The sequence below is a fragment of the Castor canadensis genome, chromosome 2 (genome assembly GCF_047511655.1).
Source record: "Castor canadensis chromosome 2, mCasCan1.hap1v2, whole genome shotgun sequence".
NCBI classification, from domain to species: domain Eukaryota; kingdom Metazoa; phylum Chordata; class Mammalia; order Rodentia; family Castoridae; genus Castor; species Castor canadensis.
In genome coordinates this window covers 29797480-29869568 of record NC_133387.1, presented here as the reverse complement: position 1 = coordinate 29869568, position 72089 = coordinate 29797480, and the positions used below count along the sequence as shown (strand labels likewise).

The window sequence follows — 72089 nt, the reverse complement described above, 5'->3', positions numbered from 1 at the left end:
TGAATTAGTGCCTTTGTAAAGGAAGCTTGAGGGCATTTGTCCCTTGCACCTTGTGAGGACACAGTAAGAAGATGTTATTTATGAATCATGAAACAGGCTTTCATCAAACACCAAATCTTTGGGTGCCTTGATGTTAGATTTCCCAGCCTCCGGAACTGTTGTCGTTTCATAAACTATTCCATTTATGTTAAAATACCATAAATTTTATATATTAGTTACACTGTTATATAAATGTTTTATATTAGTCCAAATGTAATAAGGAGCTTCTGTTGTCAACAATGCTTATCTGATTGTGTTTATTTTGTATCTCTTACAAGGCCTTTTTTTTTTTTTTTACTTACTCTGGGAAGTTCCAAAGACGCTGAGTTTGCATTCACCAACATTTGTTTCCAAGATTCCCAAAATGTCACTGTGTTTTTCCAGTTTAAGTAGAGGCTTATATAAATCAGATGATCAGAGGAGATTTAGCTGGGCTCAGTGGGTCCCTGAACCTATTTTGTGGTTTCCCCAAAATGCACAATTATACTCATTTACCTATAGAAAAGTACACATTGACTTAGAAGGTGGCAGAATCCACAAATTAGTTATATGACCTATAGAATGAGAGCTATAATGGTGGGAAAGACCAAAGTGAAGTCATTAAAACTGCTATTACCTAGGAAAGTAGTGATTCAAAACCAGTATGACATCCTTGGCAGAATTGCAGATTAGTGACACCATGAAGGACTTGAAAGATGCACTGGTGGTGATTGTCACCACATCCCCACTCAATTCTGTTATTTTGTTAGTGCAAAACACAGATGGATCTTAGATAATAACAGTGGATTGTATTAAGTTTAGCCAAACTATGATTCCAATTGCAGCTGTTGCACCAGATGTGGCTCCATTGCTTGAACAAATTAACACAGTCTCTAGTACTTGTTATGCAGCTATTTGCAGCAAATGCCTTTTTTTCCATACTTACTGGTAACACTCATCAGAAGTAGTTTTCTTTCAGCTGGAAAGATCCCCAATGTACCTTCACTGTCACATCTTGGGGAAATATCAGCTCTGTAGACCTATGTCATAATTTTGTTAGAATCAATTTTGGTCAACTTTTTCTCTCACTAGATCACATTGGTACAATACATTGGTGACATTATGATGATTGGACCTAGTGAGTAAGAAGTAGAAACTAATCTTGACTTTTGGTAAGGCCATAGGGTTATGTCAGTAGGTTTCATGTTGTTGGAACAGAATACCTGATTCTATGTACTTTATAAAGAAAAGTGATTTATATAGGTAATAGTTTGGGAGGTTGAAAGTTCAAGATCAATCAGCCTCATCAGTTTGAGCTCTGGTGAGGATCTCCCTGCCTATGTGATAAGATGATGGAGAAGTGGAAAGGGAAATATCCACATGCAGAAGGGACCATGTGCACAGGAAAACCTCACTTATGACAATCCACTCTCAAGAACTTACTTGCTCCATGAGATCAGCATTAATTCCTTCTAAGAGTGGTGTACCCATCACCTACCTTCTTCTAGGCTCCATTTCTTACAGGATCCATCAACTCAACAATGATACACTGGGGACCAAGCTCACAGCACATGAATCTTTGAGAGATCTATTCAAGCAATATTTAAACTATAGCAGAAAATACATCTGAAAAAAATTCAGAGACATTTTTTCTTAGTAAATTTTCTAGGTGTCCAGTGTTATGAGGAATGTTGAGATACTACTTTTAAAGTGAATGATAACTTGTTGCATATGGTCCCTATATAAGCAAAATGAGGAACCAAGTGTTTCTCTTTGGGTTTGTTAGATAACACATTCTTCATTTTTTTTTGGTTATTTGGGTCCATTTAGCAAATGGCATAAAAAGGTGCAAATTTTCAGAGGCACCCAGAATGGCAACAGGCAAAATTGTGCTATGCCAGCTGCTCTGTCACTTGGGGTATGGAATGCAGCAGAGGTGCTTGAAGTATCATAGAAGATAGGTGTGCTGTTTGGAGGAGCCGTTGGCAGGTCTCTGGGGTGAATTGCAATGTAAGTCCTTAGGACTTTGGAATAAAGTGCCTGCCATCCTCTGTGCACAATTCTTCTCTTGGCAAACAACTCTTGATCTACTACTGGGTCTTAGTAGAGACTGGGGTGTTAATCATGGGCCACCAAGTTACCGTGTCAACTAAGCTGCCCACCGTGAACTGGGAATTAATTATCTGAACATCAAGGCATAAAGTTGAGCGTACATAGCAACTCTCCATCACCACTTCTAAGTGGTGTATGTGATTGCTTCTGAGCATTCCAGGAGTACACAAGTAAGTTACATGAAGAAGTGTTCTAAATTCTGATCATGCCTTTTCTCTCCCTATCTGCAGCTATGTTCTCAGAGGGAGTTGCCTTCAACTAGTTGACAGAGGAAGAGAAGATTCACACTTGCTTAATCAATGTTCTGCATGGTGTGTGGACACTACTTGAAAGAGGCACCCTGTAGCATTACAGCCCCTCACTGGAGTGTGCCTGAAGGACAGTTGTAATGGAAAATCTTCCCAGGGATCAGAACTTTGAGGAGAGCATTTGGTTTCTCACTTTGAGGAATGGACTTATTTGTTTATTTTCAGGAGGGTATTTGGTTGTTCATTTCAGTTAGAGGAAAAAATATCCACATGTGTGGTTATACACCATTTCATGGTTATTTCCAGTCAACTAGATGAATGATCAGGAACATGGAAAGAGTATGATTGGAACTGGATTACGTAGATATTTGAGGAAGAGATATGTGAGGTATGTCGATAAAACATTCTATGTGGGCAAAAAATATGAAGATATTTGTGTTCCACATGAATACTTACCTATGGGTCAGCTCAGCAGAGGAGAATTTTAATCGTTACTAGATTTATGTCAACCTCTTTTCCCAGTCACCTGTGTCATTTCCCTATGGACTCATGAATAAAGTGGCCATAGAGATAGACGGTACACATGAGCTCAGCAATATGGACTTCTACTCACCAAACCTGACCTGGTCATGGTTACTGCTGAGTGCCCAGTCTGAAATCTGCAGACACCAACAAGTTCCTGGAAAGGCACCATTCCCCAAAATGATTAGCCAGGCACCTAGTGGGAGGTTAATTACATTAAATTGATTTCATCATGGAAGGGGTAGTGTTTTGTTCTCAAAGGGATAGATACTCTCGATAGGGATTTATTTTCCTCATGGTTAATTATTCTATCGCAAGTACCATTTGTGCATTTACAGAGTGTCTTTCCACTGTCAGGGTATTCCACATGGCATTGTTTTTCATGAAGGAATTCACTTCACAGTAAATGAAGTATGACAATTGTTCCACACTCATGCAATTCACTGGGGTTGCCATGTCTTCCTCTTGCTTAAAAAAGTTCACTTGATAGAATGATTGAATGGCCTTTGAAGACTCAGGTATAGCACCAGCTATGTAGCAATAACCTTTCAGGGATGGGGCAAGGTTCAACATAAAACGAATCATGGATTTTTCTTCCACAGCCAGGATTTGTAAGTACAGGAATTAAGAGGTATATCTGGGAGTGGTACCATTCACTATTCTCTCTTCTGACTCACTAGCAAAATTTGTGATTTTTTCCCATTGCCTTATCCTCTGTGCTCTTAGTAGCTTTAATTCCAATGGGAAGAATGCTTCTATCAGGAGTCATAGCAATGATTGCAATGAACTGGAAGTTAAGATTGCTGCCCACCCACTTTCCACTCATGTCTTCGAATCAACAGGCAAATAAGGGACTCACTGTGCTGGTTGTAGTGATTAGTCTGACTAATGAAGGGACATTGGGATACTATTTCACAGTGAGGTATGGAAGAGTATGTTAGGAAGACAAGAGATACCTTAGACAGTCTCTTAGTATTTCCATGCCCTGTGGTTAAGGTAAATGTAAAACTATAACCCAATTCAGGCAGGACTACTAATGAATGAAGGCCAAAAACCATGGCCAGCTGAGGTGTTTGCCAAAAGCAAAGAGAATATCATATGGGTAGTGGTAGGAGGCGGTTACAAATACCAGCTATGACCACAAAACCAGAAAAAGAAATGCAGACTCTAATTGTCATGGACATTTCCTCATTATTTTGTTATAAAGGTAGTTTGTGTATATAAACATATATATATATATATGTGTGTGTGTGTGTGTGTGTGTGTGTGTATGTGTGTAAGTATATCAAGTATCTTTATCTTTCCTCTTGTATTCTCTTATCACAGAAAATGTGCTGGTATTATCTCAAGGTATTTAACTATTGTTAATTCTACCTCATTGTTTTTAATTTACAGGTTAGCAAGAAGGGTAAATATCATTCAAAGGCTTTAATCTTCTAGGGAAGGGATTGGTATGTTTTGGGTTACAAATTGGATAGTTGTGTCATGTTAGATGGAATTATGATCTTGTCATTGTTTTCAATTGGGGATCAAGTATGATTTTTAAGTATATTTTTATTTTACCGAACATTGGGTTTCATTTGTATATTTTCATATATATTATATTTTGATCATATCCATTTCCCATTATCTTCCCTTGCCCTCCCCTCCCTACTCCCTTGGATGCCCTTCCACTTGTCTAATAGTGTCTCTTCTACTTTCATGTCCATTTTCCCCCTAGATTGCACATATGAAAGAAAATATGTGACCCTTGAGTCTGGTTTATTTTGCTTGATATGATGATTTCCAGTTTCATGTATTTTTCTGTAAATAACATGTTTTTATTTTTCTTTATGTCTGATTGATGCTCCATTGTGTATATGCTTCAAAGTTTCTTTATGAATTTATCTGTTTATGGGCACCTGGGTTTATACCACAAATTGGTTATCATGAAATACTGGGATAAATATGATGTACAAGAATTGAAACTGTAGTTTTCAACCCAAGGCCCAAACTCCTGAGATTCCATATATCAGGTCTAGCCATTTGCCCCTAAATATCAACTTAAGAGGCATGGTGAAGGCAGAGAAAGGAGGTTTATTACAGGGCTCAGTACATGCTGTGGGGACAGGCAGAGTAAGCGCTTGGCCCATTGTCAACCATCTTTGGTGTGCAGACATGAGGTTCAGGTTTAAATAGACAAAGAACTGGGGTGTAGGGGGAAAAACGTATGCACAGTTAAATAGTACCAGTTACAGGTGTGGATCAGGTTGGCCATTATCTCAGTCTTTGTTTTGGGAGAGGATCCAGAGTTGTAATCTAGAGTCATTGCAAACTGGTAGATGGTCCATCCTGAGAAGGATTGACAATTAGGGGTAGCTTAGGTTCCTTGTCATGAAGAAGAATTCAAGGTAATTGCAAGGTGACTGCAAAGAGAATGACTTAACACACAGACAGGTACAAAATGGAGAATAGATACCATGCTTTTCTCCTGCTTTTAGTTAATGCATGCAACTGAACAAAAAGCCCAAGCTTTTCATAAAAAGCAGTTTGAGCACCTTATACAGTATCTCTATTGTATGCTGATTTGATTCCTTTGGATATTTATTGAGGCATTGTATAACTGGTAGTTCTGTTTAGTTTTTTGAGGAACTTACTTGTTGATTCCCATTGTGACTGCACTAATTTGCATTTCCATCAACAGTGTGTAAAGATTCCTTTTCCCCACACTCTCACCAACATTTGTTTTGTGTTTTTGATGATAGCAATTCTGACTTGTACTTCCTATATGGATAAATACGTTGTGTGGTTTTTCGTGTAATTATTAGCCATTTGTATTTCTTGTTTTGAGAAGATTTGTTCATATTCTGTATTAATTCTCTTCGTATTACTATCTGGAAATGATTTGCTACCATTCTGTAAGCTGTCTCTTTATTCTGGTAATTGTTTCCCTTGAAGTGAAGAAGATTTTTATTTTAATAAACATCCACTTGTCAGTTTTCATTCTTATTTCCTGAGCTACTGGAGCTCTATTCAAGAAACTGTTGCCTCTGCCTATATCTTCAAGTGTTTTCCCTATGTTTTCCTTTAGTAGTTTCAATGTGTCAGGTCATACATTAAGGGCTTTGACCTGTTTTGAATTGATTTTTGTACAGGGTGAGAGATAGGGATCTAGTTTCAGTTAGTTCTAGTTTTCAGTTTCTACATGTAGATATCCAATTTTCCCAGCACCATTTAACAAGAGGCTTCTTTTCTTCAAAGTATGTTTTAGACTCCTTTGTCCATAATTAGAAGAAGGTAGCTTCATGTTTTTATTTTTGGGTCTTCTATTCTCTTCCATTGGTCCACATGTCTGTTTTTATGCCAGCACTAAATTGTTTTGTTACTATGGCTCTGTAGTAACAAATCAGTAATTTGAAATCAGATGTTATGATACCTCCAGCATTACTCTTTTTGCTCAGGATTTCTTTGGCTTTTAAGGGTCTTTTGTATCTCCATATGAATTTTAGGATTTTTTCCCCCCTATTTCTGTTAAGAATGTCATTGGAATTTCAAGGGGAATTGCACTGGATCTATAGACCATTTTCAGCAGTATAGTTATTTTCACAATATTGATTACGCTGAGCCATGAACATGGGAGGTCTTTCCATACTCTGCTGTCTTCTTTGATTGCTTTCTTCAATGTTTTGTAGCTTTCATTGTAGACATCTTAGCATCCTTGGTTAGGATTTCTAACCAATTATATTACTACGTAATTTTTTTGAGGCTATTGTTAAATGGAATTATTTTCCTGGTTTTTTTCTTAGCATGTTTATTTTTGGTATACAGAAAAACTATTGATTTTTGTTTGCTGATTTTGTTTCTTGCTACTGTACGAACAGTTTTAATCAGATCTAAGAATTTTCTGGTGGAGTCTTTTAGGGTCTTTTAGGTATAGTATTGTATCATCTGCAAGTAGGGGTAATTTGACTTTTTCCTTTCTTAATTGTATCTCCTTTTCTTTTTCTTGCCTTATTGGCCTGGCTGATAATTTAAACTCTATATTGAGTAAGAGTGGAATGTGTAGACACCTACATCTCATTCCTGATTTCAGAGGAAATGCTTTCAGGTTTTCCTCATTTACTATAATATTGGCTATAGATTTATTTATTAGGTTGAAACATATTCCTTCTATTCTTAGTTTCTTCTGTTTTTTTTTTTCCCCCACATACTGGAATTGAACCCAGGACCTTACCCTTGCTAGGAAAATCCTCTATCACTTGAACTATACCTTAGTTCTTTTGTTTTTATTAAGGTCTTGGTAATGTATTAGGGCTGGCCTTAAACTTGCAATCTTCTGAATTTTCCTCCTAAGTAGCTTGGATTATAGATGTTCACCACCATGCTAGGCCTCTTCAGGGCTTTTATCATAAAAGGATGTGTAATTCTGTCAAAGGATTTTTCTGAATCTATTATTATTTTTTGGAATCTATTTTTATCCCTGAGTCTATGTGTTGTGTTACATTCATTTATCTGCATATATTACCCCATCTTTACATCTCTAGAATGAAGCCAACTTGATCATGGTATATGATCATTTTAATGTGTTGTTGAATTAGCTTGCAAGTATTTTATTAAAAATTTTGTATCTGTGCTCATCAAGGAAACTGGTCTATAAAATTCTTTTTTTGTTGTAGCCTTATCTAGTTTTGGCTTAATAGAATGAGTTTGGTAGTGGTCTTTCCTTTTCTATTTTTTGGAATAGTTTAAGGAGCACTGGTGTTAGTTCTTTAAATGTCTGGTGGAATTCAGCAGTGAATTCATCTACTCCTGGACTCTCTTTGTGGGGAGACTTTATTATTGCCTCAATCTGATTGATCATTATAGATAAGTTCTAGTTGTTTATATACTTTTGGTTCAATTTTGGTAATGTCATGCATGTTTAGAAATTTATCTATTTCTTCTAGGCTTTCTAATTCTTTTGAATATAAATTTGCAAAACATTCTCCAATAACTCTCTGAATTTCATTGTTTTCTGTTGTAATGTTTTCTTTTTTCATTTCTAATTTTCTTAATTTGTGTCTTCTCTCTTTTTTTTTTTTTTTGTTAGTTTGGCTAAGGGATTGTCCTTTCTCTATTATGTGTTTTTGGCATCCTTATCAAAGATAAGTTAGTTATATAATTGGGTGTTTATTTCTGGACTATATTCTGTTCCTTTGGTCTATATGTATTTTTTAATGCCAGCAGCATAGTGTTTTAATTATTGTAGCTTGTAACATTTTGTGCATCTGGAATTGTGAGGCTCCCAGCTTTTTGCTTTTTCAAGATCACTTTGACTATTCTGAGTCTTTTGTGATTTTATGCAGATTTTGGTATTTTTTTCATTATTATTTTGTAAAACAATGTTACTGGAATTTTGATGGGACAGCATTGAATCTATAGATCAGTTTGGTTAATATTGATATTTTAACAATATTAAGTTTCATAATCCACAACTGTAGGATTTCTTTCCACTTATTTGTGCATCCTTTAATTTCTGTCATTAATGTTTATAGTTTTCACTGTACAAATATTTCACCTCCTTTGCTAAGCTTATTCATAAGAACTTTTACTCTTTTTAATGCTATTATAAATTGGATTTTTTCTCAGTTTTCTTTTGGGATAGTTCATTATTTGTATATAGAAATTTGATTTTAATAATTTTTTTCCAACTATTACTTGGGAAAATGTTTTAATCTGTATAAAATTAGGATGTTTTGTTTACCTCTTTATTATAAATTTATATTTTTTTCATTGATAATGTGTATTTACTGTACTTAGAACAGATTGTGAAAGACTAGTTGGGAAGTGATTGCAACAATCCAGGTGAGAGCTGGAAGTGAATTGAATCTGAATGGTAGCAATGGTTGAATTCTGGATATATTTTAAAGGCAAATTAAAAAGTGTTTGCTGATGGATTAAATATAAAAGGAAAAGGGAGAGAAAGATGACCCTAAGGTTTGGTTCCTGAGCCACTGGAAAGTTGGTATATGCTAGGTCAAGCAAGGCTACCAGAGTTGTGGGGTAGGAAGAAGATCATGACTATATTTAGTATGTGAAGTTTGAAACCTTTGTGCAGCATTCAAGTGGAAGTGTCAAGTAGGTAGGTGAATGAACAATCAATTCAGTAATAAGATCAGGGAGATGCACTTTTGGGAGTTACATTGAAGCAGTGAGATGTGTCAAGTTTATTCAGAGAAAGGGAAGAGCTATAGAGAAGAGGTCCATGAAGTAAGTCTAGAGTACTTCAGTATTAAAAAAGAAAAGATGGGCAGAAGCTAGTAAAGGAGGCTGCAAAGGAGCATATGACAAGGTTGGAGAAAAATACATGCTAGTGTGATATTCTTGAAGTTTAGTAAAGAAGGTGTTTCAAGGAGCAGGGCTGTCATACAACAGAGGAGGTCCAAGTTGAACTTGACTAAATTTGCCTGTATTCTATGCTTTCTTACTTATAGTGTCCTCCAATCTTTCTCTCTGTTCTCTTTCTTCCTTTATTACTTTCTTCTTCTTCCTTTGATTCAGTTTGTTTTATTTTATTCCGTCTTTCTTAGAAACCTCAAGTGCCTCAGATACAGAGTTTTGTCTTGATTGAAAACAGCATTTGTTCCTAAATATAGTATAATGCTGGCCCAGATTGAAAGTGTTTGTAACAAAGAATATTGCTCACAGGACTTTCAGAACTTGCTATTGCCCAAAGTGTTACCTTGTTCAACTACCTGTCATTAAGAGCTTTCTTCTTCCTTATGATTTTCCATTTGAATTTCCTGAACCTTTTATAGATGGATTCACATTCTGAGGCCTCCTCTCACTGGAAAAACGCCCCATTGTTCTAAGTTAATTGGCTCTTAAGCCAATTAATGTTAATATTGACAGAATGATTATAATGCTGATGGAAACTCAAGTTATATTATTTATGAATATTCTATGTTTTTTGCATGGATTTTTTTGATATGGACCAAGGCAGGTATTTATCAAGATTCTAGCTTTAAACTTAAAAAATAAAAGTAATCATTGACTCGATTTCTTGATATAGCAGTTATTATTGTATGCTTACTTCATGCTAGCCAACAGAGATAAGTAAGTGAATATACTTGTCCTCAAGGAGTTTAAATTTTGGGAGGGAATAAACATTATTAAATAAATAATAAGTAAACAAAAACACATAAAGAAATTAGAGAGTATTAGAAGTACTGGAAATGTTATATAGGGTTATCAAATAAGGCCTTTCTAGTGAGATGACCAGAAGGCAGGAGGAGTAGGTTAAGAATACACCTGGTGAGAACATTCTTGGAATAAGGAACAACAAATCAGAAGAAAATAGTTGCTCGTATTCTAGGGATTGGGAATCCTAAATAACACAAGTGACCTCAAAGTTATAAGAATGAGAGGAATGCTTAGTTGAAAGTTGTAGGTGTTGGCTTTATTCAAAGTATTTTGGATATTTATTTGGTTCATCAACATTGGAAGATAAGCTCTATGAGATGACCACATATGGAATTTATGTGAGAAATTCTTTTGTTCTTGTTGGTTTACTAAAGTATTTTATGCCTAAATAATTTATCAGTCGGTAATTCAGTTAAAAGATTCATGTGGTCACTTGATTTACCCTATTTGTTATCCTGATCATCTTATTTCACAAAGAGATTATAATGCCATAAATCTTATTTCCCTCCTTACATTAGGGAAGGTACTTTCCTTTGATACCTTCCAAACATGGCACTTTGCTAAGTACTCCATCCAGGAATGTGGTGGAATTTGATAGGCAGATTGCATTCAGATTCCTATTTTGAGTCATTAGTTTACCTATTCATTTCTTTTACCTTCACTCGTTTTGGGGAAAAGTAAGCTAAAGTGGTGGTAAAATATAGTAAGCTAAATTGAAGGCTAATTGATTAGTCCCCCTTTTTTGTTGTTCTCCTTTGATATCAAGGCTGCAATGATAGGAATTAGATTTTTATGCACAAGCATGAAATGTCTTTATAACTGCTAAAAGTTGCTACTAATTCATTATTAGTAAAAAAAAGAAATGGCTCATTCAATGCTATAGTGATGATAAATTCTTTGACACTTATGTCAAGGGTTTGATACTGAACATATTCTAATAAAGAAGAAAAAGGTAAATATTATTAAATATTGTCAATATTTTTAAGATGAATGAAATAAGACATGAAGAAAATGAGGCAGGCATACCCAATATTGTCCAACCACCAATGAGTGCATAAGAGATAGAATACACCTTGTTTAAACTTACAGTACGTCCAACAAAATCAGAACATGACATGGTGAAGAAAAGTGGAAAACATATAATAAATACAGAGTAGAAAACAGAAAATATCCCAATGCCATTATCCATAGAAAATCATTTAACTTCAATAAAATTTCAAAATTCAGACCCTATTCCTAAACTTATTATAATTTTCCAAGAGAAAAGGCTCATCTCTGAACAATATATCTTTTTAATATTACAAAAAACTTTAGAAAATGAATTGTATCTTCTAAGATGATAGGTAGTGCTCTTAGCAACCCAAATAAGATTTGTCTCTGTCCAGAATCACCTGACCAATGAACAATTGTCTATTGTCTTGGGCAGCATTACTTACTTCCCATTAATTGTTCAAAAATCAAATCATCCTTTATTTACACACAATGCATTTAAGTACATATTTGAACAGTTACTTAATTATTCCATACTACTCATTTCTTAACCAGAATAAATGTGTGTCTCCCTTCACAAATAGAATATTGTAGTCATATGTTTTAGTACTTAGTAAATATGTATCACACTTATTTTTATAACAAAGACATTCTTTGCAAAACTTTTGATGTTCCCTCCTAACTTAGACACTCATCTTTGGCTCAGGATAATTTTCTTTCAATATTTTTCATATTATTGAAAAACAACATTTTTCATATTATCTGTTTTCTCTCTTCATTTATGGACTTTCTATTGATAGATCTTTATTCCTATACATGGATACTATGTGTTACTTTCCCCTCAGATATTTTAAGTCTTTGTCTTTTCATTTATTGTTTTATTTTATATTGTAGATTTGTTCACTGTTTCTCTAGAATACTAGTTTAGCCTCCAAAAATTGATACTAATTATTAATTTCAAAGGACTTTTTTGGGGGTAATATTTTTCATAATAACCTTGATTTTGGTATATAGAGTCAATGCTTCTTAAATCTCTCCAAAAACATGGATCTTGTTTTTACTATGTAGCCCAGGCTGGTCTCAAACTCACAATCCTCCTGCTTCTGTCTTCTTAGTGTTGGAGTTATTGGTGTGTGCTACCATGCTTGGATCTAGATTTTGTTGTTGTTGTTGTTGCTGCTGTTACACATTTCATTCAATTTTCTTTGAGACCTTTTGTTCCCTTTGTTAATTTCTTCTTTCACACTGTTGGTTAGTATTAAATGTTTATCAATCCTTGGTCATAATTCATATTTATGCAAGACAAGAGAGATTGAAAAATCGATCGTAAGGAATTACATCCTGCATTTGTTTTAGAATACTTACTCAACAGAATTCTTGCATGACTGGGAGGATGGCCTCTGTGGAAGGAGTTGGGGCATGCTGACAGGGAGGATTCCATCTGAAGCATGTAAGTAGAAAAGAGTCAGGTTGGTAAGAGACTCCATAATTATCAAAGTAAGGAGAAAATTATCATGAGAGAGGAGTGCGATTTCCTCAAGAATTGAACAGCCTTTCCTTTTTTATTCCCAGAAGGAAGACTCAGCTATATCCACTTTAGTTCTGATTTATATTTGGTCCAATACATACACTGAAACCTGTAAAAAAAGAAATATTTAAGTATTCTGAGGTCAAATATCCCTCCTGCTTGCCATTCCACAAACTCTTGGAAAACTGAATGGTCTAACTGGTTCTGCTGTACAGTAAAGAATGCTCTGATTGATTGCTCCAATAATTGACCCTCCATCTACATTCATTCTTTGGATTTAGGATTTCTCTTTCCAATGGAATGAGCAGCACATGCTCTAAAGTTACTGTTTTACTATGTTCCTTGTTTGTTGTTTCGGCTTTTTACTTTTAAAACTTTTCTGTCTCATTCAATTTCACCTTCTTTCAGTGATTAAGTCATGCCACTGCTTCTTGTTTTCAGTTTTATATTGTATTTTATTTAATAACATGCTGGAAATGACAAGTTAAATACGTATGCTCTCTCACCATCTTGAGCCATTAGTTTTTCTCAGGATGTTCTTCATTACCATCAATACTAGCACATTAGGATCAATTTCTGTAAATAGTACACATTATATTACACCCAGCACTTATCTGGAAATCTTAAATATACTGTGTTCTTAACCTCCCTGTTCTCCACCTAAAGTCTCAATCAGAGTTTTCTTTCTTCCTTCTTAAGTCAGTGAATTCAAATTGAGTATTTTCAGAAAGGAAGGGTCAAGTATACAAAGATGCTTTAAAGACTTCAGTAGTAAAGAGATTTAATGCAAGCCTGCAGTTTAACTTGGATGACTGAGTCACCCTTGTAATGGTTCCCTGAACCAGAGGGGCATCCTTTGCCACTCAACCTCTGCTTTGTACCAGGTGACTACTAAAGGATCAGCAGCAAACAAAAACAAAGGTAAAATATACTTCTTGTTCTGTTTGAAAAATTCAAAGATTGTTTTTAGAAATCAGTTTTTCTGAGAGCAGTTAGAAGAAAACCAATTTTAATTTCTTTGAATGTTCTGAAATCCTTTTAGCCTAGCTTCCTTTATTGTTTAAGTACAATGCCTTTCACAATGTAAGCTTGTTTTTATGACCTGAGCATCCTAAAAAATACATTTGTCACTATTATAAGTTACATTTTTAATTTATAATTTCATTATAAATTATATTTGATAATGTTCTCACATTAATGACTATCACAGCTTATTTTATTTCTCTTCTGCTTGTACAGTTTCTCTGAAAAGCAACTTTATGCAGTATGTTGGTTTATCATTGCTTAATACTTAACTGGTGATAGCATCAAAATGTATTTCATAGAACAGGTTAGTAAGCTAACTGCAAATAAACCTTTGGAACATACAGCTTTATGAGAGACACAAAACATTAATATTGTTTTATAACAGATAACTCAGAAGAATTCCTCAAGCTGACATAACAGATATAAGTGCTTTTCATTACAGTGAAAGTACATTTATTTAAGATTATTATGTTTGCACAGTCTTTAATTTTCATAATTTAGCCTAGAATTATTATACCTACTATTATGGTTAATCTTAACAAATAGTTTAGGTTACACAACAGGGTTTAGAAAGTGAATTTTTTTTTATTATAAAAACAGATTTAAACTTTTCTTTGCAAATATTAATAAAGTAAATGAATATTTAGAAATTATAATCAATAGGCACTTTAAACAAGAAAATCTCTAGTAATTGGGAGCAGGACAGTTACTAGCCACACAGATAAATACATGGTTTTATTTTCCAGAACAGAAAGAGTAAGTACAAAAATTGGTAGGAGAAAGATAAATCTTAAATTGTTGAGTCTACTTGACAGAGAAAAACTTAAGGAGAAGTGATGGGCAGAACAACTATCTACTTTTGTGGCTATGTATATCACATATAAAATGAAAGATTTGAAAAATTACTAGTTAAGTTAGTTAAAACAGTAAAATTTGTCTCTGACTCCTTCATTCCCAGCTCCCACGTAACTAGTCTACAGGCCTTCTTTTTCTCAAACACCTCACATAAGACAAAACAGAAACCTCGTAAGATAAACCATCTATCTCTACATAGACATATGTTGACTTGAATAATCTTACTAATCATTTTGATTCTTTGTTTCATCTGTTTATACAAAACCTTCCTCTCCAAAGGCCTAATATGTTTTCTTTTTCTTAGTAGCATCCCTCTTACCTGACATGTTTGTCTTGGCTGGATAAACATTGTTATATATATAAAATATGCAATTGAGCACTAAAAATATGGGTTTTGACTTTGTCAGTACTCTCTACCTGTGCCTTACAATCAACATTTAAATTGTGATGCTAACTGTAACTGGGTTTTTTATGTTAGATGTATTTGTGTTCTCTAAGTACACCAACCTTCTAAAATGCAGTATTGTAAAAAGACACTGTACCAAGCCAGTGTCATCCAAATTAAGACTGTTAGTAATGCTAGCCTTTTGCAAGTTTGTGCATGTGTTCCTAATTGTAATGAGAGGCTTAATAATGGTGTATACAATAACAGTAATTGGACTGCTCTGTCAATTGCTAAGCTGTTTTAACCATAGTTATTTTAACCATAGTTATTTTAAGTTTGTCATTGCAGTTTTGATCTTTCTGGAAGATTTATAGACAAGCATCTGGAAAATGACTCTGATAAGTACTTATCTGTCAACAGAGTCAGACATTCTAAGTATTGGCATTATTTTGTATTCTCCTTTTAAAACTTTATAATTGTTGTCTGTTGACATTTTGCAGCATTGTTAAGATGACAGGACATCCTCTAGAGGACAGATAAAATTAGATTTAATGTACCTAACCCCAGCCTAACAGTCACTTCTTTTGAATATCTTTGTTGCTTAAATTTGGCCACAATGTTCTCATGGATACTGACTGCCACTTGACCTCTCTGTTACATTAGTTCCCCAATAACATGGGACCAGGTCAAACTTTCAAGGAGAAAGCTAATCCTGGTGATAAGGTAACAAAATGCCCAATCAGCAAAATCTCCATAAGCAACTGTTTTTAAAAAACGATTTTTAAAGGACTACAGTTAAAAAGAACTACGTAAAAAAGGGGACCTCCTCCAGACCTAGATGGAGTCAATTATGCCACCTCTCAAAGTAACCAAAGCTGAGAGTTTAAGAAAGGGGTTCTTGTGCATATGCAATCTGGTATCAAAGCCTTCCTGGCTTCTGGCAAAAGGCAAACTCACGTCTTTATCCAGGGCCTTCTGCTTAAGCAGAGAGAGTATGACTATTTCTACTGGCTCCAGATGTGTCCTCTTAATAAGTTCATAATCACGGGTCTGTTTACTCCCTCTCTTCTACTTTGTAATGGTGTTAAAATCCTGTTTGGAGACACCAGGATCTTCTTTCTGTATGGGATTGACTTTACTGATGTTTACCCTGCAATTGAACCTGCATCTGTCCCCTGGTACTCCTGGCTCCTAATGTAGATATTACCCTAAACAATCAGTTCTTAACTGCCCATTGTAGTGACAGTCTGAACAAAAAGGGCCATTCCACTCATCCTCCTTCTAATTGGGTTAGGGATAGCTACAGATATAGTTACAAATAGAAGGAGTCCAATATACTCTCTCGACAGTTGTCACTTTTAAAATGGAAAAATTAGATCCTCTAACAGCTGAAAAGATACTTTGTCTTTTTCCTAGAGAAATGGTCCCTGTGTTTGAGTTATGCCTGTTAAACTTGTTAACCAAATTTATCTTTTGTAGCACAAAAGCTTCTAAGGTCCAAATCATGATGCTTTAGGGCTATTGATCTCTGCAGATGGACTAGAGTCCCATGAACAACCTTCATTGGGTTAGACCAAGACCTAGACAACTGATGCCATCTTATGACTAAATGAGTCCTAGTAGGAGGGGGAATATACCTGTCTAGAGTAGGATGTATGTAGTTAGTCAGGTCAAGATCCATACCAGTACCCAAGCTGCACAGAAGACTGCAAAAGCTTTGGACATTTTGGCTTATATATTGAAGTATGGGCTCTAACTTTCCTTAGACACGTGTAGTGCAAAATTTACTACAGAGGAAGGGTCTATATTCTAGAACCTAAGTCAAATGACAAATGTGTACAATAAAGCCTAATATCACTGTGCTAGGCATAAGTGGAATGCATTTTCATTTTAATGGTATAGAAGAATGCAACAGTGTTATGTCATTAAAAGCTTTGATGAGTTTATTAAAAATAGTTATTTTGAGCTGGGTGCCATTGGTTTACCTGTAATCCTAGCTATTCTGGAGGCAGAGATCAAGAGGATAGTGGTTGAATGTCAGTCCTGGGCAGATCATGAGACCCTATCTTGAGAAAACACATCACAAAAAAAAGGGTAGGTGGAGTGTGGCTCAGGGTGTAAGCCCTGAGTTCGAACTCTAGTACCACAAAAAAAATTATTTTGTAGTTGTTTTACAAACAGATGACTAAAAAGGAAACTGGACAATGTAGTTGTTTTCTCTCCATCTCTTTCCACCTAAGCTCCTATTTTTCATCTCAGTTCATTTTGATGTCACATTATCCCAAATCTCTCTTTGCCACTCAATCTATGTTCTTTTCTTCCTACTAGCCCAGAAGTAATCGCTTTCATAAATTTTCATAGGATACTCATGATGCATTTTGATTATAACCAGTTTACATTGTCTTCTCTTTCATGTAATGTGACATCAATGAAGCTCTCCATCTCCATCTGTGTCAGTTTCCTCATGTGTAAAATGGAGATATAATTATAAGTCTTATATCATTATTATAAAATTAAATGAGATATTTACAAAGCACTTAGTACAATGCCTGGGATATAGTGAGCTTTCCAAAATCATGGTTAATATTATTTTACGTGTTTTTGATAGTGAGTTCCTTGTAGGCAAGGACCATATCATATTGTTTTTTTGTTGTTGTTGTTCTGGACATGGGGTCTGGTGCTCCACAAACATTTATTGAATTTCATTGCTTGTCCCTGAATAGAAGCCTGGTCACTACACTTGTTTCTACATCCCAGTTTATTTATAGATCTCTTTAAGACTTCTAAATGCCATGCACTTTTAAAATATAACTATATAATTGTAGCATTCATAAAACATTTGAGTATTTTTCCTCAAAATAATCATTAACAGAAAGTTAACTATCTCCACAGGTCTTCTAGAACACACTAAAGAAGATGTAACATAAGGTTTATGTGAAGGACATATGAGGTTTTATGAAGGTTTTATGTGAAGGACAATTGAGGCTTTGTTTTGCTCAACAAATGCACCTTATGTCATGGCTGTTTGTAATTTTTATTCTGAAGTCTATCTCTTCTCTAAAACCTGCTCTACTTCCATTTTGTCAAAGGAAGGCTTTTATAGCTGCTTGGAAAGCTCCAACATATCAGTGTTTGATTAAATATAATGTAAGACTGAATTTAAAAATATTTCAGGTGATTGGAAGTCCACTGTCCAAAGTGAGAGGGCAAAACATCACTATGTTTTGTGTCAACAGATTGGGATATTACCCATGGTATACATTATAGGTGGTCCCCATTAATGGGGGTCTCCCCCAGAATATAAGCTTGCAAGTACATCTGGAAAAAGCTGACCAAGATATTAATTATTACATTCCTGCTGAATATTTCAGTGGACTTGCTGTTATAGACTGGAAATATTGGCGCTCACAGAGGACCCAGGAATGGAACACAAAAGATGTCAACAAATGTCAAGAGAAGTTATTTCTGATATGTTAAGAGAATGTATTAACCAATGATATTTAGTCAAAGTAACTTTTGAGGAAAGTGCAAAGACCTTCAGAAAGGAAACTATAAAACTGGAAATTAAGAGTTGGCCCAAGAGAACTTGGGTTATTACTTATATCCAGCTTGCCACAATTATAATGTTTATGCCCTAAACTGTAATGGATCTTGCCCAGAAGAGGAAGTTTTGAGGAACAATGAGCTCTCTTGTGATGCTTTATATCTTTCTATTGGTGTCAGGAAATCCTTTGAAGACAATGAAAATATTTTGAGATTCTCAAAATTTCGGGCACTTGAATCCATGAGGATCTCCACCATGACATCCCATGAGTCTGCTCTGCCTGTATTTGTCTACACAAGGCTGGGATACAGAGACAAACCTTTAATTATTCTTTCAAAGGTAAGAAGTTCCTTGTCCAATGGTGGGGGATTTCCTCTTTCTCTCTCTCTTTCTTTGTTTGTGTGTGTGTGTGTGTGGCATTTTTTTCAAGATAGGGGCTCATGGAATTATTTGCCCAGGCTGGCTTGGAACAGAGATCCTCCTGATCTCTGCCTCCTGAGTAACTAGGATTACAGGCGTGAGCCATCTGCACCTGGCTCCCCACCCCCCTTAAAAGAGACATTTCTTTGTTACTTACACTTTTTTATGAATAGCAATTTAGCAGGCTTTTAGATAGAGTTCCTCCTGAACTATCAATCTACTTACATTCTTCATTTATGTAAACTACATTTTTTTTTTTGAGACAATGTCTCACTATGTAGCCAGGCTGGTCTCAAATTCTCCATCCTCATGCCTTGGCCTCCTGAGTGTTGAGATTACAGATTTGCACCACTATGTCTGGCTGTAAACTGAATGAATTTTATTTCTTATTTCTTATTATTATTTTAAAGAACATGATAAGGCAGGAAGTGTTAACTATGACACCAAGATCTACCATATTTCCTGCTCCCTAACTTTGATTGTACTCCCTTAAGATGGGCCAATGGGCTGCTGTGAAAGGTTATTGAAAATTGTTGGTAAGCATGTTAGAGGATGTTTTAAGTTGGAGTTGTTTGCTCATACATGTGGAAGAGGAATAAGAGACATTCTTGCTTCTGGTTTCACCATCTCAAATATCAAATGTGGAAAAAATGTTTTCCTTTAAATGTAACATATGGTAAAAGCACGAAAGATGTACAACAATGTAAATATACTTAATGCTATTGAGCTACACACTCAAAAATGGCTATGATAATAAGTTTTATAGTATTATGTTTTTTTATCAAAAGTGAAAGTTTTGAGTTTTAAAAAGGTACAAGGGAGTTGCAACTTTGCTAAAAGTTGATAAATCTATAGATTTAGCCATCTGGGTTATTGTTGCCTGTATGACCTGTGTGCTTTTCTAAATTCAATACTTAAAGCTTTGGCAGCTGTTCTTAAAATCATAAGTTAAAATTCACAGAAAGGAAGCTTTATTCTGTTCATTTAATTTTACTCAATTCATATATGCTGCCCAAGACTTCATACATACTATAACAGTAAGTTTTGAAACAGGTGAATTTTCAGCCAGATTTTCTTTCCCTTTGCTATGCAGCTACTTAAGCAGAAACTTCCACAAAAAGTAATATACTCTATCAAATTCGAAAAATTATACATAAACATGCTACACTGAAGAGACATGAGAAATGTTCAAGTATTCTTATTTGTGATATGGCTATACTTTAAGATATGATTGGATATCAGAATTTTAATGTATTTTAACAGAGGCATTTCCATTTTCTCCACCATTATAAATTTCAATTTACCAGCCTGTATTAAAACAAAGATGTCAGTGCTGGGCATCTGAAGAAGCAGTCTCAGGAAGACCCCAGGGACTGGCAGGAATCTGTGGTGTACAATAGAGAGTGGAGTATATTCATCAGAGGGAGAAATAGTGGATATGTGAGAAGTGTGGAAAAACTATGCCTCTAAGACTGTTCCTGAGGTGAGAAAAGAAAATATTCCTTACTGTGAACTGATATTCATATCATCCAGAAAAGTCAGCTGTAAAAAATTGAATGAATGATGATAGATATGTGCTCTTGGGAAGATTTTAAAAAGTTATCTAAAGCTTTATAAAGTAATCTTTACTCTGGGATTGAGGGTGAAATAAACCTTGTTCTATTTATCTCTTCCTTTTCTACATTTAGTTCAAACAAGTTCATTTCTTTAGTGCTAATAAATTTGTTTTGCAAGAAGCAATAAACTTTAAGTGTCAAAGTTCATTTCAAAAGCCTAGTTTAGACAAGTGTTCCGTCATTCTGCAGACTTCAGGTAAGCTTCTTTCTTTGGTAGTGATAGTTTTAGAAATACTCTCTTTACTCTCAGGAAGGAAAAAACAGCAGTTTGGGCCTCATCTCATCCTGAATCTTCTTTCTTTTTGAAAGGCAAGCTGTTTTCCAGGTGTTTTAAAACATCAGCCTACCAACCACTGTATGCTATCCACCATAATAATCTTCCAATAAAATTAAAAACTGGTATTCATTTGTTTTAACTCTAAATGACTATTAAGGGCTTCCATTTCTGATTTTCTCAGAGATATCTGCATTTTAGAATGCAGCACACAAACATTTAAGAGATTAGAAAGAAGATTTAGCAGTAAGTAGCAAATCTCTTAATTTCCCTGGAACTCAGTGCCTCAGTGTCTTAATGAAAAAAAGGAACCATGATCTACCTTACTGACCTAGCATAAGTATTATAAAAATGAAAGGAGAGAGGATGTGTGAAAATTTGAAGCACTATAGAAATATATGTGGTGTGGCTATCTTGTTTTAGTTAGTACCAAAGCCTTGAACTCAACCATGGTATAGCTAAGAATCTCAGGCAATAGCCACAGCTTGGAGGAATAACAGAAACAGTAACACCTTGTTTCACATAGAAGATTGCCTGTACTACCTACATATGGGTACAACCTATATATAAATATATAATCTGATGGTATGCTTTACAAAAACAGTGAAAGGAGTTTTCCTGGCTGTAGATTTAAAGATTTTTATCCCTGTAAATAATTAGTGTTCCCTCTGGAAACACACAAAGGAGATGGTTAGCAAGGCTCCAGCTCCGCACAGGGGACACCTTACTAACATGCACTCTGGTTAGTGTCAGGGACCAAAACTCCAGCGTGGAGGATGAATCCTCTGGGCATCCCTGCCCTCAACTACTGAAATGTTGACTTGAGCCTGGGTGGGAGCAAGGTAACCCCATGCCACACTGTGACCTGGGATGCTCATTTTTACTACATCTGTTTTGTTTCTTATTTTCTCTTTTCATATGACAACATCCACATGGCCCTTGCTCTCAGGTGGTCCCTTGCTCAGTACCAAAGGCATCTTGCCTGTTACTATCATAGCAGGGTAGTCCCTTGCTTTTCAGATCCCTAAAACATAGCAGCTCTGTGATTCATTTAGCACCCTCCACTCTGTCAGGTGTCAGGGAAATGATTTGGTAAGAAATTTTCATTGTATCTGCTACTGCCTCATCTCTAGTTAACATGTGCTTGAAGACTTGACATTTTTAATCAGTCCCAATAAACTCTTTCTGATAATGACATTAAAGGATGCATTAGGAATAAATTAACATCAAATCCAGAGGTTGTAGCTGTCACCACAAACACCTGTAGCTTCCATAATTACTAAATATAGATCAACAACCTATAATACAAAAAGCAAATGCTGTCCCATTCCTCCCCTGATAGCAATGTATTAAGTTGTTGGGGACTTCTATCTCTCTGAATATACCATGTGACTCTTACCTTATTATACTCAGGGATGTCTCAAAGTAAATGCAGTAAGAGGTTCTGCTTCCTCAGGTCTTTGCCCAGAGTCAACAGATATGGACCCTGTGGTGTCTGTGGTCTGAGTGCTGCACTGCTGTTTCTTCCTCTGTTTATCTTCATCAGACCATTGACAATTTTCAAAATCTCTTCATTTACTCCATTCCATTTGAGTCTCACAGACACTCCCCTTCTGTCATGTGGGCTCTGACTTGTTCACTCAATTCTATGGTCATACGGAATGGAAACAGATGTGAAGCTGAAAGGGAAATTAGTTTAAACCAAAATTACCAGAACAGGGTTCAGAAAAAGGAAGTTTAAAAACTGGCATTTTAAACCTTTCATTTGAATGGTAGGCTGCAGATGTGTCAGATAAGGAAATTCATCTCTCAAGTGTTGATAGTATATTAAAAGTTGATCAAGACAAAGCACACTTTAAAATTTTCGGTTTTATTTCCCACTGAATCATCATTTTCTACCATAGAACTGGGGGAAATTCATCAGTGGAGTAAAAGATGAATTTTTGCTATTCTAAAGAGAGAGAGAATATATTTTAATGAAGTAGAAAAACAACTACATACATTCAACTCTTATTTTTTCCTTGAGATGCCCTAGCTCTGTGTTAAACTTTAAGCACAAAACAATAATCTCTTAAAACTATAAACCCCAAATTCTTCTTGCTGAAATCTTGTTTTCATCTCTCTGAAGTATTCTGGGAAAAATCTTGGTGGCTTTTCCATTGCTAGATGAGTCATAAATAAAATTTATTAAATCAAGTAGGTTGCAATTAAATGTAGATTATTTCAGAGACCAAATATAAAGTATGGATAAAATCAGAGCCTGGGTGACTTTTGCTTTCTGACTGCACTGGGGTTTGGACTCAGGACCTTGCACTTGCTAGGCAGTCTCTCTACCACTTGAGCCACTCTGCCTGGATGCCTTTAACACTGTCCCCTTGCATGTTTATAATCAAAATGATCCAATCCCATGTGAGTTACTGTGAAGGTGAAATTCTACTGCAGCATATTACAAAACAGATAAGAAAACTGACTAAGAGGATTGGATTTGGAGAAGGAAAACTTGGATTTGGTTTATGATGTATACAGACAGCTAGTTTGTGAGTATATGTTCCTAATCAACCTCAAATAAACAACTTTTGATGACTATTTACACACTAATTATCTTCAAAAGAATACTGTGAATGGAAAAAATGTAACTTTTTCTTTAATAACATTTATATGCTGTTGCAAATGATTATAGAGTGTGACTTTGAGCATCGGTTCATTTCATATTCGTGTAACTTTAAGAAAGTGGAGAATTATTTCTTCTCTACTCACTTCTGTGCTCAGACTAATCCTAATCCTTGGTGGATTAATTTACATTCATATTAATAATGAACTCTACTCTCTTCCATCTAGCAAGATCTAATTAGTACCATAGGAGAAAGTGCTGCCTTGGGAGCTGCAGATGTTGTTATTGGGGTTATTGAGTTTAACATCCTATAAGGTAAGTCAGTACTTTGAGTATTTATTGAATGTTTTTAAAAGTGTTTGCTCTATTTTACTGTTGAGTTCACTTTAATCAATGACTCATGGCTCCCATTGTAAACCATAGTAAAAGTCCAAATCAGTGGTTGGTACATAGATAGGGCTCAATAAATATGGATAACTTCTGTGAAGATAACATTGATGTTTGTTGAATATTTGCTTTGTCTTAAGAAAGTAGCTAAGAGACTTTGTTTTGGATTTGCTCACTTTCTGGTCATATGAGGTACTACCATCATCTTCATTCATAGATGAAAAGGCAAGGGAGAAAATTGCCTTAGGGTATCAGAGTTAGGCTAGTTGATGGTGGAGCTGGCATTAACTATAGACCGTTTGATTCTAAAACCTTTGCATTGAACAACCACATGTTATATTCTATTTTGGCAATCAGGAACATATGGTAACACTTTAATCTTCTCATTGAAGTAATTTTCTCTTTACAGAAGAAACATCCTAAATTAATAGGATTTAAAATAAAATTTAAATTCTTCTTAAAATTTCTCTCAGTCGAGATAGTATTTATTTTTCTTCCTGGTTTTCATAATCTGCCTTAATAACAATCATTTCTGTATTTCCAGATGTCATTAGCTTATATATCTAGAGTATAACACATTCTTCCTTGAGTTGTAATACTGGTATCCTCAGTACTTTTGCTTAAATTGAATTTTTGCAAGCATATAATAATCTGACTTTATTCTTAGAATTTTGTTGGCTCAGTTTGTTGCTACTGAGATGTCATTCATGAAACCATTTATGACTATGTCCACTTGTGAGAATTACATGGAGACTGAGAAGCTCAATCCCAACTTCCCATGTGTGATATTTCTACTCTAGCCCTTAAGTGGCTCATGAGAAAAGTTTCATCAAAAAGTGGTATCCACAAGCCAGGTGGCCTTTGTTTAAAGAACATAATAGGAATCACACACACACATACACACACATGAAATTATTCAGTCAGTCTTATAACTTTTCTGTGTTTGAGTTATATATAAAAGTGTACAACCCAGAACAGTTGATGTTCAAGCGTAGTCAACAGGAAAATCCAGAAGGCTACAGGTGGATGTTCTAAAACAAATCTAGAATGTGATGTTTCAGATTCTAACACAGTTATGAAAGGTATCACATACCTGAAACACAGACATGGTACAGCAGCTCAGGATGACTTCTAATTTTGGTTTGTTCCTTTTCTTTGCATGCCCATTAACTTGGGGGCTAAAACAGGGGTAGTTAAAAGTACAATTTGGAGGAAGAAAAGGACCCTCTTCACCCTGGGCTTAGTTTGTAGTGGGTTTAGTTTCTTCTGATTGTGACATATTCTCCATCTCCTATCTTGGACCTCTCCATTTTCTGATCTGGGACCCATGGGTTATAGTCTCCAGGAGCCTAAGAATTTACCAAATGGAATGAAGATATTTGGTTTCAATCAAGTCCAAAGAGTCACTGTGTGGGTTTAGAAGCTCTTAACTATATAAGGATCAGGAGATCCTCTAAAACCCATTTGTTTGTACATTTCTAGGCCAAATGTACAAAGGTGAAGCGGTTTGTGAATTCTGGTTTAGGGAGCTACATAGTCAACGTGACAAGAGCAGCTGAGGTATGCAGCCTTCATCTCTGCAAGAATAATGGGAGGTGCATAAGGAAGATGTGGAAAGCTCCCGACTACCTCCACTTGAACCCTGCAAGTTACCACATAGAGGTAGAGGCCTCTGAGGATGGGGAATTTATTGTGAAGGGAAGAGCATCTGATGCAGACCTGGCATTGATGGCAAAGATATGTTCCTATCATTGTTATCAGGTAAGCAAAGGGGCTGATTGCAGAGAAATGAAGGAAGCTGCTGGTTGCTCTGGAGTTTAATTTGTTTCTTATTTGCTAATAACAGCATGTCTACTAGTTTTATCAGGGTATTGAAACACTCAGTTGTGAGATAATTGAGTTGAAAGAGAATTGTGTGGCCTGTGGATTAGACCAACAGGGAAGAGATGAAACCTATGACAATGTTTTTCTCTTATGAGTTCCTTCAAGAGGTATTATAAGTAGACATTATTCTTGTCACTTAACATGAATATTTGCTACCAATTTGGTTAGAAACCAGATTGAAGAGTGCAAATCAGTGTACTCCTTTTCCTTACTGGAATATTTAAATTGTACATAAATGAAAGCTACTATTTTTTTGATTTTGTATGAATGTACACACTTAAAAATGGACATATAAATATTAAATTATTGATAAAAAATTGTGCTTTTTCAGCTAGCATCTTAAATGGCCAGATTAACAATCATCTGATTCAACAGAAGCAGTCATCTTAAGGTATACAAGACCTGGTCAACTGATCCACCAGAGAAGATCAAATGCAGAGTTTCTGTCCCAGCCTCAGATTCAGCCTAGAATTCTGATTCCCCTCCCACACTGCATTTAAGGAATGGCATCTTTGCAATATGGTACCTCTCTCATTAACCTTGAGTCTGTCCCTCACACACTGCCAGTCTGAATACTGTGAAAGGCTCTGAGATAATATTCATGCTTGCCTAGGCTGACAGTATGATAGATCCAAAAGCTGGAGTCATGTTAATAAAAATACTGTTCATGACTGTTGCAAGTGAAATTATTGTTAAAAAGAGATTTAATTAAAGACAGTTAAGGCACTTAGAAGTGCTATTGAAAAGGATGCTTTTGAGGAATATTAGTTATTTTTGCTTCTCTTCTCCCTCCATAAATGAATTTTGAATAGTGGATTCGGAGTCACTTTGAATTACATTTGAATTATGGTTTTACTACCTGTCTGGATATATGACTTTAGGCAGATTATTTATATTTCCCACTTTTCATCTGAAATTTGGTAATATAATGCCTACTTAGCAAATTATTCTGAGGAGTAAGTGCAATAACACATCCCTTACATAATGAACTGTCAGTACATGTTGGAGACCCACACCAATCTCTTAATCATCAAAGCAATGGCAAAGTTCAAGATAAAGCAGTTTTGGGCAATTTCCTCTTTCTGATGCCATGTTCTGTGTGTAGTCACTTGTGTACTGTGTTCTGCTCTTGAAAGACACGTTCAGTGGATATGGGTTCCTTCTCCTGAAGACAATCTGATTGGAAGATGCTCTGAAGAAAGTCATGATACTGCTGAAGGAATGATAGTTGATTTAGCCACCTTTTCTACCTCTCTTGTTTGTCTGTAAAACATTTGCAATCCAGGTATGCTCTTTTCAACTTTGTGTCCCTGCTGGTCAGAGGTTGCTGACATTTTTAAGGTCCCATTCTTAAATGTAAAATCTAAACAAAAAAGCATTTACAATATCATAATTGAGAAGCATCATTACAAAGATTATTTTTAAAACAGTTAAAATTATTTTCATATCAAATGTGATTATACAATAGAAAAATTATAAAATAGGAAAAATAATAAAGGAAATCAGGAGTCACTATAACATACATTAGAAACTATTACTATAGTTTTTTCTAAAAGTTCTTTTAAAGACTTCTTTACATTACTATAACAATAATTTATGCATATTTTTGTAAACTGAAATTTTTCTCTTAAAGATGATATAAGTTTTCCTATTATTTCATAATCTTCATAGATTTTACTAAAAAATATTTTTTTTTAGTGAGACTGAGATTAGAACTCAGGGCTTCATACTTGCAAAGTAGGCATTCTTCTGTTTGAGTCATACCTCTAGTATATTTTGCTCTGGAGATGGGGTCTCACAAACTGTTTGCCCAGGTTGGCCTCAGACCTCAATCCTTTCAATCTCAGCCTCCCAAGTACCTAGGATTGCAGGCACAAGCCACCAGAGCCTAGCTTAAAATCATTTTAAAACCATACAGTAGTCTGTCAACTAGATTACCACAAGTTAATTAACATCCTTAAGTTTTGGTTTTAAAAGTCAAAGTTTTACTATTTAGTTGCCTTATCAAAGACTTTCTAGATCATTACCTTAATTCCTTCAGTCACTCATCACTTGAATGAAACATATGAAGGGTCTTGTTTTCTTGAAATTTACATTCTACCTGGGAAAGATAGAATTGAACACACAAATAAGAAATTTATATTGTATGTTATGAGTGGAAAATCTATGGGAAAGCTAAACCAGTACAGAGGAGTGGGTTTACAATGGGATTTTCCATGAGTTTACTTCAAGGAGGAGAGAGCTTGGAAAAGAGGTTCAGGCAGCTGGTGCAAATTTGATAATGGTCTTGATATATTCAAAGAGCAAGAGGCCACTGGAACTGGAATATTGACCTTCACCATAGATTTCCTTTGCTTATTCTTTGGTTTGTAGCAATGGTTTAACATCTGTCATAGACTATATTCTATTTTATGTATTATATTATGGCTGTATTTACATTTATTTGTTTTCTGTTTTCTCTTACTAGCATGTAAATCAGAAAAAGAGGACTTCATTGGGTTCATTGCTACAACAGTACTTGTCACAATGCTTGGCACATAGACAGGTATTTCACAAGTATTATTAATCAAAGGAATCAATGAGTGACCCAGAAACCTGAATCTGTAACATCCGTAAATATGTTGTTGTTTCTTTGTAATTTCTTATTCTGCACATCAATAGTGCGATATTGCAAAGTCATTCTCAAGCATTACTTCTACTCTTATCCCAGTGCATTACTTTGTGAAATCACATAGCTTAACTCCCCTGTGAAGAGTTGAAACCTAGAGAGAAAAAATAGAGCCAGTTAGAGCCAGTTAGTAAAAGAGCCCAATCTGGAATCCTGGTTGCTAGGTCTTTCCATCATAGCGTTGTCTTCCTCATCTTATAATTGAATCCAAAATACTGGTTTTGGTTTTAACCTTGAATTTAATGCATTTTTGTTTTTCTTAATTTCCACTGCTACTTCTGGTTATGTTCAATCCATTTCTAGTTCTTCCAGCTGTAGGTTCTCTATGGATTTAATTTGGCTTACTATTCTGGGATAGAAAATCCACCTTCTAAACTGCTTATGACATTGGCTTCTTAGGATCATCCTAACTTTCTTTTATGGAAACACCAAGATGCTCACTCAGTCTTCCTAATCTTTGGTGTTCTCTTTACTTCTTTTCTTTTCTTTTTTTTTTTTTTTTTTTATGGCATTGGGGACTGAACTTAGGGCCTTGTACAAGCACTTTACCCTCTGAGCCATAACCCTGGTTTGGTGCTGTCCTTAAGAACAGGAGATTATATTGTTACCTTTTGTCTTTTTATGTAGATTTAATGAAACCAACTAGATAACATAGTATAAAAATAGACACACAAAAAACACTAGCAAATGTTAGATATTGTTATCAAGTACTTTGAATGATGATCTTTATACAAAAAAGCTGTACTATACTAGGTACAGTATTCTGAGAAGGTCCATGAAATCTTATAAAAAAACTGACTGTAGAAAAGGCTTATCTTAATCATTTTAGGTAAGCACTTACATAATTTCAAATAAATATCTCCATTTAAAAGTATGTATAAATGCTCTTTGTATGTTTGCCAAAGAAAAAAAGGATTTCTTGGGTTGTAAAAATAGATGAAAAATTATTCCTCAATAAAGTCATGGTGGTAGCTCAATCACCAATTTTTTTTGCAGTTAAAAAGAAGAGAGACAAGAAAGGGATAATTCTTGGTTTTATTTCTAGTAGCTTTTGTTCTTAGTCCGGATTAGCTCTTTGCCATCTCATTCCTTTTTTTATTATAAAAAATTTTATTAGGATATATTCATTATAAGGGGGGATTTGTAATGACAATTACTATTATTCTTATATTGTGTGTTATTTACATTATCCCCATCATCTTTCCCTTTCAGCTCTCTCCCCACACCACTTCAAGCAATTGCAAGAGGTTTTTTAGTTCCATTTCTTATAGGTACGTGAAATTCATTTACCATATAACATCATCTTAATCTTCTTCCTCCACCCTCTCCTCTCCTGCTAGTATACCTCCCACCCCCGAACACTGTGCCTATTTTACAATCCTGGTTTTCATTAATATTTGAGTTGACATTCGAATGGTGTGTCAACTCAAATATTAATATGTATGCCCACTGTGGTGTGCTTTACTTTGGTCTGTTCAATCCTTTTGAGTACTCTTCCTTACCCTTTTACCTCCCATTCCTCATTTTTCAATAGCTTTTAATACACATCCTTATATCCTCTACCTTCACATCTTATGTTATGCAATATTACTGATGCTCTATCATTTTCTTTTTCTTTCCTATTTCACCAAGTTCCATAGAGTAGTTCCACTGACACAAACATGTTCTATATCTGAGTTTGTATATGATCAAGCTTGTTTTTGTGTATATGTTTATCTTTGGATCTATCTTCTACATATGAGAGAAAATATGCATCTTTTGTGTTTCTGATCCTTTAGCCATCTCATTTTTGATGCGATATGTCAAGTCAGCACATGTATAAAATAGTAAACATTTCCTGGTGAATGTTGCTTAAATCAGATAATCCTTGAGAACTCTGTCTTGTCAGTTGACTGTTCTAGTTTTCTGGCAGCCTACTTGATCATACTTCTGAAACCTTCTACACTAAATGACAACAGTTAATATCCACACATTTAATATTAGAGTGGATCTTTCAGTTGCAAGAATAATGACCACATATAAACACAAAATACTAAAAATTTAAGGTTGGGAAGTTCCTTAGAAATGTTTCTTATAGAGGAGAGAGAAATGAAACCAAAAGAATTAAGGGAATTCTCTTCTCAAGTTCACAAAGATAATTAATAGAGCTAAGATTTTAGTTCAGTCCCCTTCATACTGGTCCAGTGCTTTTCCCCAACCTAAGTCTACAAATCAAATAGGTAGTGTTCAAAGAGAAAAATGACTAAATGAAATTAATTACAATGAATTTAAGATAATAAAACTAGGAAAAATACCTCATATAAAAATAAAATGTGGAAAAGATTCACTATGTTTCCTTTATAAAAATTACTTTAAATTGATAATTTATGATTACATATATTTATTTGGTACAAAGTGATATTATGGATTAAGAATACAATATGGAATAATTAAGCATGGTTAATTAGAATATCAATCACCTAAAATGCTTATTGTTTTTTGCAGTGAGAATGATTGACATTTACACCCTTAATGACTTTGAAGTGTAAAATGTCCTAATACTATTTTCATCATGCTGAGAAATAGATCTCAAAAGAAAAACCCATTCCTCCTAAGACTCTGTGTGCTTTGACCATAGTTTCCCTATTTTCACCATCCCCACTTCACCTCTGTAACCATGCTTCTACTCTGCTTCTATGATTTCAACTTTTTTTTTTTTTTTGGCTATACTGGGGTTTGAACTCAGTGCCTACACCTTGAGTCACTCCACCAGCCCTTTTTTGTGAAGGGTTTTTTGAGAAGCTGGGCTGGCTTGTATGATTTCAATTTTTTTTATATTTCCAATATAAGTGAGAAATATGACATTTGTCTTTCTGTACCTGGCTTGTTTCACTTAACACGATGTTCTCCAATTCCACCTGTTGTCACAAATTATAGCATTCCCTTATTTTTTAAGCCCAGATAGTATTCCACTATGTATGTGCATCACATTTTCTTTATTCACTCATCAGTTAGTGGACAGTTGATTCTATAACTTGTGAGACTGAGAGTTAGGAGGTAGGAACTGGTTAGTCATGTTAACGAAAAGGGGACCCTATGGAATGCACATTTGGATCAGAGGCAAGATAAACAGGATGTAAAGTGTCTTGAAACCATTCTAGGCACCTTGAAACTGCTAACCTTGAGACCACATGTGATTGAACCCAGGACCAATCAAATATGGACAAAAAAGCACGCATGGTGAGCAATTCAAAAGAGCCAATGGTATTTGGACATGGTGGGCTTCCCTTCAACAGGGAGAAAGAATTTATAAAACCCCTAGGCAAGGGAGCCAGGAGCAAGCAACAGCTGTTTCTTTCTTTCTTTTTTCTCCAAGTTGAGTCTTTTAAAAATAATTACTATTACACTGTGGTGGGGGTACAATTGTGATATACACCAAAGTTGTTACAATCTATCATGGTTGAATTCACCCCCTATCATTCTCGCTTATCTCCCCACACCCATTCCTGGAATAGTTCCAACAGGCCTCATTTTTCCATTTTCATACACGAGTACATGATATTTCCACCATATTTACCTTTCTACACTCTTTCCTTATATCTTCCTCCCTCCCATTGGTGCCAACCCCCAGACAGGACCTGTTTTACCTTCCTGTTCTCTGTTTTGAAAAAACATGCATTTGTTTGTTTGTATTTGTTGTACAAGGAGTTTCATTGTGGCATTTCCATGTATGTATGTGTTATAACCCGAATTGGTTCATCCCCTCCATTTTTCTCCTTTCTACCTTAGTCCCCTTCTTATAGTAATTTCAACAGGTTTAAAAATTCTATATTTATTCTTGTACAGAAAGTACATCAACCATATTCATCTTCTTAACTTCCTTCTTTTATCCTCCCTCTCCTGTTAGTGACCTCCCTTTAGTGTGACTGGTTTTTCATAATATTGCTTGTACTTGTATTAGGCCTATTTTCCACATGTGAAAGACACAAAATTTTGTCATTTGCAGGTAAATGGATGCAACTGGAGAACACCATCATAAGTGGTTCAGCTTTTCTGAGACCCCTCCAGTATGGGACCTTTTCTTCTCTTTTCCTCTCTGCTTAATAAATCTCTGCTCTTTGTCATCTCATTGTCTGTGACTTTCATTCTTCAATTTCATAAGACTAAGTTCCCAGGAACTACAGTGAGACTATCTCATCACATGGATATTGTGAATGGTGCTGCAGTGAACGTGGGAATGAAGCCAATTTTTTCCAAACCAATTTCGGATCTTTTGGGTAAATAACCAGAAGTGGGATTGCTAGATCATAAAGGATCTGCTGTATAGTTTTCCATAATGAATGTGCTAGTTTGCATTCTCACTCTCAGGTAACAAAGACTCCATTTTCTATACATCCTTGTCAAATGCTTTCTATTTTTGTCTTTAACAATATCTATTCTGACAGGTGAGAGGTGATATGTCATTGTGTTTTTATTTGAAATTCCCCAATAATTAACTGTATTGAACATTTTTTCCATGTGTCTGTCTTTTTTTGTCCGTCTTTTTTTTTCCAGAAATGTCTGTTTAAGTCACTTACCAGATTTTTAAATGGGTTATTTTCTTGCTATTGAGCTGTTTGGATATGAATCCTTATCAAGTATTTTGACTGGCAAATATCTTCTCTCAATCTGAAAGTTGCCTCTTTACACTATTGTTTCCTTTACTGTGAAGAAGGTTTTTAGTTTGATGTTATCCCGTTTGCCTATTTTTGCTGTTAGAAGGAAAAAAAAAAAAGAATATAAAGTGTTAAGAGTGCCTACAGAACCAAAAAGAAACCATTATGTGAGTAGACAATTGCATTATTGTAGGGTGTACTCTAACTGCTTTTGCTAAAAAGCATGGACTCTTTACTCAAGACATGAGTTAACTCAAAGAAGAAGAAAAGTGTGACATCTCTCCTTCATTTTGTGTGTCTTTGCTATAAGCCATTCTCCCTACAGTCACTTTGCAATCACCTTGGATTCCAGGGAAGACAGAACTGATAACATCTTTATAACAAGGGACCTAAACTACCCCTAACAGTAAAGCCTCCTCAGGATGGACCACCAGCCAGACAACAACAACTCTAGATTACAACTCCAGAATCTTTCCCAGAACAAGGACTCAGATAATATCAACCAGACTACACCTGTGACTAGGACTGCTTAACTATGCATACCTTTGTCCTCTGTCTAGTTCTTTGTCTGTCTACATCTATAGCTCATGTTTGTACCCTGAAGATGGCTGAAGATGGGCTAAGCACTTACTTTGCCTTTTCCCAGGGCATGTACTAAGTTGTGTAATAAATCTTCTTTCTCTGCCTTCATCATGCCTCTTTATTTGGCAGATAGGAGCAAGTGGTCAGACTTGGCCTAAGAGTATGGGCCTTGAGTTCCAAACTCTGGTTTCATTATGAGAATTCCAGAAGGAGAAGAGATGAAGAAAGACATAAGAAACATAAGTAATGAAATGATAGCTGATAAAAATGTTCATGTCTTGGGAGAAATACAGATCTATGAAGCTCAAAGAACTTCAAACTCAATACAAGGTTCTCTTCTAGGAATGTTATAATCAAGCTATCAAAAGTCAAAGACAGCTGGGTGCCAGTGGCTCATGCCTATAATCCTAGCTACTCAGCCTGGGCAAATAGTTTGTGAGACCCTATGTCAAAAAAAACCTGTCACAAAAAAGGGCTGGTGGAGTGACTCCAGGTGTAGGCCCTGAGTTCAAACCTTAGTACTAGAAAAAGAAAGAAGAGAAAAAGAAAAAAGTCAAAGACAAAGATGTCTACAAGCAGCAGGAGAAAAAATGTCAAGTCACTTTTAAGCCAGTATACACTAGACTAACAACAATTTCTCAGCAGAGTCTTCAGATTGGGAGAGAATGGGGAGATGTATTCAGAATGCTTATAGAAAAAACACTGTTAGTAAAGAACTCTATATCAAGTGAAGCTTTCTCTCAGAAATGAGAGAAGAATGAAATCTCTCTTGTACAAGCAAAAACTGAGGGAATTCACTACCATTAGATCTGTCTTACAGAAAATGCTTAAAACTAGAAAACACTATAAAGACTTAGCCATGAGTGGTGGATGGATGAGGCAGACAGATTGATGAGATGGAAAAATTAGGATACCTTAAAGGGCTAGATTCGGACATTGGAACCAGGAAGTAAACCTTAAAAAGCCAGAACCTCTACCCCACTACTTCCTATCCCCTTTTAGCTGTTAAGGTTAAGAACAGAGCTATCTGCCCCCCCAGGGCTATCTGTGTTGCCTTTCTCTGTTTGAGATATTAAGGGTCTCCTGGGCTCCCTGGATGGTTGGAGAATATCATGTTTAGCAAATGAAAGTTCTAAACCACACATATTGTCACTGTGATTTGGGTCGGCCTGGATGACACCTCTTTGTTTTAGCAGCCATCTCAGCTACCCAGATCCATTATCTTTGACTACTTGTATTCCTCCAGCTCTTTAGGATAAGACTAATAAATGAGGATCCACCATTTAGAGTCTCTCCTCCCATTTCCTGTTTGTAGGAAACCTTTCTCCATTTCTCCCCACTGTAACTATTTTTAGACTAACTACCTTTCCTAGTAAACTTTACTATTATTTTACTACATTTTTTGTGTATTACTTGAATTCATCTCTTTTTTGAAATTTTTAGCAGGGATTTATTTTAGTATAATAGGATAAAGCAAAGGGTGGTGGGGGCGGCGGAGAGGAGGGACAGAAACATTTCCTGTTCCCCACACAGGAAATGGGAGCAAAGAGTCCTTCAATTCATCTCTTGCCAGAAGCAAGAACTGAGGTTTTTTGCTGGTAACACTTTCAAAACTAGAAATAGAATTACTTCTATTTCTTCAAAAGTAAACAGAATTATACGATCTGTCAACCCAACTACTAGTTGTTATATCTAATGAAGATGAAATTGGTATGTTGAAGAGATATCTGTAACTCCATGCTTATTGCAACACTGTTCACACTAGCTAAGATATGGAATCAACAAAAGTGGTGCCCATCAGTGAATGAATGGATAATAAAAATATGGTACATATATATAATGGAATATATTCAGCCATAAAAAATGAAACCCTATCATTTGTAGCAACATGCATAGAACTGCATGACATTATATTAAGTGAATTATATCAGGCAAAGAAAGACAAATACATGTTCTCACTTACATGTGGAGGCTAAAGTGTTGATTTCATAGAATAGTGGTGACCAAAGGCTGGAAGGGAGATAGAGAAAGAGCAGTTAATGGGTACAGTAGAGACAAAAACAGTGGCTCATGGCTGCAACCCCAGTGGTTCAAGGCCAGCCTGAACAAAAAGTTAATGAAACCTCATCTCAACAAATAAAACTGGGCATGGTGGTGTGTTGCGTGTCTGTCATCACAGCTACACAGAAGGCGTAAATAGGGGGCTGTTGTGCAGACTGGCTGAGGCAAAATCCTGAGACCCTATTTGAAAAATAACTAAAACAACAGGAATGTAAAATGGGTCATGTTAAAGGGAGGGTCCTAGTGGGAGGGAGAGGGTAAATGAGGAGGGTTAATGTAGTTAACGTATTTTCTACACATGTATGAATATGGAACACTGAAACCTGTTGAAATCATTAAAAAAATAGGGAGGGGGAAGAGGGAGAATAATGGAGGGGATAAACAAAACTGGGATAATTATACACATATGGGAATGTCACAATGAAACCCCCTGTACAGCTATTATATACTAATAAAAATATTTTTTTAAAAAAAGAAAAATAACTAAACAAAGGGGATCAGAGTGTGACTTGAACAGAAGAAAACTTGCCTACCAAATATGAGGCCCTGAGTTCAAATCCCAGTATTGCCAAAAAAAAAAGAAAGAAAAAAAAAGCATGCAGTGGATAGAAGAATAGCCTGTAATGTTCTATAACACAGAAGGGTAACTATGGTTGACAATAATTAACTATATGTTTCAAAATAGTAAGTAGAGATTTTTTAATGTTCTGAACACAAAGTAATGTTAAAGGTGATGAATAAGCCAATTACTCTGACCTAATCATTATACACTGTACACATGTATTGAAACAGCACACTGCATCCCACAATTATGTACAATAATTATATATCAATTAAAAATTTAAATAAAATATGAAGTAAATAAAATAATCTTTTAAAATAAAAAATAACTTTTAGCTTTGTTAGTCTTTTTATTTTATTTCTTTGTATTTTAGCCTTTATTTTATTTCTTTATTATTGCCTTCCTTCTGCTAACTTTGGGATTAGTGCATATTTTTCTACTTCTTTGAGGAATTATATTAGTGTTTTTATTTGTGTTCTTTCTTCTTTTTTGATGAAGGCATTTTTTTTTTCTGGTACTGGGGTTTAAACTCAAGACCTACACATTGAGCCTCTCCATCAGCCCCTTTTTGTGAAGGAATTTTTTGAGATAAGGTTTTTCTAACTATTTTGTCTGGGCTGGCTTTGAACTGCTATCTCTTGATTTCTGTCTCCTGAGTAGCTAAGATTACAGGTGTGAGTCACTGGAGCCTGGCTGATGTAGATATTTATTATTATAAACTTTCCTCTTAGAACTGCTTTTCTATATGCCACAAATCGCTGTATTTCTATTTCATTTTGTCTCTAGATATTTTAATGTTTCTTTAATATCTTTTTAAAAAATAATAATTCACAATGTACCTTTATTAAAGAGATTTTCTATTTCAATCTTAGTCCATACACATAAACTTTTTTTCTTTTTCTTTTTGATGGGACAGGGTTTGAACTCAGGGCTTCACTCTTGCAAAGCAGTCACACCACCAATTGAGCCATACCTCCAGTCCTCCCTTAATGTCTTTATTGACCCATTTTATTTCAGGAACATGTTGTTAATTTCCATGTACTTGTGAATTTTCCAACATCCCTCCTATTACTGACTTCTAGTTTAAAACCATTTTGGTTAGTAAATATACTTGAGATGATTTCAATCTTATTAAATTTTCTAAGATATGTGGCCTAACATATGATCAATCCTGGAGAATGTTTCCTGTGCACCTGAAAGAATGTATATCCTGTCTCCATTAGACAGAATGTTCTAGCTATACTTCTGTTAGGTCTATGTGGTGTAATATGTTGCTCATGTCCAATGTTTCCTGATTAACTTTTTGTCTGGACGATCTGTCCATCGGTAGGAGTGGTGTGTTGAAGTCCCCAGCAAGATTATGAAGCACAGTTGACCATTCTACTCAGATCTTTTTATATTGTTTAACATATTTCAGTCCTCTGATATTAGTGGGTATATATTTATACTTATTATAGCTTATTGATAAATTGTCATTTTATCATGATATCATGATAGCATGAAAAAGAAATTGATCACTTTATCATGATGTAGTGATATCATGAAAAAAGAAAGGATTTTCTTTTTCACTTTTGACACTTTTTGACTTAAAATCTATTTTTTTCTAGTGTAAGTATAGGTACCCCTGCTCTCTTTTGGATTTTAGTTGTGAGTAGTGTCTTTTTCCATCTCTTTATTTAGTCCAGGTGTGTCCTTCAGAGTAAGGTTAGTCTTCTATAAGCAATATATAGTTGTTTGGGTCTTGTTTTATTTATATAATCAGTCACTTTATATCTTTTTATTGGTGAATTTAATCTATTCTCATTTAAGGTAATTATTGATAGGTAAGGACTTACTACTACCTTGTTGCAATTGTTTTGGGCTATTCTGTAAATGGTTGGTTTTTTCCATCTCCTCTTGCTGTCTTCTTTTGTGGTTTGATGGTTTTCTGTAGTGGCAGATTTGAATCTGTTCTATATTTGTTTGTGCATTCAATAAATATTTTTGCTTTGTGGTTATCTTGAGGTTTATAAAGAATATCCTACACTAACAAAAGTCTATTTCAAGTTGGTGACAAACTTTTATTTCACACAACTTTATGATTTTACTTCCCTTTCAAATTAGATGGTTTTAATGCCAGAATTTATATCATTTTGGAATGTATATCTCTTGATAAGTTTAGCTGTAGTCATTAATAATCTTTTATTTTAATACTTATACTAGTGATAAAATGGTTTCACATACAACCATTATAGTACTAAAATACTTGGAATACAGTTCTGAATTAATTATAGCACTTGGTTTAGGCTGTAAAACTCCCTTTAGTAATGCCAGTGAGGTGGGCATAGTAATATTTGACTCCCTCAGTTTTTTTTTTTTTTTTTGGTCTAGGCAAGTTTTTATTTCTCTCTCATTTCTGAAAGATAAGTTTATTGGGTAAAATATTAACAATTTTCCTTTAGCGCTTTGAATATGCCATCCCACTCTCATATTTTGCTGAGATATCCATTGACAGTTGTGTGACACTCCTTTGCATTGGATGTATTTCTTATCTCTTGCTGTTCTTGTCTTAGTTTTGTTTTGGATTTTTGAGACTGTGTCTCACTATGCAGCCTGGGTTAGCCTCAAACCCACCGTCCTACTCTCTCAGCCTTGTGAGTGTTGGGATTACAATACTACTCCTGGCCTGTGTCCTTGGTTTTCAATTAGTTTCTAATTAATGTGTCTTGGTGAATTCTTCATTGGGTTGAATTTGATTGAAGACGTCCACATGGTTGTAGACATCTATTTACAGATCAGTAAAGTTTTCAGCCTTTATTTAAAAAAACACTTTCTGACCCTTTTTCTTTTTCTTCTTCTGAAATTCCTATTATGAGAAAATTTAATACCTTCATAGTTTTCTGTAACTCCTATAGAATTTCTTCATTTTATTGCCTTTTTGCTCATGTAATTGGATAATTTCAAATGAGCTATCTTCAAGCTCAATGGTTTTTCTTCTGCTTGATTGAGTCTATTGTTAAATTTTCTACATTGTTTTGAATTGAGTCTTTGTATTCTCATCTCTAAAACTTTTATTTGTTTTTCTTTTATTGTTTCTTTTTCTTTGTCAAACTTCTTCCTTTGTGAATTGTTTTCACAATTTTACTTACCTTTCTATCTGTAGGCTCCTGTAATTCACTGAACTTTTTTAGGAACAATATTTTAAATTTTTTATCAGTCATTTCATCTCCATTTATTTTCTTTAGCACTTATTATCATACTATTTTATTAGCACATATTGATGGTAAATGGGGTTTAATTGTGATATGTCTATATATGCATATGTGTGTGCTTTGGTATAATTAACTCCATTTATTATTCTTTCATTCTCACCTTTTAAAAGCAATTTTAAATAAGTTTCATTTTTCTGTTTTTATACACACATATAAAGTACTTTGATCCTATTCAACACCTGCATTATCTGTTCTTTTGCCTTGCCCCTCTCCCAACAGTCCCTATTTTACATTTGTGTCATTGTTTTTAGGACTAGATTCTGCTTATGAGATAAAACATGTAGTGCTTGCCTTTCTGAGTCTAGCTTACTTAGCATTTGTTTTTGAATATTTTTTAGTTTCTTTTGGAGATGTCATGATTTCTTGCTTCTTTGTAATCCTTATGTCGTTCCATTCTTGTCTGCACATTTGAGAAGACAGTCACCGCTTCTAGCTTTTACATATGTTCTTTAGCAGGGATAGACCTCTATTTAGACTAGCCTATAATTTTATAAGGGTCAGCTGGTGATGCCTCTGTGCAGCCAAAGTTTGTTTTGCCTTTTGTAATGGGCTAGGCTGTTGTCTTTTCTCTTGTCAGATGGAGCTGCTGGCTTGACTCTGCTGGGTACTAAACTGGCCTCTGCTATGACTAGTCACAATATGTATTTCCCTGTGTGTTAGTTTTCCTCACTGTGAAAAAAATACCTGAGAAAATAAGGGAAGAAGATTTATTTTGGCTCATGCTTTCAGTCCTTTGTCACTTAGCTTTGTGGCAGAATATCATGATGGGGAATATGTGGAGAAGCAAAGAGACTCACCTCATGGCAAACAGGAGGCAGAGAGAGGAAGGGAGGAAGAGTCTGGTGACAAGTTAAGATAAACCTCTCAAACACCTACCTCTCGTGACCTACTTCCTCCAACTAAGTAGCACTTCCTAATAGCCATTCAGCTATGAACTCATCAATGGAGTAACTCATTGCATTGTTGAAGTTAAAGCCCTTAAAATCCAATCAACTCAATAGTACCAGCAACTGGGGACCAAAAGTGATATGAAAAGAGTGTAGCCTTCATGAGCCCTTTGGGTTAATACTTCATATCCAAACCATAATACCCTATCTAGGTAATTCTTCTATTTAGGATCTATAAATTGGTATGACTGCATATTGGGCTTCAAAGTAGGGGGATTCACTCCTTGGAACGAGGTTTGTGTGGAGGAAAGAGGCAATATTCCTTAGAAATGCATGGTTAAACAAACTCTAAAGTTGATACAGGAAAGAGTAGGAAATACTCTGGAGTTAGTAGGTATAGGTAAGAACTTTCTCAATGAAACCCCAGCAGCACAGCAACTAAGAGATAGCATAGATAAATGGACCTCATAAAACTAAAAAGCTTCTGTTCATCAAAAGAAATGGTCTCTAAACTGAAGAGAACACCCACAGAGTGGGAGAAAATATTTACCAGCTACACTTCAGACAAAGGACTGATAACCAGAATATATAGGGAACTTAAAAAACTAAATTCTCCCTAAACTAATGAACCAATAAAGAAATGGGCAAGTGAACTAAATAGAATTTTCTCAAAAGAAATTCAAATGGCCAAAAAACACATGAAAAAATGCTCACCATCTCTAGCAATAAAGGAAATGCAAATTAAAACCACACTAAGATTCCACCTCACCCCTGTTAGAATAGCCATCATCAGCAACACCACCAACAACAGGTGTTGGCGAGGATGCGGGGGAAAAAGGAACCCTCTTACACTGTTGGTGGGAATGTAAACTAGTACAACCACTCTGGAAAAAAATCTGGAGGCTACTTAAAAAGCTAAACATTGATCTACCATTTGATCCAGCAATACCACTCTTAGGGATATACCCAAAAGACTGTGACACAGGTTACTCCCAAGGCACCTGCACACCCATGTTTATTGCAGCACTATTCACAATAGCCAAGTTATGGAAACAGCCAAAATGCCCCAGCACTGACGAATGGATTAAGAAAATGTGGTATCTATACACAATGGAATTTTATGCAGCCATGAAGAAGAACGAAATGTTGTCATTCGCTGGTAAATGGATGGAAGTGGAGAACATCATTCTGAGTGAGGTTAGCCTGGCCCAAAAGACCAAAAATCATATGTTCTCCCTCGTATGTGGACATTAGATCAAGGGCAAACACAACAATGGGATTGGACTTTGAGCACATGATAAAAGCGAGAGCACACAAGGGTGGGGTGAGGATAGGTAAGACACCTAAAAAATTAGCTAGCATTTGTTGCCCTTAATGCAGAGAAACTAAAGCAGGTACCTTAAAAGCAACTGAGGCCAATAGGAAAAGGGGACCAGGAACTAGAGAAAAGGTTAGATCAAAAAGAATTAACCTAGTAGTAGGTAACACACACACACAGGAAATTAATGTGAGTCAACTCCCTGTATAGCTATCCTTATCTCAACCTGCAAAAACCCTTGTTCCTTCCTATTATTGCTTATACTCTCTCTTCAACAAAATTAGAGATAAGGGCAAAATAGTTTCTGCTGGGTATTGAGGGGGTAGGAGGGAGAGGGAGGGGGCAGAGTGGGTGGTAAGGTCGGGGGTGGGGGCAGGGGGGAGAAATGACCCAAGCCTTGTATGTACATATGAATAATAAAAGAAAAGAAAAGAAAAGAAATGCATGGTTAAGGATTTTCTCCATGTCTGGGTGGAGTCAGTGGATGGACTTTTGGCTGACTCAAGGCAGTTTGACCTTTTGGGTAAAAGATTCCTAGCCCCTATACCTTTCTGAAATGCATGGTAGTAGAAACTCCCTGCCTAGGGGGTGTCATTAGGATGAGCTCCAAATTTAGGTATGGAGACTAGATGTCTAGGGATTAAAGCCAGGTTGAGTTTCCCACCATGTTTCTGAAAGTGACTAGTTCAGCTTTCTTGATGAGTTTTTTGTAGTCTGATATCCCATTGGGCACCACAGCTGGCTGGAACACATCTATACCACCACATTCTTTATGCCTATTATGTTAAACTCCATCTCTTTCTTGTTGTGTTGTTTCTATTTGACCATGGTGGTTTAGATGTATTATTACCTCAATATTTTCCATGAGGTAAGACAGAGCAGGTTTCTTGGGAAGTACTTTGGAATGCTAAGGAAAATGAATGAATGCCTCTACTTCTCCTGTTCCCCCTTTTGAGATCCAGGAGGATCTTCTCTGTCTGGTGTTTTACTACTTTACAGGAGAGGGAGGTGCAGCATATTCAAATTGAGGTCATTTTTCCAATTATAATTTGATTTTCATCTAGTTATACGGGTAAGATTTTTGCCAAAATGCTGACATCACTCATGGCTCACCTTTAAGGTATATGATAGTAGGGAAAATCATTATTCTTTCCTTCCATTGAAATATGAAATGGATTAAAGAGTGCTGGGGATGTAGCTCAGTTGTAGAGTGCTTGCCTATCATGTGCAAGGCCATCGAGAAAGAGAAGAAAGAAGAAAAGAAAGGAAGGAAAAAAGGAAAGAAAGAAAGGAGGGAGGGAGGAAGGAAGGAAGGAGAAAGGAAGGAAGGAAGAGAGAAAGGAAGAGAAAAGGATTAAAAGAGAAAAAAGGCATCTTCCATATCAATTACCTATGTGATAAGCTTGGTATATAGAGATGAATTAGTACTCATGTTAATTCCAAGTTCACCTAGACTTGTAGATATACTTAAGTCCTGTGTTTGAGTTGTATGAGTGTGTGTGCACATGTGTATATGTGTTTACATTGATATGCCTAAGAGTGAGAGTGAAAAGAGGGTATCCTTAAGTTGGGTAATGCTCTGTCTGAAAACTGTCATTAACAGAGTCCATAGAATTTTTCTCACATGCTCTTTTTCTGTTTGCTCGAGACACCAATTTAATTTACCACTGACCACGTCTTCACTTCTCTGACTGTGATTAAAAATAACCTTAAATAGAAAATGATAACTTTTTCTGGCTTAAAATACATACTTTTGAAAATGATTTGTAGATTTGACATTTGTTATTGAACTATGTGAAAAAGTTAAAAAAAAACACTAAAAACCTGGATGATTGAGTATTTGCCTATTTCTGTAAGAGACAGTTCTGGTGAATATGATGTGATATTTACTTAAAGTATAAAACCTTATGTGATGGTATGACACCAACAGAGGCCTTTTGTTTCTATTTTTCCAACATAAAGTTACATATGTTAACCAGCATTTTTTATCTAATGAGATATTAATATATGACTGATCAAACTGAAAAACCAGACTCATATATTATTAAAAAGATTGAAATAAGTGGACCAAAAGATCGGACTTTATTACTTTCCATATTCAAGATCAAAGTATTAGTTTATTTTGGGGTTTCTTTGTGGAACTAAAAAGATGATTTATTCCTTATAGTGGTTTCAATTTCAAATAACATCACATATTTGAGTGAAAATAGAATTAACTGTAAGGACTAAGAAAACATAGAATAAGACACATTTAGAATAAGATTTTGTTTTTAAATCTAATTTTTGTTATATCTCTGTAAACTGGGTTCCTCAAGAACAGTTTGTATTTTTTTAAAATTTGTAATGTTAATAACATATGCCTGAATTTATAGAAATAATTTTAAAGCCCTTCTACAAATTAAGACCTTCTTCTCACTGAACAAGTCTTTCAAATGCTTTCTTAAGACTTGTGTCTTCTACTCTGGCTCCATATTTGCAAAAACCAAATAAATTTGTAAATCCCAATGACTATATCTTACTGTTGGATCTACTTATTCTCTTGTAAAACATAAAAATTTCAAGTAAAAACAATCATTTACAGTCCATGGTAACTGTCTTAGAGGAATACAGCAAATGGAACTATTTATTCAAGAAAATCTATCAAGACACAATAAGAAAATCAACTAAAACTTGGTGATAGCTCAAGAAGAGTCTGTCTACAAGACAGAAACTTTACTTCTATTAGTGCAGCTTAAAGCTACTTAGTTCCCAACTTGAGAGATTTCTTCCTAGGAGGAGGTCTATGTTAGCCTGCTGCTGAGACTAGGTTCAAGGAAATTGTAGAGGAACAATTGGGGATTCGCTTTTCCTGCCCAGCCCCCATTCATGGAATGGAAATAGAAACTTAGGAGCAGCCTCACTGACACTACCGGGGCTCCATCACCCTTGCTTATAAGGTAGCCTCAAAAGAGTTCAGCTATGAAAATCCAAGGCTACTTGTTATCTTCACTTACTGCTCATGTCCTGAAGCAAGGACCATCACTCAGAACTCACAGGGGACATGTACTCAAAGTTGTTGCAATGTTTTATCTAAAATATTAAGAAACAACACTCTTGTGAGACATGCAAATAGGAACAAGCAGCCTATACATTGAAAAAAAAAAAAAAAGAAGAAGCAAAAATCTCCACACCAAAACTTTGTTTCATAATTACTTTTATGTGTCAGAGCAACTGACCAATTCTGTAAGTGTGAAAGGGTATTACTGTTTTGCACTTAGCTGATGCTGTGATAAATATTTGTTTAACGATTTAAAGATGAATCAGATAATTCAACAAAGTTTTCAAAAATTAATTGGATTTCATCTCTTCTTTAAAGAAATCTACAGCCAGTAAAAAGACACAGAGGTAATTCAAAGTAGATTATGAAAAACTTCATGAAAGAATTATGAGTAAAATGCCATGGAGCTGAGGTGAGAGGGTGACTCAGTTAAAAATACAAACAGTATAAGTTTAGAAATTGATTTACAAGAAATTGAAGGGAAAATCCATGGCAGGGCATAATGTCGCATGTATCTGACTTTTATATTATTGTCTATTTTATTATTAAGGATGAATTGTCACATAATACATGATAGTTCATTTTGGTTCTTCTATATATTTTACATGCCATGTAAAGACAAGGCCAACTTTACAGCCTCATGACAATTACATATGGAAACATGTAGTCACAGAATGCTACTTTATGACATCTATACATGCGGTCTATAAATACCCATACTTCATAATCAGATTATTGCATAAGATTATTTAATAATTTATGCCATACTTCCATCAATTTGTTCCTAGTCAAGTATGTGAATATACTTTATATTAATTTTATATTAATTTTATAAGTCTTGGCTCTTTTTTGTGTGTCTGAAACTGGTTCTTGAACTCAGGGCGTACACCTTGAGTCACTCTACAAGTCCTTTTTTTTTGTGTGATGGGTTTTTTCAAAATAGAGTCTTGCAAACTATTTGCTGTTCCTTGTGAGTAGCTAGGATTACAGGAGTGAACCACCGGTGCCTGTCTAAGGTTGGCTCCTGATGGCAAGGCCAAGTCTCATCTATAATCTGTATTTGCATAGTATCCAGTATAGAGAAAGCCAGTGCTCTGCAGTGAGATTCAAAGGAACTGCTAAGCATGGGTGCATTAAGGGACCGGAAAGTATGTCCTCCTCTGGGTTGCCATGTACAGGCATATTACTTACTGCTTAATAAATTGTGACTTCTCAGAAAGTAGTACAGGTTTTCAGTAGAAATGTTATCAGAGTGGTAATGATACCTATAATCTCTAAGTGATAAAAGCAAATAGCCTAGTCATGTGCCTTGTTTTTGAATCACATTTTCTAAACTTAGGGGATCACCATTTGAATGTGACCACATGATCTTAGATAGCAGTTTTGACTTTTTATTAAGTCATTTCTGAATGAGAAAGCTTGATAAAAATCACATGGAGGTAAGATTCACTTAAGAAAACCATCCAAAATGTCATTGGTTTCAGCTGCTTTTTTTTTCTTTGCGAGGTCTCCTTATGCAGCCCAGGATGATCTCAAACTCACCATCCTCCTGCCTCAGTCTCCTCTTAGGGCTGGGGTTACAGATATGAACCACCGTGCCCTGCTCCTAAACTACCTTTCAGACTGAATGAATCTCAATTATTAGACATTTCTCACCTGACTTCTTTATGCAGCTGGTAAAAATCTGAATTTTCACAGAAAGTTACTGTTCTAGTTGGTTTAGTACCAACCCAGGTAAACTCCACGTAACTTTCTAGAAGATTGTAGAAACCCATAGCCTATACAAACTGTTTCCGCAAATGTGAACCAATGGGCACTGAATCTGGAAAGGGGCATAACTGATATGGGGAACAATCTCTGTCCCTCTGGGTATATACTATGTCGTGGCTATTTGCTACCTGGGTTGCACTGGATAATAGACATTAATGCTATAAGAAACCAAGGGTTCTGAAACACAGTCTGGTTTTAGCCCAACTCCCTTGGGTCCTTGGTTCCAGACCCATCTTACCCAGTCGGCAATAAACTTTATTCTATTCTATTCTGACATATATTGCAAGTCAGCCTTTTGATAGAGCAGAGCTCTTGAACTAAAGGCCCACCAGGGTAAAGCCTTACTCTGTGGTATATTTTCCTCATCTGAACTGCTGATGTGAGGCCCTCCACCAATGGAATAGATATGGTTCTGAAATGTGAATCCAAGAATGAAACAAATTTGCTTGGCCTGAGGTAAAACAAAGTTGAGTGACATCTATAGAACAGAGGTAATACTTGAGCCTAGTACATGAGGTATATTAGAATTAATTATTAATGCATGTAGAGAGAGTTTAGGGGAGAAAGAAGAAAAATAGAGATAAGTGGAAGGAAAGAAAGAAAATCTAAAAAGACAGTGACTAAAAAAATATTTTTTAAAAAGTGACTATTCAAGTCTTCTTAGATTTAGGATTAAGGCTAAATCTAGTGTCTTTTGTCCTTTCCCCCATTGAGTTTTATACCACAAAAATTTCTAGGGCCTACTAATTCATCATTGTTTGCATCTGAGAAAGTTATATAGCAAGTCTTAACTTCAAATATCTACCATTGGCCAAGTAAGATATACTATACAATTAGCAGGAGATAAAAGGTCTTCACTTATTATTGAAATTTACCTCTATTTAGGTAAAGTATTGGTCTCTTAGTGTAGAGGACTTCTTATTCTAAGTTCTTAGTTCCTATGATATGAAAAGTTAGCAACTTCTGGGGTTTTGACTCATATCTGTAATCCTAGCTACTCAAGAGGCAGAATCAGGAGAATCGTGGTTTGAAGCCAGGCCAGGAAAATAGTCCCTATCATGAAAAATCCCTTCGCAAAAAAGGGCTGATGGAGTGATTCAGGTGTAGGCCCTGAGTTCAAGCCCCAGTACTGAAAAAAAAAAAAAAAGGTAGCAACTTCTTTATCAGAACTGAGTAAACAAAGTGAAAATATCACACCTAAGACCTAAGACCTAAGTTAACTGCCATAATAAGACCTCTAATGATGTGGAGCTAAATTATCAAAAACTTTGTTGGATGAAAATTAAGAAACAAGGCAACCAAAACCAAATCAGATCTTTTAAAGAAAGGACCTGGTACTGAGGTGTAACTAATCTACACCTTTGAAGATGTTCAGACTGTGCGTTTTCTTTTTCAAGTGAAATCGATTCTAATAGCAAGCATGATGACTAACTACATAAGCAGAAAGATCTTGATCATTTCCATACTGTACTAGATAACTAATATATTCAGTCATCTTTTCTAAAATGCATCCTGTGTTTGTTTGTTTCAAATTTTTATCTCTATAATGACAGTGCTTCACCCTGTCAGGAGGTTTTCTAGCTTTGGGTTGGTGGACAAGTTACTGAGTTTTTCCTAATGCGCATTCCCACATTTGGACAATGAGGATGACAATTCTCACCTCAGTTTTGCTGCAATATTTAAATGTCATAATTCAATATTTACTGGAAATCCTTAGATGACATCATAATCAGATGTTGGTTGTCTCATTTTTAGATTTGGTAAAAATTTCTTTCTTGTTAACATTGTCTCAATAAAATTTTAATGAAAGGACAATGTATTTATTTTAACATTTAAAATTATAACAAAAATCATAATTTGATTAAAATAGCTCAGGGTGTCTGTAAAAATTGCTTATAGCTTGGATCTCTGAAATTGTAGCTTTGTGCACTAAGAATTAAAAGCAAATAACAAGCCATACACAAATGAATAACAAGAATAAGTATTTTTCTGAACTGTTAACATTTATTAAGTAGCAAAAGTGCTAATTAGATGCCAATCCAAGACAATCACTGCCCTGTAATCATGTTTATAATTGGGCATGTGCCTTTTGATGGTTCTTTTTAATCCTTCGATGTTATCTTGCTATCTATTTGTTCTGTTTTTTAAGTGTTTGTTTTTTGATATGATGTTTGTGTGTACATGTTTGTTTTTAAGTAAAAGAGTAGATTTTATAAAGATCTTATCTCCATCCCCCAACCTCATACTTGGTCCAAACTTTTCAAAAGTTCTGAAGAACGGCCTCCAATTCTAATAATATTCCTGGATATTTTCCCAGCTGATTTCCCAGATCCTCTCAAAGTTCCTTCCTTTCCTGTGCCTTCTCCCATTTGGTGAGTCTCAGGGACACTCCCATTCTGTCACTAACTGGCCAGATTCTTCCTGTCCTCTTGCTCTTGTACTGAGTTCCTGTTTCTTTTGTCTCAGGTGAGAACCACAGGGGCTCCTACTTTCCCCTGTTCTTGGTGAGGAGACAAACACACTGCGTGGTCTTCTCATCTCTAAGGGTAGATGTCCTTAGGTTTTTATGAAATACTGCAGAGGGGCAGAGAGAACGAAGAATAGTAATTCATCTTTACAATGGCATTAAGGGAGTGTAAAGCTGTAGTTAACCTTTCACTAGAGCATCTGTCATACATTTATGCTGTGTGCTATTGTTTATTTTTAATAAACAACAGCAATAGTAATGGTTATTGAAGATTACTTATGTCTTATATGTAACAAACATGCTAATAAGGAAATTATGTTGGTTTTAATTTAATACTGAGAAATAATCCTAATTATTGGTTCTTTGATTTTTGGTAATTGCTCCCCCTCCTCCTTTGTGAAACAGAAGCATGACCAGCTTGTTTGGTCAGACTAATATATAACCACCAACCACTGTAAAGTATCTGGATTTTATGTCAATACTATGTTTTGCCACTATTTGTTTTAAATGTGATTACTCAAATGTCACTTATTCCACTAATCCAATTTAAAACATTGAAAACTTTCCAGAAAAGTCACATTTTACAGATCAGAAAAAAATATTTCGATTGAGGAAAGGCATCTTGAAGTCTAACTTTGAAAAGGGAATTCTCTTATTGGACTCCCTCTCAAAGATGACAACAGGCAGCCAAATTAATGCAATGCACGTGAAGGCTTGAGTTGGCGGCCATAATCCATAAGGACTGCCTCATGTGAGTTGCCCGAGAAACGTGTGATTCTTGAGAACCATTACTAAGACACAATATGTCATCAGATCTGATTCCACTGCACTATCAGAACAATCTCTTAATGGCTCACATATTTAGATTAATTTTTAGAATTTCTTAGGTAAGCTTTAGTGCTAGTAGATCTATGAATCACTAAATAAGCTTGGGCTTTGTGTCTTTTTTCATGCATGTTACTGCCTTACACATAGAAGGTAGGGCAAGGGATAATTTTATTAATAAAAATCATGATAGGAACAACTTATATTTATGTGCCTGATGTAAGGGAGGAATCAGAACTTCCCTCTATTCTCTTAAGTTCTCCATCTGGGGCATAAGAATTGAATTGACAAAGACAAATTAACAAAAGAAAAACCATATAAATGTTATTTGGTATTTTTGCATACATATGTAAGCCTTCATAAGAAAATGAAGACCCAAAGAAACAATTAAGACAAAAAGATTATATACTTTTTGAATAAAGAAAACAAAATTGTGAAGAAATGACAACACAAAGGAGAGAGAGTTAAGCAATAAGAGGAACAGTAATTTGGGAAATACGTGAGAGAAATTAATGGGAGATAAAGGTTATTTTCATAGATTTGTTTGTTCTGACCCATTTTAGAATCCACTCTGTCTCCATTGATAAGAATAGTCTCTTTTTCCAAAGGCAAGGAGGGTTCCTTATACAGAAGAGACTTGATGCCTTGGAGGAGATTGAAGAGTCCTTACTACATCTATTGTTCCTCAATCATCTTTAGCTCAAAATGAGCAATACACCAGGGTAGCATATTTTAAGGTAGTATGCTCTAAACCCCTTCACTTCCTCTGTCTGAACTGAATTGGTGTCTCCTGGGAGAAGAATCTGTCTAGTAGCTGAGTGGTAAGACATCTGCAAAGGGAAAGGAAAATGTGTATCAGAGGGAGAACAATACACAGAAAAAAGCAAATCTAAGCACCTTGCCCATATTCCATTAAACCTACCTCTCCACTCTGGGGAGAGGTCAGTCCAATAAAATGTTTGAGTCTCTCAATAACATAATGTTAATCTCTTCCATTCAAAGGTATAAATAGACATTTTTTCCCATATGATTCACACAGAAGCATAATTTTTTTTTTAACCAGTGATTGCACAAATACTCCTTCTTGGGCAGTTGTGCATTCAGGTGAAAATTTTGGAGTATAATAGAGGCTAAATTTTGTTTTTTAAATGAGGTCTCATTATATTGCCCAAGCTGGACTTCAACACATGGTTATCATTCCTCAGGCTCCCAAGGGACTAGCATCACAAGCATGTGCCACCATGCCCAGCTAAGGTTAAATTATTAATTTTTAATTGATGACTCACAACATTTTCACAGTGGTCTTCAACGAGGGATTGCCTTTTGCAAGTCACAAGTTCCAAACCTTGGAAATAAGGCCCTCAACCTTGAAAAGAACTTGGAGAAGTAGTATACAGTATGTTTTCTGTGCTGACTCGTGTCCTATGTTTATGGCATGACTATGAAAGAGAGAACCTGAATTTGTGATTTGGGTAACATTTAAAATTCAGTATCCAGCAAAAGAAGGATTTCGGTATCTAAGTCCCCATTGCCTTAACCCTTTAGGTAGAAACTCTTCATATATCTTGTGGCTATATAAGTTAAAAGCACCAGTGTTGTTCATGGACAAGGTGAGAGTGGAACTTGCAATTTCCTGACTGCAGCATATTTTTCAGGCTTTGTCATTAGTCATGCTGGCATCTGCACACCTCCATTTTCCAGTCTGTAGGAGCAGCACACACTGTGAAATATTTGACATGAGAAGACTGAAGTCTGGCTTTGGCAACTATAAAGCTTGGTTTTGTCTCCCAACCAAGTTAGTCCAGATTTTTTATCTACCAATGTAAAAGGCTTAACCAGGAGAAAAGCTGAGCTATTTCACTCCATCTAAGAGTGGCCTGTGAAACAGCCAAAGCATTCAGAGATTTGGCAAAATTTTGTGCCATAGAAGACAATGCTTAGAAGAACTTTGGATCTGAGCTGCTACCTGTGGAATCAGTCAGAGGGTTTTATTGCAATAGTGTCTTGGTTTATTAAGTAGGAAGAATTCAGTACTATGTCTGTGTCTAACACAAAGTGAAAAATTCCCTTCTTCTGTCTTTTACGGAACAAGGGGACAATCTGTGAGTTTTCATAGAGGTTTTTCCAAGTTCAACGAAAGATCTCACCACAGGGAAAGGAACAGTGATTCTGTTTCTCAGGTTACAGATACTATCCCCTTTCCTTCATTTATGTTCCATAGTGGGTCCACCAGATGCTCACATTGGCAGGAATGAAAAGTAATTCAGGTGTTTTCATATGAGCTGGATGCTGACAATACTAGCAAAACAGATTAGTTAACATAGCCACTATTTGGAAAACAGGTATAAAAGGGTGTTAAGTTTATGTCTGACTTGGTATGGAAATGGTAAGACTGATAGGAGAAAAATGAGAATGAGAGCTCATCATGGAAGATAAATGGGAGGAGGATAGATTGAGATAAGTCAGCTCCAGTGAGCTCTTGAATAAACAGAAAGAGGGAGGCTTTGTTTCAGAATTTAATTTTTTTTTAACCTCGGAGAAAAGAGAATTAAAAGGGGAAAAAGAGAACTAAAGTTTTAAAATGTGTGACCTTGGGAAACCCTAGGTACTTTGTGAGGTCATCTGCTTCTAGAGCCTTGGATTTGTTTATGAAATACTTTCTATGAGGTCACACCTGTAGGTCTGGTTTTGCTTTTGTCCTGTGAGTGCTGACCTGGGTCTTCATGAGCATTGCTCACATGAATCCAGGAGGATTTGTCTTTTAATATGACAGAGGTGTAGGTGGTTAACTGCTCTGCATAAGGTTCTTACCAAAAAGGTAACAGTCCATGCTTACTTATAAATATCTTGATACGCTCTTGATCTCTTTGTTGAAAGAGATGACCAGGTTTGTCTGTCAGTGGGGCAGACGTTTTTCAGTTCATGATATGTCCCAAGTTATTTTTTGTATGTAGCAAATTACAATATCAAATTGTTCGTGCAAGTCCCTGTAATGTTTATTCAATCCATTATTGGAAGGTTTAGAGGCATTAATATAGAATCACCAAAAAGTACTTCAAAAGGCATTAATTTATACCTCCTAATTAGATAAGTATAGTGCTCTTAAAATTTTTAATGGATCTGAATATTTTCTTTTATTGTTGTGCTAGAGGTGCATTGTGGCATTTACAAAAGTTCTTACAATATATCAAATATATCACAGTTGAATTTACTGCTTCCATCATTCTCCTTTATCCCTCTCTTTTCCCAATTCTGAAATAGTATCAACTGGTCTCATTTTTCCAATTACATACATGTGCACACAATATTTGTATTATATTCTCCTTCCAACACTCGTTCCCCACATCCTCTTCCCTCTATAGTGCTGTTTTTTGTTTTGTTTTTTTAACAAGGGCTGAAGGTAATGCTTTGGTAATTTAAATCTAGCTTCTTGACAGATTTTCCCCCTAAAATACTTTTTATGGTTAAAGTTTATGTTGTACTTGCCCTTATGATTAAGGATGATATGATGTATGAAACTTTAATGACAACACAGAGTTTTTATGAGAAAGTGGTTTGTTTCTGCTGAGAAATAGACATTTAATTTACTTGACCAGACAGCTACACACAAATTTCTAGGAGGCTGATGTGCCAAAAATTCTTCTCTTGTGCTGGTTCTTTGTGATACACCCAAGATCTCACCTGCAGCCTCTGAAGTAAGCAGGGTGTTCCAGACAATGAGATCCCATGCTCAGGGCCAGAACCGAAAGGAAAGAAAATTTCCTTTGCTGTATGAAGTTCTGTAGCTGAAGCTCATGAATTGAACTGACAAAAAGACACATACACAGGATAAAAGCAAACACATTTTATTTAGTATTTTTTCATGTATACAGGATTATAATGGGGGGGTGGGAATAGATCCAAAGAAACAATTATGACTAAGATCTTCTATTTTTTTTAATCAAGAATAATAAATTGTGTAGAAGTTACAAGACAAAAGAATAGGAATTTAAGCTTGTAGAGGGAATTTTGAAGGAAATTTAAGGGAAAGTGTCTAGGAAATCTATGAGAAACTGCTGGATGATAAGAGCTATTTAGTAGGTGATTTTTATTGACTTTTTGCAGCATCCACTCCCAGTCTCCAGTTAGATGTTGTCCTCTTCCTAGTGCAGGGCGCGCACTCTGTACATGAGAACTGTTATAATTTAGGGAAGGTCAGAGAGCTCTTTTGCGCTTTTGCTCAACCATCTTTAGCTTAACATGACAAATATGCCACACCATTTTATTTTAGAGTGGCATATTCTGAACTCCCTCATAGGTATTATGCTAAATGCTTTATGTACTTTATTTTGTTATAATTTCACAATAGAGCTATGCAACAATTGCTTCATTGCCCAGATTTTATAGTTTGAAAAAACATACCCCTGGCCACGTGCCTGTAATCCTAGCTACTGCAGAGGCTGAGATCAGGAGGATCATGGATCCAGGCCAGTGAAATTAAGTTGTTGGGGCAAGATCACACTAAGATTTAACCAGATTCTCTGCCCATTTATCCTAATCTAGAAAATTACTTAATCCAGTAGTTTAGACATTTATAGGCAGTAGTTAAGGAATCCTCAAACAGAAAGAATTCTCTTCTGGTTGTTGAAGAGATGAAATTATAGAGATTATTAAATATCTTGACTAAGGTCAGTTAGTTAGAAAGTGTACTTTTAGGAATGAAAAACCAGGTTCGTCATATTCTAATGTATTTTTGTGTCAAAGTGTTTTGATCCATTCTAAGGTAAAAATATGCATTTTCATGGTTATTATAGATGATGGATAGATAGAAAGATAAAATCATGATACTATGATATGTAAATTTTAGTTCCTGGTTCATATCTCACTCCCTAATAGAAACCATGGAAACTTGAATTTTTCTTCCTCAAGGCAACTCATAGAAACTCTTAAAGTCCCCAGACTGTCTCTCTTTCCAATGGCCATTAATTCTCTGACCTACCCTTGTCTGATAGTAGGTAATAAAACCCTCCTCTTTCCAGAAGTGTCCTACCCTGTACCTTGTGTGGAGGAAGACTGCACAGAGAGACCAAGAAGAATGCAGAAGCAGACAGGCCTTGCTGGGTTTCTTCACTTGGTTTATTGGCATTAGATCATACCCTTTTTTACCAATCACATTTTGACATAGTTATCAGAGTTTTAATCATGCCTATGCAATAAAGTTGCTATAAAAACCAAAATGGACAAGGTTTAGAGAGCTTGCAGGTAGCAGAACATGCAGGGGATCCTGGAGAGATTCTTTACCTGGAGAGGGTATGGAAACTTCACCCATTTCTTACCTTATGCATCTCTACATCTCTGTCCTTTCTTGTATCTATTATGATAAACCAGTAGATGTGTTTCCTTGAGTTCTGTGAGCTGCTCAAGAAAATTAGTTATACCCAAGGCGTGGTTTATATCAAGCCCAATTTATGGCTATTGGTCAGAAGCACAGATGAAACAACATGTGGCTTATGATTGTAAATTGAAGTGGAAGAGGAAGTCTTGGGAACTGAGCTGCAAACTCATGAAAGATCTGAGCTCAAACTTATGAGATCTGATGCTATGTACAAGTAGATAGTGTTAAAATTAGACTGGATTAGAGGACATCCAGCTGGTGTCCCTTGTAGAATTTATTGCTTGCTTCCTGGTGGAAAGAAGTCCCCTTTTCTTTTAAGGTCACAGAAGTCTTCTCTGTTGATTAAGGTGTAAGATCATATGGAAAAAGAGATAATTTGTTTTCTTAACGCATAATAACTGACAGAAAAGTCTCATAAAATAATACCCTTATTAACTTCCATGCACTGTGGTGCTTTCTGTTCTATTCTATCCCATCCCATCTCATCCCATCCCATCCCACCCCATCCCATCCTGTCCTATCCTATTCTATCCATCTATCCTATCCTATCCCACTATTTTATTACTATAGTATATTTTTTAAAAATTCTCATTGCAAACATTAAGTTTTATTTTGTGGTAAATAAGTCACTAATAGGTTGTGACTTTCTATTTTAAAGAAAATGGTAGATGTGGGCTTATCATTATTTTCTTGGGGCATTATGTTTGAAATATTTCCCAATTGTGCCTAAAATGCACAATGCTGCAGAAGTGGTATTTTAGGGACGCTCTGAAATGTTCTTTCTAATTAAGTTTGGCTATAGATGGTCTTAGAGTAGAAGGGCTGACTTCACTGTTGTATTTTCCTGTCAACAGGGGACCTGTGGTCTTTGTTGAGGCAAAATACCAGCAACCTCTCAACCTATTGCTAGAGATAATGGGCTAATTTAACCATAAATACAGTAGTTCCCCCCTTATCATTGGAGGGTAATTTCTAAGATAGTCTACAAATGTATGAAGCTTATGACAGTACCCAATCCAATATATACCATTTTTTCCTTATACATACATACCTATAATAAGTTTAATTATGAGTTAGGCACAGTAAGAAGTTAACAACAATAACTAGTAAAAAAATAGAAGGATTATAACAAGGTACTATGCTAAAAGTTATTAAAAACTCTAAGTTGTTTATGTTTTAAGTTGTCCATTTAATATTTTAGCATTGTGGGTAAATAAAACCATGGAAAGCTAAACCACAGATGAGGGGGCTACTGCATGATTTTTACCAAGTTTCTATAATTTGACATGAATTTTGCTAAGTATGACTCTTCCTTTTTTCAGCTCTCTTTTTTCTTTGACCCACATTCTTTAAAGGAGACCCACATTCAAAACACTCCCTGGTAAATATTTCTTTGATATTCTTGGGCTAAGAATTTATAATCTCCAAATTTTTCTAGAGATATTTCTAATCTAATCATATGCATTGTTTTTATTGTTCACAAAACATCAAAAGAATTCTCTTAACACTTGTTCCAGCTGCCTTTCAGATTGTTTATAGTAAATGCAAATGAGCCACGATAAGCAAGATTTAATGATATTGCTAGTCCATGTGACATAACACTGCACTTTAGATATATACTTTTTTATGAAAATACTTTAAAAGGGTTATATGAGCACTTAAAATATTGAATAAGCTGGGCATGGTCTTCCATACCTATATTCCCAACAATCAGAAGATTGAGACAGGAAAATTTTAGGCTAGCCTGGGCTACATATAAAAAATCAAATAAATTTGATCTTCTAGGTATTATATAACAAGGTTAAAAATGGAAATACCATCTCAGTCATTTTTTGGGTCTGGTCTTGTTAATACATTTACATCTCCTGGGCAGATGGAAGATGCAGTTGAGATAGAAAGCAAAAGGTTAAAATTGAACATGAGAAGAGAGACGGAAAGCACTGTAAAGTAGGATGTCAATAAGTTTCTCTAGTACTGCTTACTGGCATAGGCATCCCAGCATTAGCTAGGGAGAATGGTGGCCACTGGGGACAGTTCTGAGAGAATAGGATTGGATTAGAATAAGTGAACTTTGTTAAAGTACCTTCTAATTATAACCTCTAAGGCACATCTTTATGCCTATATAATAATATAAGGTCAAAGGTTGCTATTGTTAGCTAAGGATGATAATTGTTAGCTAAGGATGATAATTGTTACTTATTCTACCCACATATTGTTAATGTTTAAAACATTGGTCTGAATGTTTATGTCTCCTCAAATTCATATATTGAAACTTGATCACAAATGTGATAATATTAAGAGGTAGGGGCTCTGGAGAAGTAATTAGACCTGAGGGAACTTTCATAAGTGAGATTAGTGCTTTTATGTAAAAGTGGAGGGAGGGAGCTTGCTTAGGTTGCTATGAAAGGTCTGTGTGGAACATGGTCCTAATCAGACACTGGATAACCTGGTACCTTGATCTCTTGAATTGTAAGAAATAAATTCCTATTGTTTATAAAGTTACAAAGTCTACATGATATTTTAATATAACGGCCAAAATGGGCTATGACAGACATGATAAATTGATTCCACCCAATTGTGCATTGGTAGGAGATTTTTAAAAATTCCATGAAACTGAAGAAAAAGAAAAATTATTTGGTGAAAGTGTTAGTAATTCATAGATACACCTCAGAAGACAATTGGGTGCTTAAGAGTTTAGTCATAGTTCTGCTTTCACAAAATGTGAATTCTTAGGGTAGACTCCAGAACATGGTGTGTAAAGAGGAGAAGTAATGAACTCGATAAAACTGACAATATTTTTGAACTAGTCTTCTGCCTAAGAAAAAGCCCATGGTCCATTTAGACATTTAGAGGCTGATAGCTATGGGCTCCAGGTATCACAGATAAGAGGAAATATACTTACTGCATTATCTTTTGAAAGTGAACTCATGTAAATTTTCACTTTTCTTTCCACTTTCTTTCCTTCCTTCCTCTTTTTCTTCTTTTTGTCTTCTGGGAAGTCTGTGGTTTGAACTCAGGGCCTCAGGCTTGTCTCTTGAGCCATGCTCCTAGCCTTTTTTTGCTGTAGTTATTTGTTGGATAGCATCTTGAGTTTTTGCCTGGATCTGTCCTTAAACTGCAATCCTACTACTATGTCTGCTGTGTAGCTCTGATTACAGTTGTATGTCACTGGACCTAGCTTGTTTGTTGAGACATGGTCTCTTTAACATTTTTCTTAGGTCTGGACTTGACTGTCCATCCTCCCAGTCTTCACCTCCAAAGTGGCTGGGGTTACAGGCATTTACTATCATGCCCAGACTTATTTTTCTTTAATAGCATTTATCTTTAGCACTGGTTAATGTGGTGAGTGACCTTTAATGAGATTGAGTCCCTATTGCCTGTGGACAAAGGAAATTTATGAATCTGCAAGTATTTTCTGCTTATGTTTGACTACAGTAGTCATTTGTAACCTTAATATAATCCCATGTGTAGATGGCTCAGTAACTATGTATTTGGCCATTCAGAGAACACAAAAGCAAAATTAGTGTGACTGATGAAAGGAAGAGAAACAACAAGCAGTTAATTTCTAATAAGATCGGGGCCTCATAGCCCATGTTATGGCTGTTGAACTTTTGTGAACTTCATTGTCCAATGCACCATATAACAAAGGTATTCACTGTTTTTATTAAACTCTGACTTTACTTGGTACCAAGCCCTCTTGCCAACTAGTGCTAGGCCACTAAAGCCAGCTCAGTATACCAGGAATCAGATTGGTCATAAGTTAATGATTGTACGATGATGGGCTGACTGACAAAGTTAGGCATCATTAAGCTCAGCCTTGGGTTTGGCAAGTGTCATTGGGGAGCAATCCTAGAAGAGGTATTTTGTTATAATTGGCATCATGAATATAGAGGCCTTTAAGCTTTTATTCAGTTACTTAGCTCAGTCATGTCTGGTGTGTCAGCCTCATGCTTAGCTGTAGTAGACACACTGATCTTCTGAATAATATTTATGCTCTGTGTCTTTTGGGTGATGTGCATCATTTTTTGTTTGAATATCTTTATTTTGAAGTGTCAGCATCTTGAGTTTACTGGAATTCAAAGCTCATCAAGGTCATTTATTTCACTAACTAACTAACTCAGGTAGCATGCAGAAGAGGGAAGAGTGACCAAGATTCTCTCCTTGACAGTTATCTAATCTGTATCTTATTTGTGACTAGGTGTCAAACTCTGTGCATGTGTCCATCCTTGCAGAGTCCAGCTCCAGCATGTGTTCTGTTCAGATTACTAGCACTCCCCTATCATCCTTATCAGATCACTCTGGTGTGTGTTGGGCTCCTCATCTTCCAATGTATCTCAGGTGTTATCACACTGGCCTGTCTACAAAAATCCTGTTGGGGCAATTTATCAACTACTTACTTGTGATGTTTCATTTCAGTAATTTTTCATGCACTGACCCTCACACTACTTCTTGGTGTAAACATCCCACTTTTCTTTCTTGTATATGAAATTGGCTATCATGCTTTTTTGAACTTAATTATGCCATGCACTGGTAATAACAAAGGTTTTTGTTCACCTTTAAATTTTGACTTGACTTGATGCCAAGTCCCCTTGCTTATTGGTGTTGGGCAGCTGAACTAATGTAATCCCAAAAGCAAGATTGGTCTACACTGAGGTTTCCTTTCCCCTATTGCAACAGCTGTTTTCAATAATATCTGTTTTTAAAATCACATTAAGTCAGTTGGGTTTTTGTGTGTGTGCGTATGCTACTTTTCCTTTTTGGCAGGTCCATGGCTTCTGATTGGCATGCTTCAGTTTCTGTTTGAACATCTTCATTTTAAAGTGTTATCTTGGCCATAATTTTGAGTTTACTGAAATTCAAACCACATCTAGTTCATTCATTTAATTAACTAATTCATTTAGCATGTGTTTACTGAGAATCAATTGATTGGCTCTGAAAATTGAACAATGATTTGACCCTACAACTAAAGGTGTCATATGTATTTCTTTCATAAACTCTGAGGTCTACAAAAACATTTTGAATATACTATATTATTTACATTCTTTTCAAAGAAATTCTTTCCCAAGTGCAAGGTGAATCACTTATTTTCAAGAAGACATCCTTGGTATTGATCTATCATGATTTTAAAAAGACAAAATAGGAATATTTTTGTAACATCAAAAATTTGCTTAAAATTGAGAATTCATGTTTAATCAGGCTGGGATTTTCTAGCATGTAAGGTACATTATTTCCCAATTGTATTATAACACAACAGGATAAACTTATTGAATATAGTAGAATAAAACTGAATATAGTAGAATTATGTTCTCTTTTGCAACACAGCACTTAAATAAAAATTAACTTTTAAAACTGCTCTGAGAAATTTATTATTTATTTGGCTTTTCTTTTTCTCCTTGTCCTTATCCCTTCCCACCTTAAGGAAAGGACCAGGATTTAGAAAATTAGTATTTTTCTAAGACAACATATCAAGCATGGCTTTATTTATTATTTTGAAAATATTAATTCCACTTTGTTAATTTTCTAAGGAGAATTACTTTTACCCATAAATGCCATATTTTCTTGAAAACCATGTTTTAAATTTCATTCTTCATCTGTATTACACTACAAATTTCTCAGTAACTTCACAAAATGCTTAGCAATCAAAACAACTTCAATGAGAGCTGGTTTTACCACTGGGCTTTTAAACTCATTTCAAATGCTAATAAAAATTTATATAATTCTTATGTTAATTTATCATTCTTGCTAATATTCTCTACTACACTCAAATTTGTTAGGATAAAAACACCAAATACATACACACACACACCAGTCACAGGCACATAGGTTTCCCTACCCTATCATAAAGTAACATTGCAAAAGATTCTTTCTCTAATTGGGCAAAGGACTGCCTTCTTTTCAACCAACAGGTTAAATGCTGCATAACTAGTAGATTGGAGAAACTTCTGGCCTACTGACATCTTAGAGGAAAACTGTCACTTGTACTTCATAAGTAAGTTGTCTTTTTTTTTTTCCACTGCATAAATGAGTAGAGGAAATCAGGCACAGCTTTGTGAAAAACAATTAGAATTCTGTATCTTGCCACATTTTAATTGTGGATAGTTTTTCTAGCATTCAGTTGTGCCTGGTAGTGGTTACACAGATTAAGGATTGGCAATTTCTTTAGCAATGAAGATCTCCATCTTTTCAAAAAATATTTATGGCAAAATTCAGAAATTTAAGACAAAGTTGCAAGGAACCAAGGAAGAAGTAGCATAATAATAAAAGAGAAATGGTACTAAATTCTTTTGTTTACTCAAGTTTCTGGTCAAATTATAAAATAAATGAATTTATTTACAAAATAAATAAGCTAAGAAGAATAAATAGCTTAAGAAGAAATTTCCTAGAAAAAATGTTTTGATCAACAGTTCCTTTCTTTCCTGAAAGCTCATGTAAATTTTTGCTTTAAGAGAAGAAGCTTACACATTTTTTACTTTTGCTTTTATGTTGAGCTTCCAAAAGTTTGCTCAAAACTCTTACCTTGAATTCTCTGTAATTTCTAATTGGAGGCGGATGTCAGCTTTTGTGCTGAAATTATGGACTAAATTCTTCATACCAAATGTGATTATTAGACAGGTGTAACACCCTTGGGACCTGTGGCCCATGTGCAATTTTGTTTTTATTTTCTTTTTAAAGAATGATTTCCACAATATTTATGGAATTGATTTAGATACATTACGATTACCTTCAGTATCCTGAGGCTTCCTAAGGGTTAGGACCATTTGGACAGTACTGTAGCGATACCTTTATAAGCTCAGTTGTTCTGGGTTCTGTAAGTAACAGACTGAGGAGGTGACCTGTGAGTGACTTAAACCTTTGGACTTTCTTCTTCACCTTCCCTCATGCCCCACTACTTTAGTAATATTATGCTCTGTTTTCACCAAAGTCATAATCTTCACTTTATCAATATTTGTTCATATTTCTGAAATTTCTGTCTGCATATTTCTTATAGCAATTTATATTAAAAATCCATACCAACTTTAATGATAAAAAACTGTATCTGAATACAGTTCTTAATTTCATTGAGATAGTAGATACATAGACAAGGAATACCAAGAAGATAGATTCTGGAGACAGTGGTGTGATTGACATCTATATGTTTGTTATATCTTTAATTATAGTTCTCTGGAGAAAGTGTTTCTCATGGAAATAATTTGTTGTAAAAAGAAGACTAAATAATTAGGCCAAGAAATTTGGCTCCTTTTGTTTGTCTTTTTCTGTTCAATGATCCTCTCTTTACCACAAAAATTCGTACCTTCCCCTAACATCATTTTGTATCCCTAAAACCTACAGCTTAAATTTTATTTTTTTTAAATTCCAATCACCAACTCCCCTTCCAAACATTAGAACAAGATCCCAGTATATAATCCTGATGCATAAAAAGTAGCAAGATTTATGGTCAGTTTCCTTTCCTTAATGGAGAGGCAACTGACTTTCAAATCTATTCTGGCAAACTAATTTTTAGCATTAAATTTTATTTATTTTTTTTTGTATTTTTTTTATTTTATTATTCATATGTGCATAAAGGCTTGGGTCATTTCTCCCCCCTGCCCCCACCCCCTCCCTTACCACCCACTCTGCCCCCTCCCGCTCCTCCCACCCCCTCAATACCCAGCAGAAACTATTTTGCCCTTATTTCTAATTTTGTTGTAGAGAGAGTATAAGCCATAATAGGAAGGAACAAGGGTTTTTGCTGGTTGAGATAAGGATAGCTATACAGGGATTTGACTCACATTAATTTCCTGTGCGTGTGTGTTACCTTCTAGGTTAATTCTTTTTGATCTAACCTTTTCTCTAGTTCCTGGTCCCCTTCTCCTATTGGCCTCAGTTGCTTTTAAGGTATCTGCTTCAGTTTCTCTGTGTTAAGGGCAACAAATGCTAGCTAATTTTTTAGGTGTCTTACCTATCCTCACCCCTCCCTTGTGTGCTCTCGCTTTTATCATGTGCTCAAAGTCTAATCCCATTGTTGTGTTTGCCCTTGATCTAATGTCCACATATGAGGGAGAAAATATGATTTTTGGTCTTTTGGGTCAGGCTAACCTCACTCAGAATGATGTTCTCCACTTCCATCCATTTACCAGCAAATGATAACATTTCGTTCTTCTTCATGGCTGTATAAAATTCCATTGTCTATAGAAACCACATTTTCTTGATCCATTCATCAGTGGTGGGGCATCTTGGCTGTTTCCATAACTTGGCTATTGTGAATAGTGCCACAATAAACATGGGTGTGCAGGTGCCTCTGGAGTAACCTGTGTCACAGTCTTTTGGGTATATCCCCAAGAGTGGTATTGCTGGATCAAATGGTAGATCAATGTCTAGCTTTTAAAGTAGCCTCCAAATTTTTTTCCAGAGTGGTTGTACTAGTTTACATTCCCACCAACAGTGTAAGAGGGTTTGTTTTTCCCCGCATCCTCACCAACACCTGTTGTTGGTGGTGTTGCTTATGATGCCTATTCTAACAGGGATGAAGTGGAATCTTAGTGTGGTTTTAATTTGCATTTCCTTTATGGCTAGAAATGGTGAGCATTTTTTCATGTGTTTTTTGGCCATTTGAATTTCTTCTTTTGAGAAAGTTCTGTTTAGTTCACTTGCCCATTTCTTTATTGGTTCATTAGTTTAGGGAGAATTTAGTTTTTTAAGTTCCCTATATATTCTGGTTATCAGTCCTTTGTCTGATGTATAGCTGGCAAATATTTTCTCCCACTCTGTGGGTGTTCTCTTCAGTTTACAGACCATTTCTTTTGATGAACAGAAGCTTTTTAGCTTTATGAGGTCCTATTTATCTATGCTATCTCTTAGTTGCTATGCTGCTGGGGTTGTTGAGAAAGTTCTTACCTATTCCTACTAACTCCAGAGTATTTCCTACTCTTTCCTGTATCAACTTTAGAGTTTGGGGTCTGATATTAAGATCTCTTTAATGAATGTCATTGGAATTTTGATGGGAATTGCATTAAACATGTAGATTACTTTTGGGAGTATCAACATTTTTTAATATGTTGATTCTACCAAGCCATGAGCATGGGAGATCTCTCCACTTTCTATAGTCTTCCTCAATCTCTTTCTTCAGAAGTGTATAGTTTTCCTTGTAGAGGTCGTTCACATCTTTTGTTAGGTTTACACCTAGGTATTTGATTTTTTTTGAGGCTATTGTAAATGGAATTGTTTTCATACATTCTTTTTCAGTTTGCTCATTGTTAGTGTATAGAAATGCTAATGATTTTTCTATGTTGATTTTATATCCTGCTACCTTGCTATAGCTATTGATGATGTCTAGAAGCTTCTGAGTAGAGTTTTTTGGGTCTTTAAGGTATAGGATCATGTCATCTGCAAATAGGGATATTTTGACAGTTTCTTTACTTATTTGTATTCCTTTTATTCCTTCTTCTTGCCTAATTGCTCTGGCTAGGAATTCCAGTACCAAGTTGAATAGGAGTGGAGATAGTGGGCATCCTTGTCTGGTTCCTGATTTTAGAGGGAATGGTTTCAGTTTTTCTCCATTAAGTATAATGCTGGCTGTAGGTTTGTCATATATAGCTTTTATAATGTTGAGGAACTTTCCTTCTATTCCTAGTTTTCTTAGAGCTTTTATCATGAAATGGTGTTGGATCTTATCAAAGGCTTTTTCTGCATCTATTGAGATGATCAAATGGCTTTTGTCTTTGCTTCTGTTTAATGTGGTTTATTATGTTTATTGATTTTCATATATTGAACCACCCCTGCATTCCTGTCATGAAGCCTACTTGGTCATGATGAATAATCTTTTTGATGTGTTGTTGAATTCGGTTTGCCATTATTTTGTTGAGGATTTTTGCATCAATGTTCATTAAGGAGATTGGCCTATAGTTCTCCTTTTGGAGGTGTCTTTGCCTAGTTTTGGGATAAGTGTAATACTGGCTTCATAAAACGTGTTTGGCAGTTTTCCTTCCCTTTCTATTTCGTGGAACAGTTTAAGGAGGGTTGGTATCAGTTCTTCTTTAAAGGTCTGATAGAATTCAGCAGAGAATCCATCAGGTCCTGGACTTTTCTTTTTGGGGAGACTCTTGATTGCTGCTTCAATTTCATTTTGTGTTATAGATCTATTCAGTTGATTAATTTCCTCATGGTTCAGTTTTGGATGATCATATGTATCTAGAAATCTGTCCATTTCTTTTAGATTTTCAAATTTATTTGAATATAGGTTCTTGAAGTTGTCTCTGATGATTTCCTGGACTTCCATGGTGTTTGTTGTTATCTCCCCTTTTGCAGTCCTGATTCTACTAATTTGGGTTTTTTCTCTCCTCATTTTAGTCAGGTTTGCCAGGGGTCTATCGATCTTGTTTATTTTTTCAAAGAACCAACTTTTTGTTTCATTAATTCTTTGTATGGTTTTTTTGGTTTCTATTTCATTGATTTCAGCTCTTATTTTTATTATTTCTCTCCTTCTATTTGTTTTGGGATTTGCTTGTTCTTGTTTTTCTAGGAGTTTGAGAAGTATCAGGTCATTGATTTGGGATCTTTAGTCTTTTTAATATATGCACTCATGGCTATAAACTTTCCTCTCAGGACTGCCTTAGCTGTGTCCCATAGGTTCCGGTAGGTTGTGTTTTCATTTTCATTGACTCCAGGAACTTTTTAATTTCCTCTTTTATTTCATCGATGATCCATTCTTCATTAAATAATGAGTTATTTAGTTTCCAGATTTTTTACTTTTACTTTTGTTGTTGAGTTCTACTTTTACTGCATTTCAACCATTTCATTTTGAATGATAGCTTTGCTGGGTAGAGTATCCTGGGGTTGAAGTTATTTTCATTCAGTGCCCGGAAGATCTCACCCACCTTCTTCTTGCTTTTAATGTTTCTGTTGAGAAGTCTGCTGTGATTTTGATGGGTTTACCTTTGTATGTTACTTGCTTTTTCTTTCTTATAGCTTTCAATATTCTTTCCTTAGTTTCTGAACTTGTTGTTTTAATGATGATATGTCGTGGGGTAGTTCTATTTTGATCTGGTCTGTTTCATGTCCTGGAAGCCTCTTGCATCTGTATTGGAATATCTTTCTCTAGATTTGGGAAATTTTCTGTTATTATTTTGTTGAATATATTATGCATTCCCTTCACTTGCACCTCTTCTCCTTCTTTGATGCCCATGATTCTCAAGTTTGGTCTTTTGATGGAGTCGGTGAGTTCTTGCATTTTCTTTTCACAGGTCTTGAGTTGTTTGATTAATAGTTCTTCGTTTTTTCCTTTAATTACCATTTCATCTTCAAGTTCTGAGATTCTGTCTTCTGTTTGTTCTATTCTGCTGGATTGGCCTTCTGTTTTGTTTTGCAGTTCTATTTCGTTCTTCTTTCTGAGGTTTTCCATATCCTGGCTGGTTTCCTCTTTAATGGTGTCTATTTTTGTCCTGAGTTCATTTATCTGTTTATTCATTGTGTTCTCTCTTTCACTTTGGTGTTTACACAGTGCTTCTATGGTTTCCTTTATTTCTTCTTTGCTTTTTCAAATTCTCTATTTTTATTGCCTTGGAATTTCCTGAGTGTCTCCTGTACATTTTTGTTGACCCTATCCAGTATCATCTCTATAAAATTCTCATTGAGTACCTGTAGTATGTCTCCTTTTAAATTATTCTTGTGGGGTTCATTGGGTCCTTTGGCATAGTTTATCTTCATTTTGTTGAAGTCTGGATCTGAGTATCTGTTTTTCTCATTCCCCTCTGGTTCCTGTACTAATTTGCTGTGGGGAAACTGGTTTCCCTGTTTTTTTCTGTCTTCCCGTCATTGTCTTTGGTGTTGTTACTGTCCCTGTACTGTGTGCAATTAAGTATTTTCTAGCTTGTAATAATAACAATGGTAATATTTAGAATGGAAGGGTGAACTGAGATGGAAAGCAAGAAGTTAAAGAAAAGGGAAAAACAAATACACTTACTAGAAGGAGAAAACAGAACAAGGTATCAGACAAGAAGATTTCAAAGGTATAAACAGGGAGCATTAATGTACTAATTGACAGTAAGCTGAACAGACATTAGAGAGACAGAGAGAAGATTGAAAATCAAAAATAAAAAAAATTAAGATAGGAATAAAAATAAAAAATAAGTAAGTGAAAGAAATATCTATATATAAAAATGAATTAAAATAATATGAAAAATAGAAAATTAAAAAAAACCCAAAAAACCAAAAAAACAAAAAACCTCCAAGTTCAAATGCATTGAAGTTTCAGTCTTAATAATTTGGGTGTCCGTCTCAGTCTCCAATCCTGGAGATGGTGCCCCAGATTTTGTTCTGTAGCTGTCTCATCAAAGGGGACGCATAAAGTAGAACAAAACTACACACACACACACACAAAAAAAAACCCCACCAAGTGTCCCAAGTTCAAATGCAATACAGTTTCAGTAAGTTTTTCAGCATGCAGGTGTAATTTGGTTGTTCTCTCATCAAAGGTAGGGAGAAAAAGAAAAAAAAAGTCTGTAGACAGTTCTGCGAATGGTATCTGCGGCTGTGGCTTGCCTGCCTGCTGCTGTCAGCCTGCTATTGCTGGCGGCATTATTTATGCAGATCTCTGGAGTGAGCTTAGTATTCACCTGGCCCCGTAGGCTTTGTTTGCTCAGAGTTCTCCTGTGTGGGAGCCTCTGCTACAAACTTTCCCCTTTGCAAGCACACTGGGAAAGGTGACACTGCCCCCGCATTGTCAGGCCTGCGTGTTTATTTACAGTTCATATGGGAGATGGGTCTTCCCCTATCTCCTGTGGAGTCTTCCTCCCACCACCACTTTCACACACTTTTCTGCTCCTGATTACTGGGCGGTGCTGCTGCTCCTGCCAGCTGCCATGTTTGTTTACAGTTCACATGAGTAGTGGGTCTTCCCTCCTCTCCTGTGGAGCTTTCCTCCCTCTGCCACTCTCACAAGCTTTCCCACTCCTTGTTGCTGGGCACGCGCCCCCGCTCCTGCCAGAGCCTTTCCGGCCTGCCCGGCTTGTTTATTTACAATTCCGGGAAGGATTCCCTTCCCCCAATCTTTGGCGCCCCACCCTCTTTCCCACGTGTCTTTATTGTTCTTATTGCTTATTAGTCAGTTTCTCTTTTTTCCCTGGGTGGAAGTCAGTCTGTCCAGGGGGCTATGCTGCTCTGGCCCAGGCTTGTCTGTGGGAGTACCGTGGTACTGCGAAGCTCACCTTGTCTGCATTTTCCCAAGCCGTCTGGTCGCGGGCGACTGGCGGCCCGGGGGCCCTTCTGGTTTTTCCATTTACCGTGAAGTGGAGATTCTGTGCACCGGCTGGAGGTGTGGAGGCGTCAAAGTTATGCCTCTTCTGTGATTATGCCTGCAAAGTGTGTCTCCAGCGTCTCTCCAAGATTTCACTATAGGAGGCTCACTTTCTGCTTCCTCCCTCTTGCTGCCATCTTGGAATCTCTAAATTTTATTTTGTTGCCACTTCTCTTTTGACAAAGTATATGATAGTTAGATGAAAGAAGATTAGACCAAAAATATATAATGACTGCTCAGAAAATATGAACATGCTTTCATAGATCTGAATTTTCTTCAGTTCCTTATGCATGCATTTATGTTTTTTATACTTCAATTTATAGTTTGTATTTTTGTACATTAATTCACAAATATTTTAGAGAAACATCTTTACATGTTGCTCTACTAGCTTTATATCTGGTTCTGATATCTGCATAAATTCCCTCAGGATGAAATATGGTATTTAAGCAGTCCTTATTGTTGAGTATTTAAGTTACTTTTTGTATTTTTCATTTCATAGATTTACAATACATAGTGGTAAATACTACATATGTAAGGACTTAAAATGGAAAAAGGGGACCCATTAAAAACTATTCCAGGAATGGGGGCAGGGAGAATAAAAAGGAGAATGATGGTGGGATTGAATTCAACTGTGATCTCTTACAAAAGTAAGAACTTTTGTAAATGTCACAATGTACACCAAGTACAATAATAAAAATAATAGTAAAAAGAATCTACATATGGTTATATAATTTTTATTACAAAATAATTTTGAACATTATCACACAAAGGATTCCTGATTCAAAGAGTTCAGCCTAGTATGTGTTCCAGTGATAAAATACCTCTACAACAGGAATAAGAATTTAATCTAAATGGGATTTTAAATATTTTCAGTTCTTAAGCTAACAAATGTATTTTGAAAGAAAAAAATGTTTTGAAGTGACGTAGTTGACTTCCCAATGCTCTAAGAAGATATTGTGCCCAGTGCCTGTGGCTCATGCTATAATCCTAGTAATCCTAGCTACTCAGGAGGTAGAAATCAGGAAGATTGTGGTCGGAGGTCAGTCCCCAGTCAATAATTCATGAGACCCTATCTTGAAAAAAACCTATTATAAAGAAAGGGATGGTGGGGTGGCTCAATTGGTAAGTAAGCCCTGCTTAGCAAGTGTGAGGCACTGAGTTCAAATCCCAGTGCCACCAAAAGGAAAAGAAAACACATTGAAACCAGTCCACTACTTGCCTTGAAATTACTAAAGACTGATAAAGTAATGGACTTTGAAGGCAGTCTTCTAGGTAAGTCCAATTTTGGGAGTTTGGGGGCATCAAGACTTAGTTGGAGTGCTATAAGAAATAATTATCCACACAATGGGTAAGGAAGACTCTTCAGAGGTAACTTTAATAGGTATAAATTAAGTAAAAATTTTAGAACTAAAGGTGGAGCATCCTTTATTAGAAATGCAGGGGATTAGAAGTATTTGAGATTTCAGATTTTTTTAAAGCTTTGGAGTATTTCATATACCTAATGAGATATCTTAAAGATGGGACCCAAGAAACCAGAAAGTCATTTGTTTCATATACACATGGCCTGAAGGTAATTTTATGCAATATTTTAAAATAATTTTATGCATGAAACTTTGTTTTATGGGGTGGAATTTTTAAATTGTGGCTTCATGATGATACTCAAAATGTTTCAAATTTTGGGTCATTCTGAATTTCTGATTTTCAGACTAGGGATACTCATTCTATACAAGTAGAGACATAAGGAGAGATGTTAACTGGGGTTGAATAAGTGTAGAGTTTCCAAAGAGATGAGATTGTGTAGCCAGTGCTTTAAATAAAAGGAAGGTATTACTGTAAATAATAACTTCTGGACATTTCCCAATTCTAGATCTGAGGCTTTGTTCAAAGAATTACATTTTTTAATATAAAAAGTGGAATTTATTAGAGAGAAAGAAAGGGCTACAGCTAGAACACTGCAGCAGAGTCCAGAAGCCAGTAGCTCCCAAAGAACTACATTTAAGAAAAGACATTTTGTCCAGTCAGTTTCAAAACTAGAAATTTTCATTCTTTTTTGAAAATTTTTGTGGTAAATATTTTATTGATAGGCTCATGCTGTCTTAAAAGGCCATGTTTTTCTTGTATAAAATAATTATATGGAATATTGATTTGAATGCTAGTTTCAATGAGCTTAGACTATACCTTCCCCAAGAAGGGGAAAGCTAAGTCTCACTCTATTTCAGTTCCCACCCCTTGCCATTTAGTCATTGTTGTTGGTAGTAGATACTTGAGAGGAATTATTTTCCCACCAATAGTACATTAGACAGAGAGTTTCTAGGTCCTTAATAAGGAATTTGATAAGGTTTGAACTATGAAAATCTTTAGCAACTTTGTCTATTCTAACCATGAGGGAAAATTCATTATTTTTAAAACATGAGATTAACAGTGGTTCCTAAGATTTGGTTTTGCTTTGGTCATGCTGTTCTTAAGAGTTTTAGCAATTAGAATGAAAGCAAAATTTGCTGACAATGATTCTGGGAAGATTGATATAATGAGTGCACACTATTATAGAATTTGTATCATAAATAAAATAAAATAACTATAATAATTTAAACACAATAGTAGGTCTTTTAGTTTCTAAAATTTAATGAAACTCCCTGTGCATGATGTTGACAACAGGGTAAACTTTGCAATCTCAAATGCAGTAGCATGACATAACCATATATTCTATATTTCCTGCTTTTTCAATTGTAGATGATGCAACTTCCAAACAGTCCCAAAATATGAAGCAAGAAGAATAATATTTATATATAACATAATCAATGTGCCTCTTTACCCATCAAAGTGACTTTATCTTCTGTATTTTCCTCTTGCATCAAATACTGGGTAAACTAAGGCACGTAAGAAGAAAGAAGTGCTTTTCATAGTCATTACTCTTTGCAATGGGAGTACTAAATTTCAAGCACTTCTTTTTGGGGAACTTCATTGAGTTCGATGGAGCATCCCATACAGTGTTTCTATTCCTTCTGATTCCATGTTGCTTGACTATGGATTTAAGGGCACCTCCTATTATCCCAAATATACCTTTTCTCTGGGCTTGGAATGCTCCAACTGAATTTTGTTCTGGAAAGTTTAATGAGCCACTAGATATGAGCCTCTTCTTTCTAACAGGAAGTCCCCGAAAAACTGCCACAGGGCAAGGTGTTACTATATTTTACACTGATAGACTTGGATATTATCCTCACATAGATGTTTCTCTAACAAGTGTGCATGGAGGAATCCCTCAGCTGGGGTCCTTACAGGATCATTTGGCCAAAGCTCAGAAAGACATTTTACATTACATGCCAATAGACAATGTAGGCTTGGCTGTAATTGACTGGGAAGACTGGAGACCCACCTGGGAAAGAAACTGGAAACCTAAGGATATTTACAAAAATAAGTCTATTGAGTTGGTTCAGCAACGGAATGTAAACCTTAATGTCACAGAAGCCACCAAGATAGCCAAAGAAGAATTTGAAAAGGCAGGAAGAAGTTTCATGGAAGACAGTTTAAAATTAGGAAAATCACTTCGGCCAAATCACTTATGGGGTTTTTATCTTTTTCCTGATTGTTATAACCATAACAATAGAAAACCCAATTACAATGGACAGTGCCCTGATAAAGAATTGCAAAGAAATGATGCTCTCAACTGGATATGGGAGGAAAGCACAGCCCTTTATCCATCCATTTATTTGAAGAGTGACTTAAGATCATCTCAACAAGCTGCACTTTTTGTCCGAAATCGTGTGCAGGAAGCCATTAGGGTTTCTAAAGTGGCAGATGCTAA

At 35.6% G+C, this 72089-nt stretch overlaps 1 protein-coding gene and 1 pseudogene across 1 annotated transcript in view; both read left to right on the top strand.

The window, feature by feature from the left end:
- Nucleotides 1–17800: 17800 nt before the first annotated feature.
- On the top strand, nt 17801–25587 carry LOC109702493 (hyaluronidase-4-like; annotated as a pseudogene).
- A 45618-nt stretch (nt 25588–71205) lies between these two features.
- LOC109702494 (hyaluronidase-5-like) overlaps nt 71206–72089 on the top strand; it is a 6495-nt gene continuing 5611 nt past the window's right edge. The window contains exon 1 of the mRNA XM_074055387.1: nt 71206–72089. This exon is cut by the window's right edge and continues 70 nt beyond it. Within this exon, the coding sequence (XP_073911488.1) occupies nt 71206–72089 (884 nt within the window).